The sequence below is a fragment of the Lolium rigidum genome, chromosome 7 (genome assembly GCF_022539505.1).
Source record: "Lolium rigidum isolate FL_2022 chromosome 7, APGP_CSIRO_Lrig_0.1, whole genome shotgun sequence".
NCBI lineage: Eukaryota > Viridiplantae > Streptophyta > Magnoliopsida > Poales > Poaceae > Lolium > Lolium rigidum.
In genome coordinates, this window is record NC_061514.1 from 68,985,180 (window position 1) to 69,044,686 (window position 59,507).

Genomic DNA, 59,507 nt, shown 5'->3' on the forward strand with positions numbered 1-59,507 from the left:
GTTCTACATGTCATTGGAAGTAGTATCAACTATTTTCTGGTGCCATTGCTCTCATATTGCTATTACTGATGCTGTGTTACTGTTACTACTGCTCTCATATTACTGCTACTTTCACGTCACCCCTGTTGCTAGTGCTTTTCCAGGTGCAGCTGAATTGACAACTCAGTTGTTAAGGCTTATAAGTATTCTTTACCTCCCCTTGTGTCGAATCAATAAATTGGGTAATACTTCCCTCGAAGACTGTTGCGATCCCCTATACTTGTGGGTCATCATCTATCTTACTGGTTGTCGTAGTAGTGCCTGGGTATTTGATACGGGTTCAGTTGCTCACATTTGTAACTCGAAACAGGAACTGCGGAACAAACGAAGCCTGGCGAGGGACGAGGTGACGATGCGCGTTTGAAATGGATCCAAGGTCGATGTGATCGCCGTCGGCACGCTCCCCCTACATCTACCTTCGGGATTAGTTTTAAACCTTAATAATTGTTATTTGGTACTGCGTTGAGCATGAACATTATATCTGGATCTTGTTTGATTCAAGACGGTTATTCGTTTAAGTCCGAGAATAATGGTTGTTCGATTTATATGAGTAATGTCTTTTATGGCCATGCACCTGAGATGAATGGTTTATTCTTGTTAAATCTCGATAGTAGTGATACACATGTTCATAACATTGATGCTGAGCGAATTAAATTGAATGATAATTCTACTTATATGTGGCAATCGTCGTCTTGGTCATATTGGAGTGAAGCGCATGAAGAAACTCCATTCCGATGGACTTCTTGAGTCACTTGACTTTGAGTCACTTGACAGATGTGAAGCATGTCTAATGGGAAAAATGACTAAGACTCCATTCTCTGGTACAATGGAGCGAGCTACAGACTTGTTAGAAATCATACATACCGATGTGTGCGGACCAATGAGTGTAGCATCACGCGGTGGTTATCGTTATGTTCTAACCTTCACGGATGATCTGAGTAGATATGGGTATATTTACTTTATGAAACACAAGTCCGAGACTTTTGAGAAGTTCAAGGAATTCCAAAGTGAAGTAGAAAATCAACGTAACAAGAAGATTAAGTTTACGCATTCGACCGCGGAGGCGAATATCCGAGTTATGAGTTTGGCATGCATTTAAAGAAATGCGGAATACTTTCACAATTGACACCGCCGGGAACACCACAGCGCAATGGTGTGTCCGAACGTCGTAATCGAACTCTCTTAGATATGGTTCGTTCTATGATGTCTCTTACCGATTTGCCATTATCGTTTTGGGGTTATGCATTAGAGACAGCCACATTCACTTTAAATAGGGCACCATCTAAATCCGTTGAAACGACACCGTATGAATTATGGTTTGGGAAGAAACCTAAGTTGTCATTCCTTAAAGTTTGGGGTTGCGATGCTTATGTAAAGAAGTTACAACCTGACAAGCTAGAACCCAAAGCGGAGAAATGCGTCTTCATAGGATACCCTAAAGAAACAATTGGGTATACTTTCTATCACGGATCCGAAGGCAAAATCTTTGTTGCCAAGAACAGATCCTTTCTTGAGAAGGAGTTTCTCACTAAAGAAGTGATCTGGAAGAAAAGTAGAACTCGACGAGGTTGATGAACCTTCTCTCATAGATCAGAGTAGTGCAGTGCCGAAAGAAGTTCCTGCGCAGCCTGCACCGATAGGAGAGGAAGCAAATGATGATGATCATGAAACTTCGAACGAGGAAGCTACTAAACCTCGCAGATCGACGAGGGAATGTACTACTCCTGATTGGTATGATCCCTGTCTAAATGTCATGATTGTGGACGACAATGATGAAGACCATGCGACGTATGAAGAAGCGATGATGAGCCCAGATTCCAACAAATGGCAAGAAGCCATGAAATCCGAAATGGGATCCATGTATGATAACAAAGTATGGACTTTGGTAGACTTACCTGATAGCCGAAGGCTGTTGAGAATAAATGGATCTTCAAGAGAAAAACAGATGCTGATGGTAATATTACTGTCTATAAAGCTCGACTTGTCGCAAATGGTTTCCGACAAATTCAAGGAGTTGACTACGATGAGACTTTCTCACCTGTAGCGAACCTAAAATCTGTGAGGATTTTGTTAGCAATAGCTGCATTTTTCGATTATGAGATTTGGCAGATGGATGTCAAAACGGCGTTCCTTAATGGAGACATTGAGGGAGAGTTGTATATGGTACAACCCAAAGGTTTTGTCGATTCTGAAAATGCTAACAAGGTATGCAAACTTCAGCGTTCCATTTATGGACTGAAGCAAGCATCCCGGAGTTGGAACCTACGCTTTGATAGAGTGATCAAGGACTTCGGTTTTATACGGACTCATGGTCAGGCCTGTATTTACAAGAAAGTGAGTGGGAGCTCTGTAGCATTCCTAATATTATATGTAGATGACATATTATTGATTGAGAATGGTATAGAACTATTAAGCAGCGTTAAAGGTTATTTGAATAAGTCTTTTTCAATGAAAGACCTTGGTGAAGCAGCATACATTTTAGGCATCAAGATTTATAGAGATAGATCAAGACGCCTAATAGGCCTTTCACAAAGTACATACTTGGACAAGATTCTAAAGAAGTTTAGAATGGATGAAAGCAAGAAAGGGTTCTTGCCTATGTTGCCAGGTAAGGTCTTGAGTAATACTCAAGGTCCGGCTACGACAGATGAAAGAGAGAGGATGAGAAAGATCCCCTATGCTTTGGCAGTAGGCTCTATCATGTACGCCATGCTGTGTACTAGACCGGATATCGCACATGTTGTTAGTTTGACCAGCAGATATCAAAGTGATCCAGGAATGGAACACTGGACAATGGTCAATAATATCCTGAAGAACTTGAAAAGGACTAAGGATATGTTTCTTTGTTATGGCGGTGACCAAGAGCTCGTTGTAACCAGTTACACCGATGCAAGTTGGAACACCGATCCTGATGACTCTAAGTCGCAGTCTGGGTACGTGTTTATATTGAATGGTGCGGCAGTAAGCTGGAGCAGTTTCAAGCAGTGCACGGTGGCGAAATCTTCAACAGAATCTGAATACATAGCGGCTTCAGAGGCTTCATCGGAAGCGGTATGGATGAAGAGGTTCATTGTTGAGCTTGGTGTAGTTCCTAGTGCATTGGAGCCGCTAGTCATTTATTGTGACAACACGGGTGCCATCGCCAATGCAAACGAACCAAGGTCACACAAGAAGCTAAAGCATATCAAGCTGTGTTTTCATTCGATTCGCGAGTACATCGAAGATGGTGAAGCAGAGATTTGCAAAGTACACACAGATCTGAATGTTGCAGATCCGTTGACTAAAGCTCTCCCTAGGGCAAAGCATGACCAACACCAGAATGCCATGGGTGTTAGGTACCTTACAATGTAATCTAGATTATTGACTCTAGTGCAAGTGGGTGACTGTTGGAGATATGCCCAAGAGGCAATAATAAAGTGGTTATTATAATATCTTTGTGTTTATGATAAATGTTTATATATCATGCTATAATTGTATTAACCAAAACATTGATACATGTGTGTTATGTAAACAACAAGGAGTCCCTAGTAAGCCTCTTGTATAACTAGCTTGTTGATTAATAGATGATCATGGTTTCGTGATCATGAACATTGGATGTTATTAATAACAAGGTTATGTCATTAATTGAATGATATAATAGACACACACCCAAATGAGCGTAGCATAAGATCAAGTCATTAAGTTCATTTTGCTATAAGCTTATACATAGTTGCATTAGTCCTTCGACCATGAGATCATGTAAATCACTTACACCGGAAGGGCACTTTGATTACATCAAACGCCATTGCGTAAATGGGTGGCAATAAACATGGGATTAAGTATTTGGAAAGTATGAGTTGAGGCATATGGATCAATAGTGGGATTTGTCCATCCTGATGACGGATAGATATACTCTGGGCCCTCTCGGTGGAATGTCATCTGATTAGCTTGCAAGCATATGAATAGTTCATAAGAGATCACATACCACGGTACGAGTAAAGAGTACTTGTCGGTAACGAGGTTGAACAAGGTATGGAGATACCGATGATCAAACCTCGGACAAGTAAAATATCGCGAGACAAAGGGAATTGGCATCGTATGTAAATGGTTCAATCGATCACTAAGTCATCGTTGAATATGTGGGAGCCATTATGGATCTCCAGATCCTGCTATTGGTTATTGCTCGGAGAGGAGTCTCGACCATGTCTGCATAGTTTACGAACCGTAGGGTGACGCGCTTAAGGTTCGATGTCGCATAAGTAGATTCGGAATATGAGATGGAGACCGAATATTGTTCGGAGTCTCGGATGGGATCCAAGACATCACGAGGAGGACCAGAATTGTTCTGGAAGAATTATGCTGTTTTGTATTTCAAGAAAAGTTGTTTTGGAAATATTCTCGGAATTGGACGAAACAAAAACAAAAGTTCTTATTTTTCTGTCACGTAGACGGAGTCCAAAGGGGAGACGGAGAAAGGCCAGAGGTGGGCCACACCACACCTCGGCGCGGGTCCCACCCAGGCCGCGCCAGGGTATGGTGTGGGCCCACCAGGCGCCGGCCCTAGATGAGTTTTGTGAAACCCTAACCCTACCTCCCGACTATATATAGAGGGATGGTTTGGCCGGCCAAAGCTGCTCCGTACGCAACCCTAATTTGCCACCTCTCCTCCCTCCCAGTTTCTCCTGCTCCGGCTTAGGCGAAGCCCTGCAGGAATTCTTCTCCACCACCACCACCACGCCGTCGTGCTGCTGGGATTCCGTGGAGATCTACCACACCTCCGCTGCCCGCTGGAATGGGAGAGGAAGGAGCTTCATCGACACCATACGCGCGACCGAGTACGGAAGTGCTGCCGGATTGCAGCACCGGGGACGATCGTCTACACCAACAACGAGATTAATCTCGTAGGCTTTGGAATCTTCGGGGGTTAGTCTCATCTCCATCTCGTTGCTTCGATCTTGTAGATTAGATCTTGGGTGTTCCATAGATTAGATCTGTTGGTTTTATTCGTCTTGCGGTAGGAAATTTTTTGTTTTCTATGCTACGAACCCCATCAGAAACAAAAGCCAAACTTCCTATTTTCCTCGGAGGGTTCCAGAACATCGAAGGAGAGTCGGAGGCGGCCAGCAGGGGACCCACACCATAGGGGGCGCGGGACCACCCCTGGCCGCGCCGCCATGTGGTGTGGGCACCCCCTGGCCCCTCCGAGGCCGCCCTTCCGCCTATATATTCTCTCCGTCGCGAAAACCCTAAAACATCCAGTCATATTCCACGAAGAGTTCCGTAGCCGCCGTCATCGCGAAGACAAATTTTGGGGGACAAAAGTCTCTGTTCCGGCATGCCGCCGGGACGGGGAATTGCCCCCGGAGTCACCTCCATCGACACCACCGCCATCTTCATCGCTGTTGCTGTCTCCCATGATGAGGAGGGAGTAGTTCTCCCCCGAGGCTAAGGGCTCTACCGGTAGCTATGTGGTTCATCTCTCTCTCCCATGGTGTGATCTTTATGAATATGTAGATGTTGCTCTTGTCTATTATGCACTCTAGAGGTTACTTTAATATGAACTCCGGATTCACTCTCCACGGTGTAATGGTGACAGTGTGTGCATCGTGTGTGTTTCCTTTATGAAGTTGTGGAGCTTGTTTACTCCGGCTTGAGGGAGCTCTTGTAGCCACAACGGTGGAATCGAACGTGCCTTGCGGGCTAACTTTTGCCTGCATCTGGGTTATTTTAAGAAGTGTTGCGCAGGGAATCTTTTTCTCCATGGGCAACCAAACACACGAAACTTGGTCTAGTGGGTGCGGGAAAATACTTTGCGAGCAACGAATCAAGCCCGTGGGCCTGACTTCTATCAGAAGCAAAGAAGAATAAGATGGAATTTGCAAGAAAAAAAAGAGAGGGTTTCTTTCGCTTTGAAAAGGCTTGTGATGTTTTAGTGGCTTTTGCCTGTTCTAGTTTGATCCCAGTCTTGTATATATATATTAGTCTAGGAACTGTTAGCCAGTCACATATATACGCTAGGAGTAGGCGGCGTTTTTAACTTTATGTTGCACCTGGATGCCGGTTTTGGTTTTCCGTTATGCTTTATAATGAGAATCCATCTCTCGAAAAAAATGCATAGTCGAGGATCATCGTACTAGGTTTTTTTTAGGGAAAGCCATGCGGCGAGCAAGGATCATTGCAGGTTGATACCACACCCATGCCAAGCAACAAGCTTGTGAAAAGTTACTAGTGACAAGTTCTTTTGCCTCTGTTTTAAACTAGGAAAGAAAGTTTCTGATAGATGCATTTGGGTGGTGTGTGCGTGCCTTGAGATGGACGGCACTAGGTAGGCCACTCTCTCATTATATGGTCGCCATCGGATCGGCCATGCCATCCACAATTAATGTTGAGATCGGATGTAGCTAACGAACTTGGTAAGGTAACTTTTGGAGCACATTTAGCTACGACTATGCCATATGAGGAGCAGGATCTGCCGCTTTATATCATGATATGTTTCTTGGTTGCAAAGTATGCGAACTGTGATTGAAACGGCTTAGTTAGGTAACTGGCATCGCCCACAGAGACGGGACAAGTGGACAAACCCCACCGTGAATAACCATCCTTGTAGCTACGAGCCTATTATTAGCATCGTCATGAGGCACTGTCTTTTAATTCTAGCTTTTGAATTTGACCCCAGTCACTAACACCTTGACATGACCCCTCTAAAGGTTGTCCAATTCCCTTCTTCAAAGGTCAAGTCGAGACTGGGGACGTACTCGTCATGCTATCATGCCGATTGTATCCGAGCTTATTGAACCTGTAAAGTGAACGGGCCGGCACTACAGGAATGGAGGTAGACGCCGACGGCCGGCTGCCCTCGGCGTAGCCACGCCTGGCCCTCGGCGTAGGCTACGCCGACGGCAGCCCTCGGCGTAGCGCCTCGGCGTCCAGGTCCCTCGGCACCTGTCATCGTGCCGTCGGCGTAGGTCCGGCCGTCGGCGTATGCGGTCTATACCGACGGTGCGACCTCCCCTCGGCGTAGCTGCCCTCGGCGTTTGGCCACGGCCGGCCGTCTCCGTTAACGGTGCGACGATCAGACGCCGACGGTACGCCCCTCGGCATAGCCCAGCCATCTGCGCGCCGTGGGGGCGACGTGGCACACCGCGAGGCTGCCACGTACGGCGTGTATGCCGACGGCCTGGCCCTCGGCGTCTGCATGGTCCATGCAGCCATGCCGTGGACACGCGGCAGAACGTGGACTCGTCGGGCTACGCCGAGGGCAACCCCCTCGGCATAGACCTGACCATATGGCCCTATGTCAGGGTCTATGCCGACGGCATTACCCTCGGCATAGGCTCGACCATTTTTTTTCGATTTTAATTGGGTTCCTATTCATCTAAATTCAGTTCAGCAGGTCCAATACATCCAAATACATCCAAATTTATCCAAATTCACCATAATTCACATAAATAGCATGAAACCCACATAGTAGCATCCAAATTCATCCAAAATCACCATAATTCACATAAATAGCATGAAATCCACATAGTAGCATACATGGTGCATGTAATAGCATACAAGAGGAGAGTGCCATGTCATCCAATACATATAGGTAGCACATGATGGCAAGCAACAAGCCCGGTGCCGACTAGCGGAGGAAGGACCCGGGCGGGGTGTGTCCGCCCACATCGTTGGCGAAACGAGCAGCCCGGGGTTGCGCTCCGGTAGAAGCTGCGAGAAGAACCACCTGGAGAAGGACCGGTGCTACGCCCAGGAGAAGTCGACGGAGAGGCACCGGGAGTAGTCCCAGGAGTAGTCGACGGAGAGGCACCAGCAGAACGCCCAGGAGACCGACCACCTTCATGAACCGGTGTGACCTCGCGCCCACCCGGCGATGCCTGGGTTCCCGGACCATCCCGTTCCCTACGTGTTCCCTACATGTTAGCAACTTGCGAGGCAAAGGAAAGTGGTAACTACCGGTTTGGCAAAGAACTTACCTCCGGTGTGGATCCGTAGTAAGTCGCAGCGAAAGCTGCCTTCGATGGCATGATAGGCATGTCCCCCGCCACGGTAACTCGAGCCGGTGGCGGTGTACCAGTAGACATAGAGATCATCATTTCCTGCAAGATAGGTTACAACTTAGGCTTTTTGCAGAAATAAAGCATCAAACTGAGACTTGTCATCTACTTGCGAGAAGAAAGATTCAGACTTACTCCTATGTACGCCATGTAGGCCGTATTCTGCCTATTCCACTGCGCAGCGGCCTGCTGATACGCTTCATTGCAGGCTTCGAAGGCCGCCTCAAACTCGGGCTACAATTTCAGAAACAATGAATCTCGTAAACACTTAGCCATGTAGGAAGGAAAACCGGAAAGAGGATGAAAATGAGGAAAACTTACATCGTAGGCGGGTGGACGAGCAGGCCGTGGACGAGGCTGGGGGCTGTCGGCGGTGAGGGTATGCTTGAGACGCGTGTAGCTCGTGGCTGGGGTAGGCTTGACCGCCTTATTCAGAAAGGGGTAACGGCCATGCGGACGCCCGCGCCCCGACAGGACCAACGACTCCTCGTCGACCGGAATGCTCAAGGGGTCATCCACCTCGGGGTGACGAGACTTGACCATGTCGCAGTAGTCCTCCTTGGCGGCCTTGGCATTGCCGTAGTATTGTGGCTGAGGCAATGCGGGATTGGGCTTCTGCTTCGTCCGCATCATGTCATATATCCGGGCATCATGAAGCACCACCCCGGGTGCTGCCTCGGCCACCTGCATCGCGAAAAGAAAAGTTATGCGTACCACAAATGTAACATGACGGGAAATGAAAGAAGGTCGTTCCATGTATATACATACCATTTTCCCCTTGTAGCGGGTGTAGTCGCGGTTTCCCGCGCAGTGTGTGCCACCGGTGCCTCGGTTCTCCATGTTCCGCCTCGACACGGCTGCAAACTCCTCATCCTCCCTGAGCCACCTCGCCCTAATCAGCTCCTCCCATGCCTCCCTATGCTCTGCTCGGCCCACTCGGGACAAACCTGAAAACGCAATACTCAACTCAAGATAATCCAATGAAAACTTAGCAACAATGTAGAATCTCATTGACATTTTACTCACCGACATGTACTCCTCAATGGTCATTGCCCATTCATCCGTAGGCTGGTTACCAACATAGTACTCCTTCTTGACCCTCTTACCCTTGTTAGCCCAGAAGGCACTAGCGCTGGTGAACTTTTGGTTGTACCACCTGCTTGCGGTGTCAACCTCTCGCAAGCGCCACGCAAAGTGAGACGCGCCTGCGTGTCATGCTCCGGGTCCACACGGTAGAAGCACTTCAATCATGCATAAATGAGTTGTGAAAGTCATGAGTTAGCACATTAGGGTCATTAACTATGAACGGTGCTCGAGAAATATATGCCTTACCCGAACTTGGTGGTCACAGCCTCGGCGAGCTGTCGCGAAGCCTACGGCGGGGGCATCCTCATAGTCCGCCCAAGTAGTGGCTAGCTTCGTCGCGCCACCGGGGACCGTGCTAAGGGGAGTGTATCTGCCGGGCCAGAACTTCTTAATCAGAGCCCCAAGCAAGTTGTTAGGCATGCGGGGGGGGCTTGGCATCCCATGTCCGAGTTGCTGCAAATAAATCACACATTAGTACACATGCCAAATTGTTTATTATGCCCAAGATGAAAATACATGTTCGAAATTTCTGAAGTAGTACACTTACTCATCGCTCGAAGGAATGATAAGGGCCTTGTCATCATGGGTCTTCGGCTCCTTCCTCGCATCGGGGACTCTAGCTTCTCCACGAAGCTTCAAGGGCTTCGGCGCACCCCCATCCTCCATCACCTCCAACTCAGCCCTAGAGTCCGACTCGTGTGTAGACTCTGCCTCCATCTCCACCTCCCCACTAGACGGACCCTCTAGGAACAACTCAGGAGCCACGTCGCCAAGAGCGGAGGGTGGCTCGTCAAAGTCCATGTGTACCCGGCGCCACCTCGTCCTCCACCTCGTCCTCCTCGTCCTCCTCGTCCTCCACCTCGTCCTCCTCGTCCTCCTCGTCCTCGTCCTCCATCGGTACCATCGTCGTAACGCGGATTGCGCACCGGGGCTCGATCACTCCGTCTAGTGGGTGGTCTAGGAATATTCCTCTTCACCTGCGAGAGCGTCTTAAGCAAGCTCTCGGAGTCCGCCTTGCCGCTGCTCATATTGTTCGGTCACCTGCATTGAGAAGAATAAAACGAGTTAAGCACAAAGACATATTATATGAAGATACTAAGAATAAAAGGCACAATGCAATTAAGAAGCAGGTTGACATAATAAAATGTAGATACTAAGAATAAAAGGCACAATGCAATTAAGAAGCATGTTGACAAATAAATACTAAAAATAAAAGACCCTCACCAGCCATCATCGCTCTCACGCTCACTCTCATACTCCGTCTCTTTCTCTTTCTCTGGATCACTATCACTATCACTATCTTGTGAGTACAAAGTTGAAGGGTCGACGGGTGGAGGCTCATCATAATTGTCATTCGCCTCAAGTAACTTCTCCAGCATAGATATGTCCTTTAGATCCACCACTGACTCACCACGAGTTTCTGCATCGTTCCCGAGGTCCTCTTGAACAAACGGTTCTAAAATCTTCGATGCTCGGTCGTACGTCAATGTCCCGTGGTGCCAAGAGTGGTTCAAATCTTCCACAATCGGCTGCATGTAGACACTCAAATTCTTCCCCGGGTAATGAGGGCCTGGAATGATCAGCGACAGAAACATGGTCTTCCTCGTCATTAGGACTCCGGGAGGGAGATTGAGCGGAATAACAAACACGGGCCAGCAACTGTAATTGGCAGTCGACATACCATATGGATTGAAACCATCTGTTGCTATCGCAATTCTGGCTGCCTTAAGCGGGTGTTTTGTATCGAAGTTCTTCCATGCCGTACCATCGGATGGATGTCCCATCTTCAACTTCTTGTTTTCGTCCACGAATCTCTTCCCATACTTGTGCCACGTCATCTGTTTGGCTGTCTCCTCGTGCATGTAAAGCCGCTGGATTCTTTTTATGAATGGGAGATATCGAAGAATCGACTTTGCGGTGCTTGATCGCCTCACCCGACCATCCTTTCCCGTTACCTCTTCATACCTAGGCCGCTTACGGATGGGACAGTACTTGTCCTCCGCATACTTGTCTCCAAAATAGAACGCAGCCTTTCGGACAACGATCTATCCTTTGATAATCCATGTTGAGGTCCTTCATCATTCTCCTCGTCGCGTGCGGGCTTTGAGGCGGACAATGATCTTTGGGCAACATGTTACCGGTTGTTTTCAGACTTGCTTCAAAGCCCTCACGGGTGGTGTTGTACCGGGTCTTGTCGGCTAGACATTGGGAGATGGCATCGAGCCGAGAAATCGCGGCGCCCTCGTACGGAGGCCTCTTAGCCGCGGCAATCATATCATAGAAGGCCTTCGCGGTTGGCTCTGGTTCCTCCGGTTACGGCGGCGCCTCCGGTTCGGCGGCGCCTCCGGTTACGGAGGTGGCGAATCCGGGACATCGGCATGGACGAGATCATCTAGAAAGTCTCTAATTCCATCGTACTCATTGCCATTGAGCCGCTGCCGCATCACCTCACCTCTGTCACGTTCGCGCTCATCAAAGTCGATTTCCGTGACGTACCCATGCATATACCCATATTGCGGAAGGTGTCTATACATTTCATCCTTCCCACGACGTTGACGCTTCACGCAGCGAACACGGGGGCAAAGTGCCCGAGCCAGCCCCTTTGTACCACGCGCTAACTCATTCACTAGAAAATGGGTCTTCCTTGTCCACTCATCTGTTTTCTCAGTCGCACTAACACGCTCATTGTACATCCATCCATTATCAGCCATCCTCTGCTTTATTGGGAGCCAAACCACGGACATAGCATTTATATCAAATAGGAAATTAAATGCATCATATTTTTATTTATTTTACCGGGCGAAACGCATGCATCAACCTACATCTCTACTAGGTGGGCTCCTAGCAGCCGCCGGATCCGTAGTTGGCTACGTTCTCCATGCTCTACCCCGGTCCAAGTCAGAATTTCGGCAGCACCTCCCCGCTGCTCTCCCGATACACGTCTCGGCAAAAAGCCGAGAGGATGTGCATCCGGAGAACAACGGGGAGGCGCCGCCGAAATCCTGACTCGGACCGGAGTAGAACATGGAAAACGTAGACAACTACGCATCCGCCGACTGTCTCGTAAATGCCGCAAGCGTTACGGTTCAAAATATGCGGACCACTAATGCATATTTATCCGCGTAACGCTCGCGGACGGGAAGTGACACCTAGGTTACGCAACTGGACTTGGAAAATGAATCTAGTGACATAAGAAAATGCGGAGAAGGGGAGGCGATGTTTTAGCTCACCCTCGGCGACCGGAGAGAATCGCGGACACGACGACACGGCGGTCACGACGGGGCGGTCACGACGGGGCGGTCACGAGGTCGGCGGTCACGACAGCACCTATTTCCATTCAATAAAATTCAAATTATTTCACATTTCACATTTCACATTTTCTATTTGTATTTATATTTCACATTTTCTATTTCACATTTTCACATTTTCTATTTCACATTTACACATTTTCTATTTTCACATTTCACAAACATTTCACATTTCACAAACTATTTCCATTCTATTTCTATTTCTAAATAGCATACAATACTACAAATAAAAGTTACAAAAAATGAAAAAAAAACTTACAGAGATGAGGGTGGCAGCAGCGATGGGGAAGGGGAGGGGCAGGGGAGGAGGGTGGCCGGGGCGGGGCGGCCGGGGAAGGGGAGGGGCGGGGGGCCGGGGCGGGGCGGCCGGGGAAGGGGAGGAGGGGCGCGGTGTGCTGCGGGCGGGGGGCGGGGCGGCCGGGGAAGGGAGAGGCAGGGAGGCGGGGCGAGGGGAAGGCGGGGCGGCCGGCGACGGGGAGGTGGGGCGGGGAGGCGGGGCGGCCGGCGACGGGGAGGTGGGGCGAGGGGAGGCGGGGCGGCCGGCGACGGGGAGGAGGGGTGGAGGCGGCCGGCGGGCGGGGAAGGCGGCGGCGGCGGGCACGGGGTCGGGGGCGGCGGCGGGCACGGGGTCGGGGCGGGGTCGGGGGTCGGGGCGGCGGCGGGCACGGGGTCGGCGGCGGCGGCGGGCACGCGGCCGGCGAGCAGGGAAGGCGGCGGCGGCGGTCACGGGCTCGGGCACGCGGGCGCGTTTAGGGTTAGGGTCTGGCGGCTAGCTGGTCTGGTTCGACCACATAGCAAACCGGCCTGGCGCGCCCGCTCTATGCCGAGGGCCGGCTATATGCCGAGGGCCACCCTCGGCATAGCTTTTTTTTTGTTTTTTCTCTTATTTATTTTTCTGACTACATATACTAATATATATATAACAATAGGTTCATATAAATTTATTTTTCACTTTTTTATTTTTCTGACTACATATACTAATATACATGAAACCCTAATTTTTTCCTTTTTCAATTTATTTTCTATTTAAATTTTCTTAATGTCAATTATATTATAAAATATATTTATATAGGTCCACACAAATTTGTTTTAATCTTCTACATTCCCAAGCTATGCGCATAAAAAAGTTACCATCTTAACTTAATATTTTCTCCCATAGACGAAACCCTAATCCGGTAGCCCCGCAGATCTACCCCTTTGACCGACCTCCGATGACAGTTGACCCATGGACTTTTTTCTTACTTTGTGTTGTGTTAGGTCATTGGAACATGTAGTATCAATAATTACCCTATCTTACATCAATATTCCCTCCGGTAGACGAAACCCTAATCTGGGAGCCCTACGGATCTACCCCTTTCATCGGCGGTCTACCCCTTTGATCGCATCCCATCGGGGTCCCCGGTGGGCATATGCCTCCATTTGAGCTTGGTTAGGTCATAGGTACATGTGGAAACAAAAATCATCCCATATGATATCAAGTTTCTCTCCGGTTCACGTACGAGGAGTTCCCCCTATACATGCGGGAATCTGCCCAAGTGTAGGAACCCCCGTCCGAGAAGCCGGACACACCTGGGGGTAGCCTTGGATATAGAACCATCTCAAATCAATTTTGTGCATGCCATGTGGACACACACAAGTTACGGGGGCCATTCCCTAGATCCGACGCTAGATTTCCGACGAAACCCTAGTTACGGTTGACCGCGCGGTCTACCCCTTTGATCGCATCCCATCGGGGTCCCCGGTGGGCATATGCCTCCATTTGAGCTTGGTTAGGTCATAGGTACATGTGGAAACAAAAATCATCCCATATGATATCAAGTTTCTCTCCGATTCACGTACGAGGGAGTTCCCCTATATATGCGAGAATCCGCCCAAGTGTAGGAACCCCCGTCCGAGAAGCCGGACACACCTGGGGGGGTAGCCTTGGATATAGAACCATCTCAAATCACTTTTGTGCATGCCATGTGGACACACACAAGTTCTAGGGCCATTCCCTAGATCCGACGCTAGATTTCCGACGAAACCCTAGTTCTGTTGACCGCGCGGTCTACCCCTTTGACTGCATCCCATCGGGGGTCCCCCGGTGGGCATATGCCTCCATTTGAGCTTGGTTAGGTCATAGGTACATGTGGAAACAAAAATCATCCCATATGATATCAAGTTTCTCTCCGGTTCACGTACGAGGGAGTTCCCCCTATATATGCAGAATCTGCCCAAGTGTAGGAACCCCCTGTCCGAGAAGCCGGACACACCTGGGGGGTAGCCTTGGATCTCAAATCACTTTTGTGCATGCCATGTGGACACACACAAGTTCTAGGGCCATTCCCTAGATCTGACGCTAGATTTCCGACGAAACCCTAGTTCTGTTGACCGCGCGGTCTACCCCTTTGACTGCATCCCATCGGGGGTCCCCGGTGGGCATATGCCTCCATTTGAGCTTGGTTAGGTCATAGGTACATGTGGAAACAAAAATCATCCCATATGATATCAAGTTTCTCTCCGGTTCACGTACGAGGGAGTTCCCCCTATACATGCGAGAATCTGCCCAAGTGTAGGAACCCCCTGTCCGAGAAGCCGGACACACCTGGGGGGGTAGCCTTGGATATAGAACCATCTCAAATCACTTTTGTGCATGCCATGTGGACACACACAAGTTCTGGGGCCATTCCCTAGATCTGACGCTAGATTTCCGATGAAACCCTAGTTCTGTTGACCGCGCGGTCTACCCCTTTGATCGCATCCCATCGGGGTCCCCGGTGGGCATATGCCTCCATTTGAGCTTGGTTAGGTCATAGGTACATGTGGAAACAAAAATCATCCCATATGATATCAAGTTTCTCTCCGGTTCACGTACGAGGAGTTCCACCTATACATGCGAATACGCCCAAGTGTAGTAACCCCCTGTCCGAGAAGCCGGACACACACTGGGGTAGCCTTGGATATAGAACCATCTCAAATCAATTTTGTGCATGCCATGTGGACACACACAAGTTCGGGGGCCATTCCCTAGATCCGACGCTAGATTTCCGACGAAACCCTAGTTCCGTTGACCGCGCGGTCTACCCCTTTGATCGCATCCCATCGGGGTCCCCGGTGGGCATATGCCTCCATTTGAGCTTGGTTAGGTCATAGGTACATGTGGAAACAAAAATCATCCCATATGATATCAAGTTTCTCTCCGGTTCACGTACGAGGGAGTTCCCCCTATACATGCGGAATCTGCCCAAGTGTAGTAACCCCCTGTCCGAGAAGCCGGACACACTGAGGGGTAGCCTTGGATATAGAACCATCTCAGATCACTTTTGTGCATTCCATGTGGACACACACAAGTTTTGGGGCCATTCCCTAGATCCGATGCTCGATTTCCGATGAAACCCTAGTTACGTTGACCGCGCGGTCTACCCCTTTGACTCGCATCCCATCGGGGTCCCCGGTGGGCATATGCCTCCATTTGAGCTTGGTTAGGTCATAGGTACATGTGGAAACAAAAATCATCCCATATGATATCAAGTTTCTCTCAGGTTCACGTACGAGGGAGTTCCCCCTATACATGCGAGAATCCGCCCAAGTGTAGGAACCCCTGTCCGAGAAGCCGGACACACCTGGGGGTAGCCTTGGATATAGAACCATCTCAAATCACTTTTGTGCATGCCATGTGGACACACACAAGTTCCGGGGCCATTCCCTAGATCCGACGCTCGATTTCGACGAAACCCTAGTTACGTTGACCGCGCGGTCTACCCCTTTGATCGCATCCCATCGGGGTCCCCGGTGGGCATATGCCTCCATTTGAGCTTGGTTAGGTCATAGGTACATGTGGAAACAAAAATCATCCCATATGATATCAAGTTTCTCTCCGGTTCACGTACGAGGGAGTTCCCCCTATATATGCGAAATCCGCCCAAGTGTAGGAACCCCCTGTCCGAGAAGCCGGACACACTCGGGGGGTAGCCTTGGATATAGAACCATCTCAAATCACTTTTGTGCATTCCATGTGGACACACACAAGTTTTGGGGCCATTCCCTAGATCCGACGCTCGATTTACGACGAAACCCTAGTTACGTTGACCGCGCGGTCTACCCCTTTGATCGCATCCCATCGGGGGTCCCCGGTGGGCATATGCCTCCATTTGAGCTTGGTTAGGTCATAGGTACATGTGGAAACAAAAATCATCCCATATGATATCAAGTTTCTCTCCGGTTCACGTACGAGGGAGTTCCCCCTATACATGCAGAATCTGCCCAAGTGTAGGAACCCCCTGTCCGAGAAGCCGGACACACCTGGGGGGTAGCCTTGGATATAAAACCATCTCAAATCACTTTTGTGCATGCCATGTGGACACACACAAGTTTTGGGGCCATTCCCTAGATCCGACGCTCGATTTCCGACGAAACCCTAGTTCTGTTGACCGCGCGGTCTACCCCTTTGACTGCATCCCATCGGGGGTCCCCCGGTGGGCATATGCCTCCATTTGAGCTTGGTTAGGTCATAGGTACATGTGGAAACATTTAGGATGATCACATATGATCCCAAGTTTCTCTCCGGTTCAACTCCGAGGGAGTTCCCCCCTATACACGCAGAATCTGCCTAAGTGTAGGAACCCCCTGTCCGAGAAGCCGGACACACCTGGGGGGTAGCCTTGGATATAGAACCATCTCAAATCACTTTTGTGCATTCCATGTGGACACACACAAGTTTTCCAGCGATTCCGACGCTCCGGTGGTCTGTATCTTGGAAAACCCTAGGGCGGGGACCCCGCAGATCTACCCCTATAGCTTTCTCCGTGCGAGGGTTTACCAATGGACTTTTTTACTTGTTTTGCTTTGTTTAGGACATATGTACATGGAAACCATAGGTTGGGCATACTTTACCATAAAATAGGCTCCGTTTGAGCCGTGCCGGGAGTTTGCACATACAGATCCTGGATTTTACCAAGTGCTAGCCCATGTATGTGGAAATCGTCAACGCCGGGCACATGCAAGGTTAGCCAAACCCTAGGGAGGGGACCCCGCAGATCTAACCCTAGGGTTAGGGTTAGGGATAGGATCCGGGTGAGGTTTAGGGTTACCAAAATGTTCGCAAAATAGAAAGTTGGCCCGCAGAAGCGGGAAACCCTAGGGCGGGAATGGCCTCGGTTAGGGTTAGGGTTGGAGTTAGGGTTAGCAATGGAATTTTTCCTAAATGTTTAAGGACATATGTAGATAGATAGCAGAAGTTCAGCCTAGTGGCTCCGGTTGACCCGTCTGCGAAGAGCGTCACCCGTGGGACCTACATATATGCAATGCATCGTCGAATTCTTAAAAAATAGAACCTTTCTTTACATAATTCATACTAGTAAATAAATAATAGAAACATAATATAAAATAATATGAGAGAGAAAAAAAGAAAAATAAAAAAACTATATGCCGAGGGTGGCCGTCGGCATAGGGGGGGCCATGCCCTATGCCGAGGGTAGCCCTCGGCGTCTAGCCTGACGCCGTGAGCGCGCCGTCGCGTCGCCGATGGAGCAGCAGCTACGCTAGTGCCTACGCCGAGGGCCAGGTTGACGCCGACGGCTGCCCTCGGCGTAGCATCCTCTACGCCGACGGCAAGTGTACGCCGACGGGCGTCTTCCGGCGCTGCCCCGGCGAGGCCGTACGCCGACGGCCCCGATAAAAAGCCCTCGGCGTAGGGTTTGGCCGTCGGCGTATCCCGCCATTCCTGTAGTGCGGCAGGGCGCAGCAAATGTGTATATATAGCAATAACACAATAGAAACATAAGAATTAATAACACTGCCTAACTTGTAAGAAAACTATATATAATATATCCCAGCTGGCATATTTACATTACAGAACTGCTGCCCTTGCCGTTATCCATGTTCACGGAGTTACATTCCATGTAACATTGTAACTACAGTTTGTATGCTAGTACTATGTATATATGGTAGTTTTCTATGTCTGTCGCTCCTGTATAACCAATGGCCTCTTGTAGTACCTCAGCAGCAGGGACCAGCAGACGACACTGACGGAGGACGCCGCCATCGCAGCTCCGGCGACCCAGGGTGGCAGGCGGAACCGGGTTGACGGGAACAGCACCCCAGCAGCGATCGGTATGCCCATGATGTTGTAGCCGAGAGCCCAGACGTAGTTCATCCGTATGCGGAAGAAGGTCTTCCTCGACAGGTCGATGGCAGTGATCACGTCCTCCAAGTTGCTCTTCATGAGGACGATGTCCGCAGCTTCGATGGCAACGTCGGTGCCTGCGCCAATCGCCATCCCGACGTCAGCTGCCACCAGCGCTGGGGAGTCGTTGATTCCATCACCAACCATCCCTACTGTTTTTCCAGACAGCTGCAGTAATCAGGATTCAAAGGCGGTCAGTAGATGCGTGCATGGCTGTACGACAGCAGCATGAAAGCGATAAAAAGAGCGAGGATAGATAGCACTTTGAGATAAAGCAAGAGGAGCTCACCTGAAGTTCCTTCACCTTCTCAGCCTTGTGCTCTGGTTTTGCTTCAGCCATGATATTTTCGATGCCAACCTCTCTGCCGATGGCTTTGGCAGTTCCCCAGTTGTCCCCGGTCACCATTATACACTCCACCTTCATTGACTTGAGGTATGATATCACTTCATGAGCATTTGGTTTTATTGGATCAGACACAGCGATTATGCCCACAACTTCTTGATCCATAGCCACGATGATCCCAGTCTGCGCGTTATCTTCTTCTTCCATCAGGATTTCTGAAGCTTCCACAGGGATGTCGATGCCTAGTGACAACATAAAGCTCTTGTTGCCCACAATGACACTCTTGTCATTGATATTTGCCTTGACGCCGTGTCCAGTGACCGAAAGGAAATCCCTTGCTTCAGGCCAGCTATGGTTTTCCTCCGAATAAAATTTCTTGGCATGCTCCACTATCGCCTTCCCCAGCGGGTGCTCGCTGTTGACCTGAAAACAATGAAGTTTGAACAAAGGCATCTTCCAAAAACACAGACAAATATCTGCTATATAAACTTATAAAGACAACAAAAGTATATAGAGTTAGATAGCACACCTCTGCTGCTGCAACATAGTCATAGAATTCACGTAACACCATGTTTTTCAAGAGTCTGGTATTGACGACGATAGGCTTTCCAATCGTTAGTGTTCCTGTCTTGTCGAAAACAATGCAGTCCACCTGTAAAATGCCATACAAAATAATGTTCGTCAACAAATTTGAAGCACTGTGTGCAAACTGGCTTCAGTTGCGTAATCAATTTTAGACCTTCTGCGCACTCTCCAGAGCTTGCCCACCCTTGATCAGAACACCTTGTGAGGCACCAACTCCAGTTGCAACCATCACAGCAGTGGGAGTTGCGAGCCCTAGGGCGCAAGGACAGGCGATTACCATAACTGATATCCCAAACTGAAGAGCTAACTGAAAGCTATCCATGGAAGATGGTATCCACGAGCTAGGATAGCTATGGAACCTCCCAGCTAAGAACCATGAAAGCCAAGTGAGCAAAGAAAGAAAAATGACCTACAAGCATGAAATAAATTGTTAAAAACACTGATAAAGATACACCGTTATTGGATTAACACATGGTATCTGAGATCATCACACAAATAATGTAACTGAACTCACCAGGGGGACAAAGACTTTAGATATCTGATCAGCAAACTTCTGTACAGGAGCTTTTGCCATCTGTGCTGACTCTACTAGCCTTACGATCTGTGCCAGGGCACTCTCTGATCCAACAAATGTTGCCCGGACATGGAGCACACCATTCTCATTCACCGTCCCTCCAATCACCGTGTCACCCTTCTTCTTTGCCACAGGCCGTGATTCTCCGGTGATCATGCTTTCATTCACATGGCTCTGGCCCCAGATAACAAATCCATCAGAAGCAACTTTCCCACCTGGAATGACCTTAATCACATCATTTTTCTGAATCAACCGACCGTCGATCTCTTTCTCACTTGCAACATTCCCTTCGTGGTCATACGTTAGCACAGTTGCAGTTGCTGGTGCAAGATCCATCAGCTTGGCAATAGCTTCAGAGGTCTTTCCTTTTGCCAATATCTCAAGGTACTTTCCAAGCATGATAAATGATATGAGCATGGAACTTGTCTCGAAAAAATCAGTTGCCATATAAGTCTCAGAAGTGGCAGCTCGGAGAACTGAGTAAACAGAGTAAAAGTAAGCTGTGTTGGTCCCTAGAGCAATGAGCACATCCATGTTTGGCGAGCCATGGCGGATCGCCTTGTAAGCACCGGTATAGAACTTGCGGCCAATTACAAACTGGACCGGTGTCGATAAAATCCAACGCAATAGCTCACCAATGCCCATCATGTTGATAACCTTTTTGTCCAATCCATCCTTCAGCACTGGGATGTACATGAACACCATGGAGGTTAGGAAGACTGGAATTGTGAACATTAAGCTCCAAAAGAAAGACTTTTTGTACCGATTTATTTCCACATTTCTATGCTGCTCTCTTCCATCGGCTTCCGGATATATTGATACAGCAATATGACCAGATGCAGCTGACTCGATGAATTCAATAAGGTCCCGGGGGCCTGTCTGGTCAGGTTTGTATGAGATGGTGATCTTTTGGAGCTCAGTGTCAATTTTTATGTCTTCTACTCCAGGAAGAGCTTGAACAGAACTTTTCACTAGCGCTACTGTTCTCTCGTCGAGAATGCCATCCACTTTGAGGTCTATCCTGCTCCGATCTTCTCCTGTGGTGACCAGTATCGCTTCAAAGCCTGATTCTTCAACTGCGTGGACTAGCTGGGTAGCAGTAACAACCCTGCGATCATAACGGATTTCTGCCTCTTCAGTAGCCAATGCAACGGAAGCTCTCTGAACGCCTGGAATAACTTGCAAGGCAGATTCAACTGTACTTGTACAAGACGTGCAGGTCATTCCTTTTATGTGCAGCCTGCATACTAGAATGTTTTTTTCTTTAACCTCCTCGTCAATTAATTTAGCTCCAAATCCAGCATCTTCAATGGTTTCCCTAATTTTCTCCTCCTGAAAAAGAAGTCATCCATGAACTCCAGTATCCAAATAAAACGATGAAATAACATAGACACGGACTCTTGAGCATGAAGTGAAACTAATGGAAGAACATAAAAAAGTTTCAGGTGTACTACATAAAATTGATAAAATTCATTAAACCAAATGAGCATGAAATTTTCACACAATTAGATTTTTTTCTGATCAGTTTAAACAGGTACGGCCTATATATCTGTGAATAATTGAAATTTTCAGACAATGCGCAGGATATGTATTTTTTTTAGTATATATAGCTTTTTTAAAGGATCATTGGCGATAACACCCTTCTCAGTGGAGAAGAAAAGTACATGGTATATAAAGCAAGCAAGCAGCGGAAGTATCCAGGAGAAAGAATTGAGGATCAATGCGTAATGATAGTGCCAACAAATCCAGACCCTTAACCATCCGATCAGATGGCTGAGAGAGTCAAATCACTGTGTGAGGCCCTAGCTAGGTGAGTTTTTACGGTTACTTATAACTATCTAATGTCTAAATTGACCTTTCCGTGTAGTGAAGAATCATCGAGGTTGGCGTGTCTCAATCTCTTATTCGCTATACTTTATCACTAGATGGAACGGCTATATCCAATACACACTATCTTCTAGCTATTACTGATTAAAGTTACTAGATGCAGCAAGAAATGACATCAGCCAAACAATAGGTGACATCCAAAAAGAAAGTCTGAGCAAGCAGCCATCATGTTGAAATAGGGATGAGTATTTTCAGATCCTAAAATTTTGATCAAATGAAGAATCTCTTGCCATTCAACTAGAAAGTGCACTTATACTGCAGGAAAATGACTTCCAGTAATAGAAAAAGTGCCCCTATCGTTCCAACAAATCTCACAATACTGATGAAAAGGGGTAGGTACTTCTTGTTTTCAAAGATAACACTTCTTTCTCAAAAGATAATCCGAGATAACAATGGTGGGACAAGATTAGACCTCAAATGCTCCACTGATGTTAGAAAGTAAATTATGAGTTGAGAAACATGAGTGGCAAATTGTTCCAGAATAAGACAACATGTTCCAGCCTAAAAATTTAATAATCAGTTGACCATATGCTCAAGTCTGTTGGGTGGAACATCAAATTAAGAGATGAAAAAATTTCAAGCTACACAACAAAATGCACTGAACCAGGAAAAGGGATGAACTGTGCACCAGACAGGGAGGCGTAAATTCAAAAAGGAGGATGTATTAGCACTCCGTTACAAACGTGAATCTCTGCAACTTTAATTCAACTGTCGTCCATATGACCATGATGCAACCAGGTTCTATTACTTCAGCAACAAAACTTGAATACGCACCAAAAATGTGTCTTGATTTGTATTAGAAGAAAATTAAATTCAGCCAAGTATAACAAGGTTCACAAGTTCAAAATATCTAAGTAAAAGTATTGTTGGAATACGCCTAAGGCTAACGATCTACAGAGTACGCCATAAGCTTTAGTTCAAGAAACTTTGAAAGTCTGTTGTAGTATCAGGCCAATTGAAAATGGCTTTGGAAATATAAGTTTGTGTGCCATTTCTTTCTAATTTCCGCCTAACAAGCAAACTTATCTGCACTTGTAGTTGAAAACTTGTAAACACGAACAATAAGTAGGAACCATCAATCTATCTTTTCCAAATCAAGCTTTATAATGAGCAAGTGTGCTTGCGCACGTCACGGTATTTACAACGGAGCGTGTGATATCCCAAATAGACCTGTCGATGTTTTAAGGACACATAAAGTAGTTAGCACTTGTACATCATAAGCAAAGTTGCCTACCTGTAACCTTCTAAACCACAAGAAAGCTAATAAAGAAAATAAACTTTTGACAAACCCGTCTCCCTGTTTCAACATTTTTCGACTCAAAACGAAACAAATTAAGGTGACATGAAGCTCTACACCACCTTTGGTTGTTCAGCACGATTTTAGCAGTTGGAGGAGAGCAGGTACACATATTTCTGACTTTTTTGTGTGTGTGAATTCACATATTTCTGAGATTAAGGTGCTGCTTGGCGCACTTCCGAATTTTGCCTTCCACATTTGGAAAGCAAAGTCGGGGCAATGAACTGAAAGTAGTTTCCCATATGCACTCTACATTTTGCAGAAGAACATACTATAACTGCTGGGCACCATAGCAAACCTCTCAAACATTGATCGCCAAAGGGTGTGACATTGGGTTCTCCCACAGGGAAGGCTTCTTCAGACATGCTACCTAAATCCCCCAAAGTGGTTGTACAGTTATACATTTGCTTCTATACTCCACATAAAGTTGCCAACGCTAGGAACATCCACTTTAAATTTGTGAGATCACGACATCCTAAAAGCTAAACGCCCCATACGTGTGCCTAGCTTTACGTATAAGCACACACCACGCCTGACGGGATGAACCGTTTGCACTCATCTCCAACTGCATGACAACGAACTATGTCCAAAGTTTTCGCTAAAAAACCCCTCGGGATAATCATAGACACAAAGCATCTGAATCAGGGTTAGCGGGTGCGAAGAACGGCCAGAAAACCAGGGTGCCCTGATGCTCACCGAGACGAATGCCGGGTAGAAGGCGACCTGCGCGCGGCAGCCGAGGACGTCAACGGCGGCGTCGTGGATACCGTGGAGCCGCTTGACGGCCTTCTCCACCGAGCCGGCGCACGCGGCGCACGTCATGCCGGACACTTCGAACACCGCCACCTTCTCCTCCTCCTCGGCCGCCCACGCCGCGGCCTCCAGATCGCCGGCGACCGCGGCCGCCTTGGTCCGCCGCGGCATGGACGGGTACCGCGGCCGAAGCACCAGGGGCCCGCTCGCCTCGGAGGATCCACCGCCGCCGCGGAGGCAGGCGAGGAAGAGGGACCGGGAGGCCGCCGCCATTGGCGGCGCGAGCTCCCCGCAGCTACGGTACTAGGGAGCGAGGGTTCCCGTGTACCGGAATTCCGATCGAGGTGGATCGCCGGAGCCGCCGGCGATGGTTTGTGAAGGCGTGGTTTGAGTGTGGTTTAAACATTGGCGGATTTATAGGGCGATCAAGAGCGCCGATCGCGTGGGCATCTTTTTCCCGGGAACGACGAGATTGTGTGGGAGCGCCGTTAAAGCAAAGGGAGTGTGCCGGTAGTGGCTGCATCGTCGGATTAGAATATGCTACACGCCAGTAAACGTAGGCAGGTGGGGAATTCCGGTATGGCCGATTTTAGGTTGATTGATCATCAAACTGCAACACAGATGCAGTACTACATGTAGTACAACACCTTTCAGAGTGCAGAATAATAACAACTTGGCAACTCGTAAACAATGTTGACTATCGGTGCTAACCTCTGGCCTAAGTATTTGTGTCGCGGATTTTGGGCAATATGTAGGCTAATTTTTTTCTAGATTCATTAAATCTGTGACAAGTATTTAAGCCGAGGAGAGTATTAAATTTGGACGGGTATAATTTGAAGATCTTTTTACTACTTACTACATGATCAACAAAAACCTACGAACAAAAACATCTCTCAGTGAAGTATGGCATGATGTGAATAGTTTCTTCTTCTTTTCTGTATTGTACATGTAGGTGTAGGCGTGTAGCACCACACACTCATGCAAGTTCATCCTATTAAGACAAAGCCTAAAGGAAGTTCATACAATGACTTTGATCGAGCAACCTACCAACAACATAATTGAAAAAGGTACTCCCCTTTTGGGGTGGTGTTTTGACTCGGAGGACCATATGCTCCCAAATGAACATTAAGATCTTATAAAGTATTCCTAATTAAAGAATAAAAATAATAAATTTTCTTCTAGAAGAAGTATGTGTTGGTCCCTTCGATCTTGGTGTGAAGTTTCATGAAAGCACATATGTCGTGTCATCGGTGAAAAGAAAGAAAAATAAAAAAGGGTCTTCTCGAAAAGCAATTTTGGAAGCACCAAATTTGTTTTTTTTTTTCACACAGGCCACGAAACCTATATTTTTCCATCTAAATTTACATTACATATATACTTAGGACCTGCAAAAGTTTTCTTAGTCCATGTCCATATGAAGGTGTGTTGGTAGCCCAACTTCAACTCTTAAAGTTCGACACGTGTGAACCACTAGTTGCAATTTGCATCCAACTGCTTAGCTGCCTCTTTGAGAGAGAAGAGCAAAGAAAACCTAGAGCATGGTTTTTATTGTGGAGTAACACACAAGAACACCACAACCCAATGAGACGTGATGAAGAAGAATAAGGAGATGTCATTTTTGTTCAAATTGGTAATTACTGACCAAGTTGTCTTTAAACTGGTGATTGAAGGATCAAGTGTAATTGGACAGGCTCCAAACTTGATGGCCTTGTATATTACCTTGAGTACTTCAATCTGGTTAGCTAGTTTGAGGTTTGGATCAGTAAAATATGATATTTTAGAGAGTTTTTTTTGTCAGTTTTGATGGTTGTTGTTTCTGTACATGCAGTTTTGGTAAGCGAATGTTTGATTGAGCTCAAACTTGGTGAATACGTAGAGAACACATATACCTACTTGTATGGTAAGTTTGGTGTTCCTTGGATCTATGGTTTGAGACCGGCTGCCTAATTAAGAAAAGGGCAACAATCTATGATATCTATAATTTGATGTTATCAAAAATGTGTTCTTAACATCTAGAGGTTCTATAGAAGACTTTATACTCAAATTTCTCATAGTGAAACCAGTTTGTATTGGTTGGTGGTCCACAACCAGGGTTTTTTTCCTTCTCAAGTTGAGGAGGTTTTCATGCAAGTCTTTGTATTACTTGTGCGTGTGATTATGATTATATTTTCACTAGTTGAAACTAACCTCAAAGTTCATCATAGGTTGTGGGTTATGTCTCTTCCCCAAAACTTATAGGTATATTTTTCTAGAATTTTTTATGTGAAGGACATCATTTGTTTCATCCGGATATCTACAATTTTGGTCCCTTGGTTGTACTGTACTATAGCCAAAGTCTAATAAATCACTCAACTTCAGCACCCAAATAACTAATTCCTTGACTTTCAAACCAAAATATTAGAGAACAGACCATTTTAACGGAAATTATGAATTGGTAGTGGCTCTTTAAAAATAAGTCTTATAAAAATGTTAGAAACCTGACCCTAACATATAAAAATTTCTGAAACAAGATAGGAAATTGTTATTCTAGAAAATATATTTAAAAAGGTTTAAGTCGGAAATGGAAAAAGTCTTGGTTCTAAAATGAATGTTTGATTTCTTAAATTTGTCTTCATTTTTTTAATTATGAGTATATCAGAGTTTGTTCTTTTGAAGGCGGAAAATTGGTTAAATTCTTTTCTAGTTGTGTCGTTCCAGTTGCGTAGATTCGGAGCATAGACACCCAAAAATCCTTGAAGTGTCAACATCCAAAAGTCAAACTTAAAAAATCAGATTATTAAACCCCGGGTAGCTCAACATCTTCCCTATATGTGTCCACTGGCGGATCTATGTTGGGGCAAAACCGGGCCATGGCCCGCCCAGCCCAGGAAGTTTTAGCCTATATATCTGTAATTTTTGGCCCAATAACAGCCCATTTTACCCAGGTTCAATGTATTGGCCCGCCCAACTTTTTTGGGCTAGTTCCGCCGTTGTATGTGTCTATCGTGATATCAAGCGAGCACGGATGAAGATGGGCATGTAGATGTGTGTGATAGCTAGATCTACAGAAATCCACTTTGGCAAGTCCATGTAGATGCTCTCATTAGGAGAAACATATTTTTAAATGTCAAAATATACATTACATAAAGGTTTAATGAAAAAAAAAATTTACAAGATGTGTAAAAGACAAATTTCGGTGGCACAAAATGACTTTTCATGAGATAATTTTTCCTTTTTTTTTACTACGACACTACATAAAAAGTTTCAGGACATGTCAAAGAGACAAATATGTGCATGCTCAAAAATTAGTTATTTTTTAAAACCATTTTAAAGTAAGTTTTCCATACTCCCATGAACAAAAAAGAAACGTCTTGGAGATATATGGGTTTGGGGGTTTCTCTTGTTATTAGAGAGTGGGCTCTCTGAAGAAATTCTTCCTCGCCCCTTCAGCAAGTACAGCAGTACAAAATTACAGTCAAAGAATCTCAAAATAATCATATGCAAGTATGTACGCACAAAACTACCCGAACCAATCTATGATCATCTGGAAACAGCGACCAACAAGGGAAAAAAAATAATAAGTAGAGGGCCCAGCAAATGCGAGCCAAGTCGCAGAATTAGAGTAGGCGATGGATGCTCACCGAGACTGATGCCGGGTAGAAGGCGACCTGCGCGCGGCCGCCGAGGACGTCGACGGCGGCCTCCTGGATGCCGGGGAGCCGCTTGACGGCCTTCTCCACGGAGCCGGCGCACGCGGTGCACGTCATCCCGGTCACCGCGAACACCGCCACCTTTTCCTCCTCCGCCACATTAATACTCGATCCCCCCGCGGCGGCCTCCAGATCGGCCCCGCTTCCTCCGTCATCGCCAACCTCGACGCCGACGGCCGCCCTCGGGAGCCGCGGCATCGACGGGTACCGTGAGCGGAGCGAGAGTTGGCGGCTCATCTCGGAGCCACTGCTGTGGAAGCATGAGAGGAAGAGGGTGCGAGTGGCCGCCGCCATTGGGAACTAGCTAGCGCGACCGGATTTCCGACCAGTACTGAGAGAGCTTTTGGGTCGCGGCTGGGTCACCAGATGGCTGAGGTTTTGTGCAAGAAAGTTGTTCGAGCATTGGCGGATTTATAGGCTGGCGGAGCCAGCCCAGGGCAAAGCTGCTGACCTCGAATGTGTGGGCTCATGATGCTACTGGAAATCTGGAATTTCTAACGAATCGTTGAACGAAGAAAATTCGCCAGGTGACGAGGTCAGTAGCCAAGTGGATAATTCAGTTACTACTAAACTGTATTTTGGTAGAAAAATCAGCTTATCTTAACTAATTTTGTAATTGTGGGCTTGGGCCGCAAGCAGGCGTGGTTCGCTTTCATGGCTGTGGATTGGCTGGATGGCTAGTTTCTTAAACGGGCTGCTGAGAGGACCTAAAAAGTCGTTAACATCAAGCCCATGCTCCCCCTCCTCTGAAGAAAATTTGAATATGGCACACCATGACGAAACATGGCATTCAAATTTGAATGTGTTACTCTCAGTTCAGAGTTGTACACGTTCTCGGTCGGTTGCAAAAATACGCAAGCTTTGAATGATTGAACCGCATAATGATATTTCAATTCAAATTTGACTTCAAGTTGCTTGTGGCAGCAGCAATGGTACACATGCACGTCGTAGCCTCACAGGCACAGCCAAGCAAGGTCAGGTCAAATTTGAATTAAAGTATCCCAAAATTCTCGCTCTGGCCACGACAAATTCGACACCTATTTGCCATGGAGCTAGGCCAAACCAAAACACGACAGAGGAGAGCTGGTAAAAAATAACCTGGTGTAGTTTTCACATCGTCCCGACATCAGCATGCAGGTTGTATGCCAGTGGCATTCGAATTTTGAAACTCGTTCTTCACGTTTCAGAGTTCTTCACGTACACGGTCGGCTGCAAAAATACGCCAGGTTTTGATGATTGTCTCACCCACGCCAAGATAATATTTCAAATCAAATTTGACTTCGAATGGCTTGTGGTAGCGGCACTGATACGCACGTAGCCTCAAAGCCAATCAATGCCAGGTCAAATCCGAATTAAAATTATCAAAATCTTCTCCCATGCCTGTGACAAATTCGACACCTATTTGTCTGGAGCTAAGCCAAATTAATCAAACTGCAGAGAGGACACATGAGACGTAGTAAAACTAACAAGGCGTTGTTTTCCATCAGTTTTTGTTTTCTTTAACCAGGCGTTGTTTTCAAATCGCACGCAGGTTTACCTGTCGAACTGAAATGCGGGATGTATGCCCGAGTTATTTTACTCGTCAGGAAACCAAGATGTCAACTCCGGCATGATCTGGCGCCTACGTGTAGCACGATCTGCCCCCGGCGTCGCAGGAGCCAATCATAAAGCATCCCATGCATTTTGCACAGTCTCTCCTAGTCTCCTTTGTCCCTTCTGTTTGGTTGAAGAAATCTATCTAGTGCTCCGTCCCAGTTCACAGGGCTTACCCGTGTTCCTAGGTTGTAAATTTAACGATGATAGTATAACATATGTATTACAAGTATATATCATTAGAAGTTTAGATGTTCTACTTTCTAATAATACAATTTTTATATTATATAAATAATATTATGTTGGTGAAATTGATAATCTAGGGATATGCGCAAGCCCTATGAACTGTGACGGACGTAGTATATACTTCATGATGCGAACACAAATACTTCATAAACACCGATCAAGGATGACGACCTGTCTTGGTTCACTGAATCTTCTCCAAAACGGTTTGGTTCACTGAATCTTATTCATCGACACTTGGCTTGTGTTGGCACCTTTATTTTCATAGGAAGCCGATGTTGGCATCTCATTATCTGAACTAATCATGCTTGTTCTCGATGATGTTTTCTATGGGAATTTGAAAAGGATCCATATGGACGGATTCACAAAACTAAGGGAGCAAAAGTTACCGCCAGTCATGAGGAGCCTTACATCCGTATACGTTGGCTTTACCACTGTCTTCACCTGATGATAGAAATCAGTGCATTATTGCAGTGTTAGACGAGTGTCAAACAATCACAAGATTCATCTTGAACGGAATCGGGTGAATTGATTTGAGTAACAAGTGCACACATAATGATGTCGGCATTATCCTCAACAACATTTGACTACCTTCTTTGGTCCAACCAGGGGTTCATAAAGATTGCCCAACAACCAAAGTGGACATATACGTCGGTTCCAGTGAAGAAGACTCATCAAAAGAAGGATTCTTGATGAACAAGGCAAGAAGACGTTATACAAGGAAATATTAGAATAGATCTCTTTGTAACCTAGTCGAGTCCTGACAGAACTCTCGGGACCTGCTATATAAAGGCCAGGAGAGGGTCTGCCGAGACACAACTTTAACACGTAGATTCACCGCAAGACGAGAGGTAGAACCCTAGAATCTTAGCCTCTCGGCGAGACCATTACCATAGCCTATCGGCTACCCCATTGTAACCCGATATATTCGATATTCAAGATCAGACAAGCAGGAAGTAAGGGTTTACCTCATCGAGGGCCCCGAATCTGGGTAAATATCTCTTCTCGTTTGTTTGGTATCCGATGTCTCGTGTCAGCCTGCAGGATTCCGTCAACCCTAATCCCCTCATGGTGGGCATTGCCGGGGAGCACCCTCGTCACATAGCCTCAAAACCAAGCGAAGTATGATCAAAATTTGAGTACGGCTCCCGTCCTACCAAGAAAGATGAGAACATATCCAATGAAACAACTCAATTCATTCACCAGATGCACAACAATATTTTTGGGCCTTTGGATATAAATCGAAGGGACATGGTTCAGGTAGAAGGTGGTATGCTTGGGCCGTCTTATGTCTTTGAAAGCAAATTCTCCACTACAGATCTTGTCATGTCTCTCCACAAGTCAGCTGGTCTCTCTCCCTTCTAGCATGTTGCACCAGCAGTGTTTGCGGCACCCAGTCGCCAAAGGTGGAGGTCTGGGGTGTGCATCGAGTGGTTGCACTCTCGGCGACGGAGATGTGCAATGGGATGGCGACATGATGTGGCAGAGTGGCGATCGTCGATGACCGTCTAGGTGGGCCCTATCTAGGTAGCGTGCTGACTTGATCTGGGTCGCGCCGGTCGCGGCTGTTGCACGTACCATGTCGGCCGTGTGAGTGATGGATGGATGGATGGATGTGCGGCAACGGTGTGCACCGCGTTGCTCATATGTCACTAGTGACCTACTGTGATGTAGAGGTTCTGAACCTCCTTTGTCGTCGCTAGGTGGCGCATGGCAACTCGGGGCATGTTCATCTGCATCGAAAAATAAAGGTTGTGGTCCTTGGGTTCCTCTCGCGTCAATACGAAAATCTATTGGATGCTTGTCCTCCTTGAGATCTGCCTAGAGTGTCGAGTTTCAGAAGGCTTCGACGGCGAACTCTGTTGGACGACTCATGCCTGGAGTGGATCGGATGGGATTCGGTCGTGCATTCACATGTTTATTTTGACCGTTGAGGAGGGAGCGGCGTGAAGCTCTGCTATCTATTGCCATCATGGGTCACGTCTTTTTGGTTCCATGGTGATGTCAGAGGCAGAGAATGGCATGTAAGAAAAGTTTTGAGGACTAGTGCTGGTGTTTCGAGGCTTTGCGTAGATGGTGAACTTGCTTGGTGTTTCGGGCTTCATAGAAGCGACATGCGGGTGGGAGCGTCAACACAAGAGAATTTCAATGGCCTACCTTTCAGGGTGAAAATCCAAGGTCTGGCCTTAACTGGTAGTGTCCGGCAATGACTCTGTTGAAGGAATTTTTTTGAGAGCGGGCCCTTTCTTCAGGGTGGAAACCAAAGATCTATGATCGAGCGACGACGGCGCTTGTATACTACTTCCTTCTTAGAGGTGCCGCTTTTGGAGAACTCAGACTTTAGGTATTATTATGGTGGTGTTTGTGTTGCTGCTGTAAGGATAGGAATACTATAGCGGGACTTTTCCCTTTTTAGCTTCTTCTTTTTTGGATGTGTACATCTGTACTACCGTTAGGTTATGGCGTTGTTCTAGACGCTATGTGTAATTAGTATATTCATGATATTAATATACTCTCTTTATGTAAAAAAAATTGTGTCCTATATAGCATACGGGAGCTCTCGGGTGATCCAAGTTTCTCTCTATATCTTATTATTCTCCGTGCAAATAATTTCCGGATTGGAGATCTCTGCTCGGATATTGTGGTCTCGAGATAAGGAGATTGTGTCAGATGGTATTGGGATTGGGATCTCATTAGTTCTTAGAATTTTCATGGGAGCTCCAAGCTCATGAGATAATTAGATTTAGGGTTTTGCTTCAGTGTCCTCCCTTTGCAAATTTTGGCCTCCTGTGGACGGTCAGATCTGCCGATACCCTTTCGTGATCTAACTTATATATTCAACTTTGATGGTGATGGAAGTGGAGGGGGGCACCAAAGCACACCTCTTAGATTTATTGAAGTAGACTTGGTTTTGTTTGAGGGAAGCAGAAGGATGGGACGACATACGAGGAACACCGATGTCTTAGCAATGGATCCTAACCTGTAGCGGTACACAAGAGACAAGAGGAAACAATGGGATTAAGAAGTTTTTTCGTGCAATTTGACAACACTAAAAGGTTCGCTTTGTAAAATCTACCAGTAGTCCACCTTGTTGTTTGATCCGGCACCCTCATTTTCCATCCAAAGGCTCGCAAACCATGGGTGCAGTTGGTGCATAGATTGACATGTTTCACCAGATACGTTCTGACCTGAAAATACTTCTCTCAAACACATGTTTCAAATTCTGCGATGATTAATTTATTCCAGCTTAAGAAATGAAGTATCAAAAGACTAATTGAATTGGATTAAGCAAAGCATGAGGTTGTGCCTAGCTAAGCTTTTCCAGGTGATGTATTTGGCTTTCTAGAGCGTTGCCCCTTTTGTTTCAGGTAAGAGAGTAGTCCTTTACTTGTAGAGGAGCCGCCACCTTATGTTGGCAGCAGGAATAACCTCATTTAACGTTATTTATGTCTTTTAGCATCCATTATATGTGAGGGTGTTGTAGCACCCTACCTTTAAATATCTTTAAATAAAGTTAAGGCACCTATGTAACGTGCTATTTTCGGAATCACTAATAGCACATACATTACAAAATATAGTAATTATTGCAATAGTATCAAATCACTACAACATTGATCCAATTGATAAGTAATAAAACCTTACAACTTGCATAGTCACATGGACTAGCTCAAATAAATAGTTCAAAGCAAACGCCGCGGAAATAAATCATCAATGAATCTTCATCATCTTCATGTGCCACATGCAACTCCTTCTCAGAAAGACCTGCACGTTTGAATATGCAGCCCCACGAATAGAGGTCGGTACAATGATTACTTGGCAAACGACACTTATTTGGTGGCTATTGTGAAAAGACTAACTACATGATATTTGGCTTGTGAAGTCTTGGGCTAATTTGCATAAAGCCAATTTATCCTACGTTTTTCAAAATAAAACATTTTGTAATTCTTGAAAATATATCTTGAACAGTCTCATGGTTAAATCCACCATGAGTTTCAGAAAAGTCACATGGTTAAATCCACCATGAGTTTTAGAAAAGTCACATGGTTAAATCCACCATGAGTTTTAGAAAAGTACATGGTTAAATCCACCATGAGTGATGTGGGCATTACCCTTCGGGTAACTAGTATTGCGCTACTTCTTACGGCCCAACCAGGGGCCCATAAAGAACATCCATCGACCAAGGTGGGCCGCTATGTCGGTTCCAAGGAATGAGTCTTGACGAGCAAGGCAAGAAGACGAAGAAACAAGAAAAGCTTAGATGTAGAACTCTTTGTCGACCAGTCGGGCCCAGATAGAACTCTCGAGACCTAGCTCTAATATAAGGGCCAGGAGAGGGTCTGCCGAGGGACACACAATCATCATAGCCATAACCACCGCAAGTCTAGAGCTAGGTCATTGTAGAACTTAGCCTCTCGACGAGATCGTAGTCGAAGCCTTCGGCTACCCCATTGTAACCCGATAATTTCAGTAATCAAGATCAGACAGGCAGGACGTAAGGGTTTTACCTCATCGAGGGCCCCGAACCTGGGTAATCGCTCTCCTCGCTTGTTTGATAACGGATGTCTCGTGTCAGCCTACAGGATTCCATCTACCCTAAGCCCCAAACGGAGGGCATTGCCGAGGAGTACCCTCGATAATTGGTGCCGTCTGTGGGAAACCTGTCGGTACAAGGCATGTCATCGGCACTCCCAGTCACGTCAGCAGCGTTCGTGTTGGATTCACCAACACCGCCAAGCCCAAGAAACTCAGTTCTTTGTGGATCCTTCGAGTTCACGCCACATGCCGAGGCCTCGCATCCAATCTCTTCGAAGTCACGCGGCAGTATGGACACAACCTTCGGCGGTGTCCACTTCATCATCAACTCCAGAGGATTTCTTTGACTTCCCAGTTCAAACGCGCCAAGCTCAAGGACTTCGGCTCCAGATAATATTGTTTCACCAGCAGCCTTGGCAGTCTTGCCTAGGAATAATGGCGAGAGCAGTCGAAGTCGTTTTGGTAGAAGGGAGGAGCAACGGAAGAGACGAAGGGATCTACACCGTGAAGAGGAGGAGCGAGCTACGAGCCGCCTTCGACAGTGGAAACGAGGATGCTACAACGTGCAATCAAGCAAGAACCGCCTTCGAACGCCTTATTTGTCGGCTATGGAGCAGCTCGAAGCACCATGCTGCTTGCATCTTACATCGACCCAAAGGATAACCTCGAGAAGGCTACTCATTTGCTCAAAAATTGTCGACCGTTCCTTGAAGTTCAGAAGTTTTGCGATGATCTTAGGATGGAGACAAAAGCAAGAGCTCGTTCGGCGGAAAAAAGGGCGGCAGCTTATAGTCACCCGTAGCAGCAGCAACAATACCTGCCAGAAGAAGAAGATGTGTACATACCAACCGAAGTATATCCCACGTCTCGAGGACAGGTCAACATGATCCATAAGACTAGCTTTTCAAAGAGAGAAGCCAAAAAGTTCTCGTGGGAAGTAAAATACGCAGAGGTTGCTATGGCGGAGGTACCTAACTATATCGACTGGTCAGATCAGAGCATAATGTTTAGTAAAGCAGATCACCCGATAGCTGTTCCAAGGCCCGGTCACGCCGCTTTAGTCCTTGAGGCACAGATTGGAGGATACAACATGAGCAAGGTGTTCATGGATGGAGGAAGTGGTTTGAACCTGCTATTTGCAAGCACGATGAAGGCAATGGGTTTAACGGTCGATATGCTAAAAGAATCTGATACAGGCTTTCACGACATCATCCCGACCCGACCCGCTTATCCCCTTGGCAAGATATCGCTAGATGAAGTCTTCGGCACACCTAGCAATTTCAGAAAGGAGAAACTGGAGTTCGAGGTAGTCGATTGGGAGTCACAGTACCATGCCATTTTAGGCAGACCAGCGTTTGCCAAATTCATGGCGGTTCCTCACTATGCATACTTAAAGTTGAAGATGCCAGGCAACAACGGGACAGCCATAACTGTTCACGGAAGTTTTTCTCGTTCTGATAACTACGATAGGGATTTTCAGAAGATCGCTTCAAAGTTTGGAGTCAAGAAAGAGCTCAATGCACTCGACGTTGTTACAGATCACACGTAGCCTCCTGATGATAATCGGAATGTAAAATCCGATGAATTTGACGTTGCAAAAGAAGACAAGAAACAGCAAGTGCACCCTTCTGATCCGAAGAAAACGGTCAACACATCGGCAGATCTCGCTGCCGCATAGGAAGGCGCGCTCATCGAGTTCCTCTGTGAGCGCTGGAAAATATTTGCATGGGAACCATCCGACATGCCAGGTATTTCCAGGGAACTCGCTGAGCATGCCCTCAATGTTGATCCTAAAGCCAAACCTGTACAGCAGACATTACGTCGTTTCTCAGAACCAAAAAGAAAAGCTATTGGTGAAGAAGTTAATCGGCTTCGTAAGGCTTGTTTTATTCGGGAGCTCAAAGAAGCTGAATGGGTAGCTAACCCAGTCATGCTGCCAAAGTAAGATACGACGGCTCTTCGTATGTGTATCGATTACACAAGCCGCAACAAGCATTTCCCAAAAGATCATTTTCCACTACCTCGCATCGATCAAATAGTCGACTCCACAGCAGGCTGTGATCGCCTCTCCTTCCTCGATGCTTACTCAGGGTATAATCAGATCAAGCTCAAGAAAGAAGACCAGGAGTTAACTGCGTTCATTACTTCGCACGGCGTTTACTGTTACAACGTCATGACTTTTGGACTGAAAAACGCAGGTGCAACTTATCAGCGGTGCATGCAAGCTAGCCTTGGAGAGCAAATTGGTCGGAATATTGAAGTTTACATCGACGATATCATCGTCAAAACTAGAAACGCAGCCACCCTCGTTGATGATCTGAGAGAAACTTTTGACAATCTCGACAGATACAAAATAAAGTTGAATCTGAAGAAATGCTTCTTTGGGGTACCAGGGGCCAAGTACTCGGGTACTTTATTTCAGCTAGAGGAATAGAAGCCAACCCTTTGAAAATCAAAGCTATTCTCGACATGGAACCGCCAAAGAATTTGCATCAGGTGCAGCAATTGGCAGGACGGTTGGCAGCGCTTAGCAGATTTATCGCAAAATTGGGAGAAAAGGCCTTGCCCTTTTATCAGTTAATGAAGAAATCTGAGAAGTTTGAATGGACAGCCGAAGCACAGGAATCTTTTGGTAACCTAAAAAATATCCTATCAACATCCCCAGTACTCGTGACTCCACAAGAAAAAGAGCCAATGCTGGTGTATATAGCTGCAACGATGCAGTTTTTTAGCACAGTACTTTTGGTCGAGCGACCAGAGGCAGGGAAAGTCCATGGTGTACAACGTCATGTTTATTACCTCAGCGAGGTATTTACACCGACAAAGCAGCGATATCCTCATGACCAGAAGTTGGCATATGTCGTGTGGAGGACAGCGTGCAAGCTACGGCATTACTTCGTAGAGCATCCGATCATCATGGTAACCGAAGCACCATTGAAGAACATACTCACCAACACAGAGGCTACAGGCAGAGTATCTCAATGGGCTATCGAGTTAGTGCCACATGATATAACTTATGTTAACCGGACATCAATTAAATCCTAGGTCCTCCCCGATTTCTTGGCCGATTGGATTCAGTCGCAAATCCTAGCAGCACCCGACATGTCCGGATCTTGGACGATGTATTTCGATGGATCCAAGCGGAGCATAGGTGCAGGGGCCGGAGTAGTGTTAATCCCACCACAAGGAGACAAAATGAGATATATTCTGAGGATGAATTTTCCGCTGCCGACAAATAATGAAGCAGAGTATGAAGCACTATTACACGGAATGCGTATGGCGAAGGCATGTGGAGCAACTCGTTTGGACATCTATGGAGATTCAAACCTTTTGGTACAGCAGTCGATGAATTTATGCGACGCAGTCAGTGACAACATGATTGCTTATCGACAACTATACCAATCCATGGAAGCCAAATTTGAAGGTTGAGCGCTAAAACACATCGGCAGGGCTAGCAACGAGGAGCCCGATGCTTTAGCCAATATAGGGTCCACGTGTTCCTCTATTCTAGTTGGAGTCTTCTACGAAGTAATTGCTCGAAGATCCATTAAATAAAAAACTGCGGCACCCCCAGAAGCGTCGATTACTGACTCGGGGGCTGTGCTCTAGGAAGTTGTCGAAGATCCCACGCCAAAATCTAAAGAGCAAGTCCTTCTCCTCGAACATTTATGGACCGAGCCTTTTTTAGCATATTTGATGGAGCAAAGATTACCAGCTGATCCGACGGAAGCTAAGCGCATCATGCGTCGATCTAAGGCATTTGCCATAGTGGATGGCGAACTTTATAAGCGAAGCATTTCGGGCATCTTCCAAAGGTGTATCGCCATTGACGATGGGAAGGCTCTACTGCGAGAATACACGAAGGAACTTGTGGTCATCACGCAAGTAGTAGAGCTCTCGTAGCAAAAGTTTTCAGAGCGGGGTTTTATTAGCCAACAGCGGCATCCGATGCATGAGATTTGGTTCGGAAGTGTGACCCTTGTCAACATTTCGGACCAAAGCCACATGCACCTGCGACGGATCTAATGACAATACCTTTGGCATGGCCCTTTGCGCAGTGGGGACTCGATCAAGTTGGTCCACTACCGAGATCATCACCTGGTGGACACACACATCTATTGGTTGCAGTCGACAAATTCAACAAATGGATCTAAGCTGTGCCAGTCACAAACCAAACAGCTAAAACAGCTGTCAAATTCTTCAAAGGAATAACCTGTCGTTACGGTATGCCTCATAGCATCATTACAGATAATGGAACGAATTTCGATTCCAAGGAATTCCATCAATTCTGTGATGACAGTGGTATCAAACTCAAATTTGCCTCAGTTGCACATCCTCAAACCAGTGGGCAAGTAGAGTGGATCAATGGCTTAATATGTGATGACATTAAAAACGTCTCACATGTGCAGCCGGAGCTTGGGTCGAGGAATTGCCGTCTGTGCTTTGGAGCTTGTGGACTACACCAAATAGGTCAACACAGTATACTCCGTTCTTCCTTGTTTACGGAGCCGAACCATTTTTGTCAGCCGATGTTCGCTTTGAAACTCCTCAGGTGGCTGCATACACAGAAACAAACTCTATCCATGCATTACAAGATGATGTGGATCTCCTTGATGAAGCTCGAGACATCGCCTTAGCCAGAACGGTAGTATATCAACAGGCGATACAGAATTACCACAGTCGACGAGTTCGCAACCGAAGCTTCAGCATTGGTGATATGGTATTACGGCTGAAACAAGAAAGAACTTTGAAACTCGAATCTCCATGGGAAGGACCGTTCATCGTCAATGAAGTAATACCAGGAGGAGGTTATCGTCTCAAGAACCCTACTTCGGGTAAAGATGTTGGGAACCCATGAAATGTTGCACACTTGCCACGATTCTGCATAGAATTCGACCTTTTCTTCTTCGTTACATGAAAGCTTCTTAGCCCGTTACATATTATGAATAAAATTTCTGGTTCAGCTTACATATTTATTATTTCATTACTCGAACGAATATTCGGGTCCCTTTTATTGACTACTACTCCCATCGGGAGCTTCGCCTAAACTACGTGTCATAAAGTTGACCTGATAATACTCGGGGGCTGCAAGGAGTTACTACAGTATTGATAATTAATTAATACTCCCACCGGGAGCTATGGTTATCGATACATTACAAACCATCCAAGCCTCAAAAAAATTCGCGAGCGCTGCAGTTGATGAAAACAATATTACTTACAAAAAGGCTCATACCGGTGCACCGTGTTACGAAGCCAAATAAATAAAGCGCCTAAATCCCTCGTTTATTCGAAGGGTGTCGCTCTTACGGAACTTACGAATCGACTCTGCAAATAATGCAATTACAACAGAGTCGTCGAGTGTGCAAACTAACCTGATCACTCAGTTGCCCTCGACAAAGTATTTCAATCGAACTAATAAGTTCAAACAATTCACAAATGATGTTTAAAAATACATCAAGTACATACAGGATTACTCCTTGCAACGCAAGGTCATCATAAAAAGGAAAAATCTTTACAAAACTTCATCATGGCAAGTTTTCTTGGTCTTCTCGGGCCTTCAAATCTCTTTCGACTCATGTTTCCATTCGAGAAATAATAACGTATGCAAGATGTCTGGCTATGGGATAGTATTATCCAATCTTACATTAGCATTTGCTATGGCCTCTAAATCTATGGTCTGATGGCACGCTAAAACTGAAGCAAGGGCATGTTCGGCTCCAGCAAGAAGTTCTTTGCGCACCAATAATCGAATTCTGTCTAGAGTCTTGAATCGATTGAATAAAGTAGATAAATTCTCAGGTGCTTGATCCAATGGAAACATAGTCTTCCACACCATGGAGAGATAAGCGTGATATTTGTCAAAGTAATAATGCACCTTCTCGACTCGATACTCAAACTTAGCTATGGCTACAACCTTTGACCGATTGGACCATAGTTCACGCTTTGGGTGAGTAACATCGGTCATCGCTGGAATCTTTTCATGGATTTGTTTGTTCTCTTCCGATTCATCAAAAGCTACGACTGTTGAAGTCAAAGAATTAAATCATCAGAAGATTTCAACGAATGAGACAGCTGAAAACAAGAGTGATCGATTGCTTACAGCTTAAACTCTCAGTGGCAACACGGAGACGATCCAAAGCATGTTGTTCAACCGCAGTAGCAATTTCACTTTTTCTTTTCACCAAAGCTGCCATAGCATGGAGATTGGATATGTCTTTGTTCAACCGAGAAATTTGATCGCGTAATCGACGGACAAATTCTGATTCATCACCAGCCGAAGGGTTCAAAGAAGTTTCGACACGAGAAGAAGTTGAAGGAATCTGCAGCAAAATTCTTAACTTAGAAAGGTGTCGATAAAAGGCGAAAAAACTCCCATCGGGAGGATATATTACATTCAAAAGATTGTTGATACTAGCAACAGAGCCAGTTTAGTTCAGTACAGAATAAGACTAAAATATATCCGAATTACAACAAGGAAGCTAGGCTCAATTCAAGGTTGGACTAACGATGAATCAGGAGCAGCTTCAGATGCAGCCTTGTTTTTGTCCTCATCAACTAATTTGAGGAGTCGATTGATGCAGAGCACTGAAGATTGCTTGAATGGTTCGAGGTTGACTAGACAGTCATTGGCATCTACTGGCAACGCCTTGGACAACTTTTCCAACTCAGAACCAAGTCCATGACCCATCAAAAGCTGAAAAGTAAGAACTGACCCGTAAAGACGGGAGCGCCGCTTCTACCTCTATGGCTTCGGAAGAGTCGATGAAGAAGGTGTCCGCCATTTCTCCAAGGGTCTTATTTTGGTCCAACTTCGGGAACATCATCGAAAATAGCTTCGACAAAGCCCCCTTGGTTTTCTTAAAGAGACCCTGGACCTGGTTGCTGGAATCAGTAGCAAACGAGAGAGCATCCGACATTGAATCTTCTCGAAGTTTACTCGTACGGTCGATAGGCATATCGGCAGTACTTGGAAAAATTGTGAATAAGCAATCAAGAAGATATTATTGAAAAGATTACCATGCAAAGTGTGAAGGGAAACTTACTTAGCAAGTTCGTGATAGACTCTCGAAGGACACCTTCCTTTTCATCGGCTATGATGAAAGCCTCGCGTCTAGCTTCTTGCTCGTCCTTCATTTTCTTCTTCAACTTCTTCAGCTCATCCTTTAGGAATATTTTCTTGTTTTGAACTTCGGTTGCAAGCATGTTGGCTTCCAGCACTTGATCAGCCGAAGTCTTAATCGCTTTACGAAGTTGGACATTTTCGGATTCCAGGCGAGTGAATTGATCATCAAAATCTGCCACAACGTCAACTGTGACAAAAATTGGCTGCGAGCAAGAAGATAAAGATTATGTTAAGCTGCATGATAAACGAATCTCAGCCTATGCTTGATCCTTTTCAAAAAATCAAACATCAGCTCGGGGGCTAAATGGATATTGTGCCAGATATTATACTTACATGGTCACGATAAATTGGAGGGGCGGAGGCGCCTGCAGAAGGGTTAACCGTCGACAGAGGAACCTTGGCCACACTTGTTCTTGGCGGCGGAGTAGGCTCAGCAGTCGAAGGATTTGATTCCTTTGCTGACTCGGTCCTTTCAGACAGTATTTTAGCCCTCTTCGCGAGAGGGACTTCATCATCATCATCAGAGATGCTCAAAAATAAATACACACTTCAGACAAATTGAAGGAGGTTAGGTACAAAGAGAGAGAAAAAACTTACAAACTCAACTCTAAGTCATCTTCGTCGGCAAAGACGCTTGTTGAACCCTTTGCGACTGGAGGAGGCGATGTTTCTTGAAAAGGAGCAGGGGAAGTAGTTGCGTTGGCATCATCATCTTTTCCGCTAGGACTCGATTATGTTGTCGCCATCAGGTCTTCGTTGATCTTCCTGCGTCGCATAGACTTAGTGAGGGCATCATCCTCGGGGGCTTCGTCACCTGGGACGTTGCTATCCTCGAGAATGTGCTGCTCATCTTCGGTCTCTTCCGAAGCATCATCATCCTCTGGAGCTACCCCACTTTTGGGTGTAGGAGGGTAACATTGGGCAACGGTGGAAGCCTGTCGACAGGAAAAAAACTATCGAGTTCAGGTTCAGAAATAAAAACAACACCCGATGCAAATGCGAAAAAGATTACCTTGGCTGGAAGATGCTTAAGGTCGAGAGGAGGGCGAGCTGAAGTCATAACAATATTGTCCCTCTGGCTAAGCCGGGTTAGGGCCGCACCTCATCTCGAAGATCCTCATCGGATAATTTAGTTAAACTGACCCTTGATTTATCCGTCGCGCCGGTGTACATCCACAACTGATGAGGCCGTGACATTAGCGGTTGCACCCGACGCTTTAGAAACACTGAGACCACCTCAATGCCACACATCGTCAGACCTTCTGCGTTCTTCAGGTCCATGACCTTTTCATACAGTTGGTCGGCTAAGGCACTTTCTTCAGCAGTCAAAGTGTTTCGCCAGGATTTCTTCGGCACTGCAGAGAGGACATCTTCAAATGGAGGTAGATTGGAGCGCTGTCCTGATGCTAGGACGTTCCAGAGATAGAACCACTTTTGTCGCCAGCTGATGTCTATGCACGCTTCTATTCCTGTAGACAGTGTTGGGCCTCCAAAAGCAGAGGTTTGTAGAACAGCAGCAAGTTTCCCTTAAGTGAATCACCCAAGGTTTATCGAACTCAGGGAGGTACATGTCAAAGATATCCCTCTCAAGCAACCCTGCAATTAAGATACAAGAAGTCTCTTGTGTCCCCAACACACCTAATACACTTGTCAGATGTATAGGTGCACTAGTCGGCGAAGAGATAGTGAAATACAAGTAATATGGATGACTATAAGTAGTAATTGCAATCTGAAATAAAAATGACAGGAAGCGAACATGTAGCAGAACTTGTTGGAAACGGTGTTTCAATGCTTAGAAACAAGGCCTAGGGATCATACTTTCACTAGTGGACACTCTCAACAATGATCACATAGTTGAATAAATAAATGCTACTCTCAAACACTCTCTTGTTGGATAACAAACACCATTCATTGTGTAGGGCTACAAGAGCACACCTCAAGCCGGAGTAAACAAGCTCCACAACTTCATAAAGGAATCACACACGATGCGCACACTGTCACCATCACACCGTGGAGAGTGACTCTGGAGTTCATATGAAAGTAACCTCTAGAGTGCATAATAGACAAGAGTAACATCTACATATTCAACTAGATTACAAAGCTCATGATCACATAAAGATCACACCATGGGAGAGAGAGATGAACCACATAGCTACCGGTAGATCCCTCAGCCTCGGGGGAGAACTACTCCCTCCTCATCATGGGAGACAAGAACGACGATGAAGATGGCGGTGGTGTCGATGGAGATGGATTCCGGGGGCACTTCCCCGTCCCGGCGGCGTGCCGGAACAGAGACTTCTGTCCCCCGAACTTGGCTTCGCGATGGCGGCGGCTACGTAACTTTTCATGGAGGAAGACCGATGCCCTTAGGGTTTTTACTTCTGGGAGAATATATAGGCGGAAGGGCAGCGTCGGGGGAGCCAGGGGCTCCCTCCCCATAGGTCGGCGCGGCCAGGGGGCCACCCGCGCCGCCATATGGTGTGGGCCTCCTGCTGCCCTTCCTCGACTCCTCTTCGGTGTTCTGGAAGACTCCGTGGAAAATAGGGCCGTGGGCTTTTGTTTCGTCCAATTCCGAGAATATTTGTAAACTAACTTTTCTGAAATCAAAAACAGCAGAAAACAGGAACTGGCACTGTGGCATCTTGTTAATAGGTTAGTTCCATAAAATGCATAAAAATGATATAAAGTGTGAACAAAACATGTAGGTATTGTCATAAACTTAGCATGGAACATAAGAAATTATAGATACGTTGGAGACGTATCAAGCATCCCCAAGCTTAGTTCCTACTCTCCCTCGATTAGGTAAACGATAAAAAGAATAATTTCTGAAGTGACATGCTACCAACATAATCTTGATCAATACCATTGTAAAGCATATGAGATGAATGAAGTGACTCAAAGCAATGGTCTATAGTTTGCTAACAAAAAGATAATGACTAAACAACTGAATCATATAGCAAAAACTTTTCATGAATAGTACTTTCAAGACAAGCATCAAAAAGTCTTGCATAAGAGTTAACTCACAAAGCAATAGATTCTTAATAAGAGGTTTTGAAGCAACACAAAGGAAGATTTAAGTTTCAGTAATTGCTTTCAACTTTCAACATGTATATCTCATGGATAATTGTCAACACAAAGTAATATAATAAGTGCAATAAGTAAGCATGTAAGAATCAACGCACACTGTTGACACAAGTGTTTGCTTCTAAGATAGAAAGAAGTAGGTAAACTGACTCAACATAAAGTAAAAGAAAGGCCCTTCGCAGAGGGAAGCAGAGATTACTCATGTGCTAGAGCTTTTTATTTTGAAAACATGGAAACAATTGTGTCAACGGTAGTAATAATTCATATGGGTTATGCATAAAACTTCCTATAAGTTGCAAGCCTCATGCATCAAATACTAATAGTGCCCGCACCTTGTCCTAATTAGCTCGGATTTCCATGGATTATCATCGCATTACATATGTTTCAACCAAGTGTCACAAAGGGGTACCTCTATGCCACCTGTACAAAGGTCCAAGGAGATAAATCGCATTTGATTTCTCGATTTTGATAGATCTCAACTTAAGGACATCCATACCGGGACAACATAGAAAACAGATAATGGACTCCTCTTTTATGCTTTAATCATTCAACAACAAATAATATTCTCATAAGAGATTCTGAGGATTAATGTCCAAGCTGAAACTTCCACCATGATGGAAAAATGAAGGTTGTATATGTTATCACCAGAATTTGACCAAGTCAGAGGTGGGCCGCGATCAAGATGGACGTGAAGATTATACATGGAAGAAAATACGTGAATCGGCCTTGTTTACCAAGTTGGGCTAAACTGCCCATGTATCTGTAACATATTAGATCGCATCTTAGTTTAGAAGTTAGAGTTTTACCCGTGCACGGTTTGGTGCACGCCCACATTAGAAAGTCCCCTGGACTATAAATATGTATCTAGGGTTTATGAAATAAACAACAACCAACGTTCAACACAAACCAATCTCGGCGCATCGCCAACCCCTTCGTCTCAAGGGTTTCTCCGGTAAGCACCATGCTGCCTAGATCGCATCTTGTGATCTAGGCAAAGCACGAGCCTGCCCACGTTGTTCATGCGTTGCTCGTACCGAAGCCTTTTTGATGGCGAGCAACGTAGTTATCGTAGGTGTGTTAGGGTTAGCATTGTTCTTAGTATCATATGCTCGTCGTAGTGCAACCCTTGCGCATCTAGCCGTCCTCGTACCTCATCATGGGTGCAGGGGCGGCACCCCGCTTGATCGTTATTTAGTAGATCCGATCCGTTACGATTGCTCCTTGATTTATCAGGGATTAGTTTAATATCTGCAATAGTTAGGCCTTACAAAGGGTTGGAGGATCCAGCGGCGTGTAGGGTGTAGTTTGCTGGCCCTAGACAGGATGTTCCGAGGATCAACTTCGTGTTGGTTTTTAGGCCTTGTCTAGGGCTGTCTTACTGTCACCGTGCGCGAGCGCAAGGCCCAATCGTGAGTAGGATGATCCGATTATGCGGTGAAAACCCTAGATCGTCGTGGGTCTCATATGCTTTATCTTGATCAGGCAGGACCACCATATATTCGGCCACCTTGGACGAATCATGGGTGGATCGGCTCCATGAGCCGATTCACAGGATAACCTGAGAGCCGATCGAGGCTCGTATTTAACGTGTATGTGTGTGCCCTGCAGGAAACTAAGCGAGGCATCATCCACACCTTCCTGACCGGTATAGGTCAGGTGGCACGCCCTTGCAGCTTGCATCGGCGCGCGACCGGGAGGCTTTGCGGGCCGTCGCTCCGAGGGACCGGGGCCAGCCGCAGCCCTAAGTTGTTCCCGGCTCTACGGTGTTGGCCGGCCGCCGCCCGCCGGTGGGTTTCTGACGCCAACACATTCTGGCACGCCCAGTGGGACCATCTTCAACATCCACGACATCCACCACATCGCCATCTACATCCGAGATGGCGGAAAGCACTCCGGTCAAGCATGAGGACCTGGCTGACGAGCTCAGGAAGAAGCATAACACGGTCAAGGCGGTCCTCGGAACCGAACTCGTCGGCTCTCGTGGGAAGACCCGTTCGCACGGCATCGAGCTCAACGGAGGTACACGTCCATTGCCTGGTGCCAACACGGTCGACCTCAGCCACTCCATAGGAGAACCAGGGTTCTCTTTCGATGCTAATATGGCGGGGTTCGTGATTCGCCATATCGCGAACCAAGCAGAGAGCAGCCACTCTCATGGCAAAGAGAAAGAGGAAGCCGGTCCATGTGACCGGCCCCAAGACGACGATAAACGATACCTGGCCGACGAGGAGGTGAGAAACATACGGCATCCACGCCCATTATCCGAGCACCTCCTCAGCAAGCATGAACAGCCATACGACCGACGTCGCCGCTATGACGACGACGATGAAGGATATCGTCGGTCTGATGCAAACAGGAGGTATCATCAACATGACAGAAACGACGACGGGTACGAACATCGCGCCAGAGGGAGGTCAGAGGAGCAAGACAACATGGACAAGCACTGGAACTGTCCTTTCTTCAAACATTGCTGGGACTCAGGAATAAACCGATTGCCAACAATCGAGAACTGCCCAGAATGCACACAACAAAGGAGAAGGACGAACGAAGTTTCAGTGTTCAAACGTCTAGGACCCCTCCCACCTCAGAGCAAACGGACTGAGTCACCTCAAGGAGAAGACTTCGAGGAGTCAGAAGGAGAAGAAGATAGGTACCACCGACCAAGGTGGTGCCCCGGTGGACTCGGCCGGCCTCGGAGCGCCGGGTGCAGCGGCCGCGAAGCTTGGAAGAAGCCGAGGCACGCATACCGTACATGTTGAGAAGAGCGCGGCCCAATCTGGCCGCGGAAATCCAGCAAATAGTGGAGACAAAAGCGCGCCCGCCGAAGGAAGTATGGCGCCCCAAACTGGCGAAAGCCGATGCACAGGCATCGGCTGATGCCGATGCAGACGCATCGGTAGACACAGACATGGTTCAGAAGTGGGCAACATATGAACAGCGCCATCCAGAATTGTACCAGGACAAGTACAAGCGCGTCACCCTGATCGAGAAGGACAAAGATAAAGGTTCTGCAAGAGATCAGGAGTTCACTAGTGCTGAGTGGACCCGGGGGGCGAAACCCGTGTCCTGCAAGTGGGCAAAGCAACCAGGGCCTGCAAAGGGATTCGACTTCGATTTGAGCAAAACGGAGCAAATTTTTGATTGGCTCCTGAAGGAAAAACAGCTGAAGTTACCCAACGGCCACAAAATCCCCACGTTACAAGAGATGAACGGCAGACCATACTGCAAATGGCATGACACGTTCACCCATGTCACCAACGACTGCAAAGCCTTGCGCGGACAGATTCAGAGGGTGGTAGAGCAAGGCCGGTTACTCTTCGATCAGTTTGCCATGAAAGTTGACACGCAGCCATTTCCAGAGGTCAACATGGTCGATCTCAGCCACTGCATGAGACGCGAGCCAGGTGGCTCGTCTGATACCAATAGGGCGGGGCTCGCAGACCGCCATTGCGAGGATAAGCCCGAGGGCGGTCGCTCCCGCGGAAGAGGTGAAGTAATGGCCGATTCACACGATCGGCCCCAAACGATGAAAAGGGACGCCAACTCCAGCGATTGGCCAATGTTACCCTCAACATGCGCTTTACCTATGTTCAGCATTGACCCAGAAGGCGATGGAAAGCTGGGGTATGGGTTTACATCGACTGACGAGCTAAAAGAGATTGAGGAAGTCAAGAAGGAGATCACGAAGTTGTTGGACGCTGGGTTCATCAGGCCATGCAGGTACGCTGAGAGGATTTCCAATGTAATGCCTGTGGAGAAAAAGGATGGCCGGTGGCGCGTTGCCATAGATTTTCGAGATCTCAACATTCTGTAAATAGTCGGATCGACGACTACAAGGGAAGACGATTTCAGCGATCGGCTAAAATTACTCGCACCACCCTTGTTTACTGATGTGCTATTTCGCATGGCGAGTGGTGAGAAAAGTTTGAATTGGCTGAAAAGCCGATATCTTCAATCACTTGAAGGATTCGGCTCAGGGAACCATATATACGAAGAAGGTACAAAGCCACGAAGGATGTACTCAGGGGAAGCCGATTCATGAATCGATCGGCTAATAAAAAATACAGAAATTTTCGAGCAAAGCCGATGCATGGCCATCGACTCAAGGGATGCACGGCCATCGGCTTCAAGGGATTTAAGCGGAAGCCTAACCAGAGCAGGCCCTTCATGGAGATTGCCTGGCGACTCGGGCCCTCTCTTCAACGACTTCCAATTCCTTCGGCAAGAGTTCAAGCTCACCAGCATCGACAGAAGCATCGGCTTGGGCGTCCAAGACGGCCCTTTTTCTCATTTAAAGGGTTGAGGCTTGCCGACAGGTTTGAGGATCACAACCCCGGCCAAACATCGGAACGAAGATAGATGTGCAGATCGGACTAGGATCACGAGAACAATCGGCGGTCATCCAGTTGGACTGAACTTCATTTTCACCAAAGGTTGCCTCATCGGATCGAAGAGACTTGGGGGGCAGCTCACCTGGGAAGTTCTCTGCCGTTGACAACCGATTCGGTCAGAATCGGCTAATGATGCACTACAGTAGAGGAGCTGATAGTGGCCCAAGACAGCTGGTGCAACTTCACTCTCGCCTTGATCAAGGCTCGGGGGGCAGCAAGCCAATGGTGTTGAAATTGGCTGTCTCTGCATCCTAACCATGCTGAACGGGAGAGTTCTTGCAGAGTAAAACCATCAGGGTTGACGGGAGGAGTTTGAAGGAGGGGGCCATCATCGGTGGTTAGACCTTAGGCCGGTTCGTTGCGGCACAGAGTGTGACATCGCCGGAAAAGCCGTGAGCAAACACTTGTTGAGCAGAGGTGTCAGCTTCAACGTCAAGGTCGTCAGGCTTTCCTGGGAGCATTAACCCAGGAGTTTTGTTATCAGGGCGAACATCATATTCGGATGATGTTAAAAGTCTAAAGGCCTTGGGATCTCAAAGCTGCGCGTCGGACCTGTTCGATTGGAAGTTTGGGTCTGAATTCCATGGACTGCATGTCGACATCTGAGAAGGCAATCGAACCGATCTGTTTTGCAATCCATTTGAAGGCTGATGCTTTGCCATCGGCTCATTAAGCATCTACCGGATCGACGATCGGCGGACTCAGTACAAAAGAAATCGGCAAAATCAAGTTAAAAGGGAACTTTTTCATTGATAAGCAGGGATTTCTTACATAAAGAGCCAATTGCTCTCAATGGAAGTTGCTAGGAGGGATTTTGTCCCATCTATTGTTCCTAGCTCTATCCTATCTAAGGGCCGCTGATGTCCTCATCCTCGCCATCATCAGCGCTGCTCCCGGCCGGCTCATCCTCGCTACTGGAGAAACCACCGGCGGGACCTTCATTGTCCTCATCTTCTTCGCTAGCGTCGCCATAGTCGCTGTCAAAGTCGCAGATGTTGCCCGCCCAGGGGCAGAGACGCTTGGCCGGCGGTTCGTCGGAGGAGGTGGTGTCCTCCTCCTCTTCCTTCACCTCCTCAGTGGAGGAGTAGCCGTCCCAGGAGAAGCCGTCGTCGTCGCTTTCCTCCTCCGACTGCCCGACAGCAAGAAAGCGAAGGTCGCTTTCCCCGTCCGTTAAGGATTGGTCGTCTTCGGACCAAACGAAGGAGTCGTGGGTCGACTCGTCCCCATCGGCTATGGCGCGGCGGATATCGGCCGCATGGGCCTCCTGTGGACCCCATTCGGGCGTCGGCTCGCGGGAGGTGGAGGATTGGGTGGAAAGACCTGATGAGGAGGAAGACGAAGAGGAGGTCATGGTGATGGAGGAGGGTTTTTTCGGTGTGCCGATGGTGAAGCCACAGGAAGTGGCTAAATAAAGGGAGAATACGTGGTTTAATACCTAAGCAGTTCCCGAGGACGTAGTACCGGAATCACCAAGTCATGCAGAGGAGACGAGGAGGCAAGTTATCATGATGAAGGACTCTGCGACGGTTCTGCTCTGCCACGACATGACCCTTCGAGAGAAAAGCGTAATGATTTTGGAAATGTCATTTCCAAAACCAGGGGGGCATGTGTTATCACCAGAATTTGACCAAGTCAGAGGTGGGCCGCGATCAAGATGGACGTGAAGATTATACATGAAAGAAAATACGTGAATCGGCCTTGTTTACCAAGTTGGGCTAAACTGCCCATGTATCTGTAACATATTAGATCGCATCTTAGTTTAGAAGTTAGAGTTTTACCCGTGCACGGTTTGGTGCACGCCCACATTAGAAAGTCCCCTGGACTATAAATATGTATCTAGGGTTTATGAAATAAACAACAACCAACGTTCAACACAAACCAATCTCGGCGCATCGCCAACCCCTTCGTCTCAAGGGTTTCTCCGGTAAGCACCATGCTGCCTAGATCGCATCTTGCGATCTAGGCAGCGACGAGCCTGCCCACGTTGTTCATGTGTTGCTCGTATCGAAGCCTTTTGATGGCGAGCAACGTAGTTATCGTAGGTGTGTTAGGGTTAGCATTGTTCTTAGTATCATATGCTCGTCGTAGTGCAACCCTTGCGCATCTAGCCGTCCCCGTACCTCATCATGGGTGCAGGGCGGCACCCCGCTTGATCGTTATTTAGTAGATCTGATCCGTTACGATTGCTCCTTGATTTATCAGTGGATTAGTTTAATATCCGCAATAGTTAGGCCTTACAAAGGGTTGGAGGATCCAGCGGCGTGTAGGGTGTAGTTTGCTGGCCCTAGACGAGATGTTCCGAGGATCAACCTCGTGTTGGTTTTTAGGCCTTGTCTAGGGCTGTCTTATCGTCACCGTGCGCGAGCGCGAGGCCCAATCGTGAGTAGGATGATCCGATTATGCGGTGAAAACCCTAGATCGTCGTGGGTCTCATATGCTTTATCTTGATCAAGCAGGACCACCATATATTCGGCCACCTTGGACGAATCATGGGTGGATCGGCTCCATGAGCCGATTCACGAGATAACCCGAGAGCCGATCGAGGCTCGTATTTAACGTGTACGTGTGTGCCCTGCAGGAAACTAAGCGAGGCATCATCCACACCTTCCCGACCAGGTATAGGTCGGGTGGCACGCCCTTGCAGTTTGCATCGGCGCGCGACCGAGGAGGCTTTGCGGGCCGTCGCTCTGAGGGACTGGGGCCAGCCGCAGCCCTAAGTTGTTCCCGGCTCTACGGTGTTGGCCAGTCGCTGCCCGCCGGTGGGTTTCTGACGCCAACAGTATATCAGTGGTGTCATAACAAGCTTGGAGGAGAAACAAGGGACGGAACCTCACATCTGCACACGCATTTGTCCACATGTCCAGCTAGGCAAGTCACAACAGCCTGGAAGCAATCCAAGCTGAAACTGACCAAGGGGGAAGATGGGAAAGTGAACGTGGATAATTATGTGTTTGACCAAGAGCTTTGTAGGAAACAACTTGCTTTGATGCTGTGTTGTCATGAGTACCCACTTGCTATTGTAGATCATGCAGGCTTTAGAAAGTTCTGCTCCATATTGCAGCCTATGTTCAAGGTTGTTAGTAGGCAGACCATTAGAAAAGATATTATTGAAATGCATGAAGTACAAAGAGATAAGATGATCAAGTACTTTGCAAACTTCAAGAACAGAGTTGTTGTCACTTCATATTTGTGGACAGCTGGGCATCAAAGGAGAGGCTACATGGCTGTAACAGCTCATTACATTGATGGTGCTTGGAATCTGAAGTCATTCCTTCTGAGGTACATTTGGGCACAACTTATAACTTCTTGCAAATCTGCATGTGGGATTATTTTTCATGCTTACCAATCTGATAATTCTTTCTTTTGCAGGTTTGTTTATGTACCAGCGCCACATACAGCTGCAGTGCTTTGTGAGGTTCTGCATGAGGTGCTTGTGGAATTTCATCTCGAGAGAAAGATATCGATAATTACATTGGACAACTGCACCACCAACGACAAGGCTGTGGAAGAACTCCAAGATAAGTTGGACTCCTCTTCTCTTATGGTGGGTGGTAAACTGTTGCATATGAGATGTTGCGCCCACATATTGAATCTGATTGTGAGAGATGGACTTGCTGTTTTGGGAGATGGTATTGAAAGGGTGCGTGATAGTGTAGGATTTTGGTCAGCAACTCCAAAGAGACATGAGAAGTTTGAGAAAACTTGTCGCTTGATGAACATTGAGTACTCTAAGAGGTTGTCCCTTGATTGCAAAACCAGGTGGAACTCCACATACATAATGCTTAGTATTGTTGTGATGTATAGGGATGTTTTTGATCGCCTTAGTCTCCGTGAAAAGCAGTTTAATTGTTGTCCATCTACTGCTGATTGGGATTTTGCCATAGAGATGATTGATAGGCTCAAACTTTTCTATGATATCACTACTTTATGGTCAGGAAAACATTATGTTACAGCCAATCTGTTTTTTCCTAAGGTTTGTGGTATAAATTTAGCAATTCGCAAATGGACAACACCTACTTATATGTAGTTGGAACAAATGTCAGAGGAGATCAGAGGGAAGCATGAGGTAATGCAACAGATGTCCGAGGAAATGAAAAAAAAGTTTGACAAGTATTGGTCTGATGTCCATGGTTTGATGGCTATTGCCACTGTTCTTGACCCAAGATACAAGCTCCATATGTTGCAGGCTCTCTATGGTTCTCTCTATGGACCTGAGGCAGCATGCACTGAGGTTGCTCGAGTGAAGTTGCTGTTGCGTGAGCTGTTGGTTGAATATCAGGATGACTCTTCTGCAGGAACAACACATGGTGCTACTGCTGAGCCAGTGGGTAAGCAAGGAGAAGATGAAGTCTTCAACATATTTGACCAGTACATGTCCTCACAACCCACTCGCTTCAGACTACGTTTGTTCACACCGAGCTAGACCCGTACCTAGAAGAGCCAACTCGCCCGGTAACAAAGGATTTTGATATCATTAACTGGTGGAAGTTTGGAGGAATCAAGTTTCCCACTCTGCAGCTTATCGCTCATGACATCTTTCCTATTCCAGTCACAACAGTAGCTTCAGAATCAGCATTCTCTACTAGTGGTAGAATTCTTAGCCCTCATCGCAGTAGGCTTGCACCAAAGTGTGTTGAAGCTATAATGTGTATGCAAGCTTGGTGCAATGCTGACATGCTTGGTAATTTACAAAACCATGCTTAGCTAATTTACTGCAGTACACATCTAGACCATTCACTATTTTGTCATCTAATGTTCATTGTTTGCAACTTCAGGGGACAACAACTCATCACTCTCTACAACGTTTCAGACTTGCCTTGATGAGGAGGATGAACCAATGGTAACTTCCATCTCAGTATTTGTCTTTGTTTTCACTCATTTTCATTTGCTCTGTGGTTAAAAAACTACAAATCAAATAACATTGAACCCACATATGTGCTATTGCCTCTTACATCTTTTTATCATTGAAATGAACAGGATGAAGAACTGTCAACTTGCAACAACTACTAGGCTGGAGATGACTTGAAGATTAACAAGCTAGAGATGTGGGATGTCCGGCTGTGTGCTTCAACTCAGCCAATCTGATTACCTTGCTTTTTAATTGTTACAAGAACTGGAACTCTCATTGTTGTAATTGAGCTATTAGTATTAGTGCTACGACTATTTAGTTATTTAGTTATGTGATATTGTGGTTAGACTTGAGAAGTTTATTTGTTGAAACTTCTGATGTTTCAATTATCTGCTAAAATTCCTGTTTCATTTGTCAACTTTTGCAGTTGTTTTGCTTTCAAATTACTGTTATTTTAGTGCCATTTTTCTACTGTTGATCCCCGCGGGGATACCCGTGGGGATCGGGTACCCGGATATTTCGGGGATGGGGATGATCTTCTCCCCGCGAAGCTTGCAGGGATGACGGGGATGGGGATTAGCGGGGATCGGGGCGGGGACGGTAGAGAGTCCCCCGGAGATACTCGTCCCCATCGCCACCTTGATACATGGCTTTGGTTGGCGGCCCAATGTTCTTCTCTAACAACATGCATACTCAAACCATTTCAACTCATGGCAAATCTCCCTTACTTCAGACAAGACGAACATGCATAGCAACTCACATGATATTCAACAAAGGTGTAACAGGTTGATGGCGTCCCCAGAAACATGGTTATCGCTCAACAAGCAACTTATAAGAACTAAGATACATAAGCGACATATGCATTACCACAATAGTTTTTAGGCTACTTTCCCATGAGCTATGTATTGCAAAAACAAGGAATGCATTTTTTAAAGGTAGCACGCAAGAAATTTACTTTGGAATGGCAGAAAAATACCACATAATAGGTAGTTATGGTGGACACAAATGGCATAGGTTTTGGCTCAAGGTTTTGGATGCACGAGAAGCATTCCCTCTCAGTACAAGGCTTTGGCTAGCAAGGTTGTTTGAAGCAAACACAAGTATAAACCGGTACAGCAAAACTTACACAAGAACATATTGCAAGCATTATAAGACTCTACATTGTCTTCCTTGTTGTTCAAAAACTTTTACCAGAAAATATCTAGACCTTAGAGAGACCAATCATGCAATCTAAATTTCAACAAGCTCTACGGTAGTTCTCCATTAATAGATTTAAACTACATGATGCAAGAGCTTAAACATGATCTACTTGAGAGCTCGAAACAATTGCCAAGTATCAAATTATTCAAGACAATATACCAACTACCACATGAAGCATTTTCTGTTTCCAACCAAATAACAATCAATGCTGAGGCTTTCAGCTTTCTCCATCAATATTAAAGTAAAACGAAGAACACAAGTGTTCAAATGAAAAAGCAGAGCGTGTCTCTCTCCCACACAAGCATGCTAGGATCCGAATTTATTCAAACACAAACAAAAATAAAAGCACACAGACGCTCCAAGTAAAGCACATAAGATGTGACGGAATTAAAATATAGTTTCACTAGAGGTGACCTGATAAGTTTTGATGAAGAAGGGGATGCCTTGGGCATCCCCAAGCTTAGACGCTTGAGTCTTCTTGAAATATGCAGGGATGAACCACGGGGGCATCCCCAAGCTTAGACTTTTCACTCTTCTTGATCATATCATATCATCCTCCTCCTTTGATCCTTGAAAACTTCCTTCACACCAAACTCAAAGCGATCTCATTAGCGGGTTAGTGCATAATCAAAAATTCACATGTTCAGCAAGGACACAATCATTCCCAACACTTCTGGACATTACCCAAGGTTACTTAAATTTAATGGAGCAAATAAACCCACTCAAACACAGTAAAAGAGGCAATGCGAAATAAAAGGCGGAATCTGTCAAAACAGAACAGTTCATAAAGACGAATTTTTTGAGGCACTTAACATGCTCAGATGAAAAAGCTCCTGTTTAATGAAAGTTGAGTACATATCTGAGGATTACTCATGAATTTTTTCAGCATTTTACGAGTTTTCTACAGAGAGAAAAACGCAAATTCGTGACAGCTAAGAAATCTGTTTCTGCGCAGAAATCCAAATCTAGTACCAACTTTCTATCAAAGACTTTACTTGGCACAAAAACGAAATAAACATGATAAGGAGAGGTTGATACAGTAGTAACAACTTCCAAGACACAACAAAACAATAGCAAAATAAAAACATGGGTTATCTCCCAAGAAGTGCTTTCTTTATAGCCATTAAGATGGGCTCAGTAATTTTAATGATGCTCACATGAAAATAGAAAATGAAGCAAAAGGAGCATCAAGAAGCAAATTCGAAACACATTTAAGTCTAACCCACTTCCTATGCATAGGAATCTTGTACACAAATAAATTAAAAAAGAACAAAGTGACAAGCATAGTAAGATAAAACAAGAGTAACTTCAAAAGTTTCAGCATATAGAGAGGTGTTTTAGTACCATGAAAATTTCTACAACCATATTTTCCTCTCTCATAATAATTTCCAGTAGCATCATGAATAAACTCAACAATATAGCTATCACATAAAGCATTCTTATCATGATCCACATGCATAAAATTATTACTCTCCACATAAGCATAGTCATTACTATTAATTGTAGTGGGAGCAAATTCAATAAGATAGCTATCATTATTATTCTCATCACCATAATCATCATATATAGGAGGCATATTGTAATCATAATTAATTTTCTCCTCAATAGTAGGTGGACTGAAAATATGATAGTCACAATTGTAATCATCATATATAGGAGGTAAAGTATCATCAAAGTAAATTTTCTCCTCCATGCTTGGGGGACTAAAAATATCATGCTCCTCAAAACCAGCTTCCCCAAGCTTGAATTTTCCATAGCATTAGCAACAATGGTGTTCAAAGCATTCATACTAATAACATTGTCATTAGCATGCATATAAAGTTCCATAGGTTTTTTAATTTTCTCTTCAAACACCTCATGTCCTAACTCAAGATAAATACTATAAAGATCTCTAATATTTTTGTTGTTTTCCATTAAGCCTAACTAGTAAAATAAAAACAAGAAACAAAAAGATATAATTGTAGAATCTAAAGGAAATAGCTTCGAGCACTCACACACCAGATAACGATGCTGCTGGGAAATAGCTTAGTAGTCTGGAGGATGTGAATACCTTTACCTAACCTCCCCGGCAACGGCGCCGTTAAAATAGCTTGATGTCTACGCACGCTTCTATTCCACGTAGACAGCTGATACGCGTAGATGCACACGTCCGTTGGGAACCCCAAGTGGAAGGTATGATGCGTATAGAAGCAAGTTTCCTCGCATGAAACCAAGGTTTAATCGAACCAGTAGGGAGCCAAGAAGCACGTTGAAGGTTGATGGTGGCGAAATGTGATGCGGCGCAACAACAGGGATTCCGGCGCCAACGTGGAACCCGCACAACACAACCCAAGTACTTTGCCCCAACGAAACAGTGAGGTTGTCAATCTCACCGGCTTGTCTGTAACAAAGGATTAACCGTATTGTGTGGAAGATGATTGTTTGCAAGAAAACAAGTAAAACAAGTATTGCAAGAGATTGTATGCTATGTAAAGAATAGGACCGGGGTCCACAGCTCACTAGAGGTGTCTCTCCCATAAGATAAAAGCATGTTGGGTGAACAAATTACAGTCGGGCAATTGACAAATAGAGAAGAGCATAACAATGCATATACATGATATGATAAATATAGTGAGATTTAATCCGGGCATTACGACAAAGTACATAGACCGCCATCCAACCGCATCTATGCCTAAAAAGTCCACCTTCGAGTTATCATCCGAACCCCATTCGCATTAAGTTGCAAAGCAACAGACAATTGCATTAAGTATGGTGCGTAATGTAATCGACAACTACATCCTTAGACATAGAATCAATGTTTTATCCCTAGTGGCAACAAGCACATCACAACCTTAGAACTTTCTCGTCACCGTCCCAGGTGTCAATGAAGGCATGAACCCACTATCGAGCATAAATACTCCCTCTTGGAGTTAAGAGTAAAAACTTGGCCAGAGCCTCTACTAATAACGGAGAGCATGCAAGATCATAAACAACACATAAACAATAGATTGATAATCATCATAACATAGTATTCTCTATCCATCGGATCCCGACAAACACAACATATAGTATTACGTATAGATGATCTTGATCATGTTAGGCAGCTCACAAGATCCAACAATGAAGCACAATTAGGAGAAGACGACCATCTAGCTACTGCTATGGACCCATAGTCCAGGGGTGAACTACTCACTCATCACTCCGGAGGAGACCATGGCGGTGTAGAGTCCTCCGGGAGATGAATCCCCTCTCCGGCAGGGTGCCGGAGGCGATCTCCTGAATCCCCCGAGATGGGATTCGCAGCGGCGGCGTCTCTGGAAGGTTTTCCGTATCGTGGCTCTCGGTACTGGGGGTTTCGCGACGGAGGCTTTAAGTAGGCGAAGGGGCAACGTGGGTGGCCACACGAGGGCCCCACACCACAGGTCGGCGCGGCCAAGGCCTGGGCCGCGCCGCCCTATGGTGTCGGCCCCTCGTGGCCCCACTTCGACTCCTCTTCGGTCTTCTGGAAGCTTCGTGCAAAAATAGGACCCTGGGCGGTGATTTCGTCCAATTCCGAGAATATTTCCTTACTAGGATTTCTGAAACCAAAAACAGCAGAAAACAGGCAATCGGCTCTTCGGCATCTTGTTAATAGGTTAGTTCCAGAAAATGCGTAAATACGACATATAATGTGCATAAAACATGTAGGTATCATCAATAAAGTAGCATGGAACATACGAAATTATCGATACGTTGGAGACGTATCAGCATCCCCAAGCTTAGTTCTGCTCGTCCCGAGCGAGTAAAACGATAACAAAGATAATTTCGAAGTGACATGCCATCATAATCTTGATCATACTATTTGTAAACATATGTAATGAATGCAGCGATCAAAACAAAGGTAATGACATGAGTAAACAACTGAATCATAAAGCAAAGACTTTTCATGAATAGTACTTCAAGACAAGCATCAATAAGTCTTGCATAAGAGTTAACTCATAAAGCAATAAATCAAAGTAAAGGTGTTGAAGCAACACAAAGGAAGATTAAGTTTCAGCGGTTGCTTTCAACTTATAACATGTATATCTCATGGATATTGTCAACATAAAGTAATATAACAAGTGCAATATGCAAGTATGTTGGAATCAATGCACAGTTCACACAAGTGTTTGCTTCTTAAGGTGGAGGGAGATAGGTAAACTGACTCAACAATAAAAGTAAAAGAAAGGTCCTTCAAAGAGGAAAGCATCGATTGCCGTATTTGTGCTAGAGCTTTTATTTTGAAAACATGAAACAATTTTGTCAACGGTAGTAATAAAGCATATGAGTTATGTAAATTATATCTTACAAGTTGCAAGACTCATGCATAGTATACTAATAGTGCCCACACCTCGTCCTACTTAGCTTGGACTACCGGATCTTTGCATGCCATGTTTCAACCAAGTGTCACAAAGGGGTACCTCCATGCCGCCTGTACAAAGGTCTAAGGAGAAAGCTCGCATTTTGGATTTCTCGCTTTTGATTATTCTCAACTTAGACATCCATACCGGGACAACATGGACAACAGATAATGGACTCCTCTTAAATGCATAAGCATGTAGCAACAATTATTATTCTCATATGAGATTGAGGATATATGTCCAAAACTCGAAACTTCAACCATGATTCATGGCTTTAGTTAGCGGCCCAATGTTCTTCTCTAACAATTTGCATGCTCCAATCATTAAGGTGATAGATCCTTCAGACAAGACGGACATGCATAGCAACTCACAT

The 59,507-nt window shown here is 46.1% G+C and overlaps 1 protein-coding gene and 1 long non-coding RNA gene across 2 annotated transcripts; one reads left to right on the top strand and one right to left on the bottom strand.

The window, feature by feature from the left end:
* Nucleotides 1–18,401: 18,401 nt before the first annotated feature.
* LOC124677421 (copper-transporting ATPase HMA5-like) lies at nt 18,402–24,140 on the bottom strand. Its single transcript, XM_047213408.1, is given in 8 exon segments — nt 18,402–18,800; nt 18,922–19,398; nt 19,505–19,627; nt 19,715–19,969; nt 20,075–21,466; nt 24,015–24,088; nt 24,091–24,115; nt 24,117–24,140. Coding segments are annotated over 8 exon segments (2,769 nt in total).
* Nucleotides 24,141–53,253: 29,113 nt separating this feature from the next.
* LOC124678757 lies at nt 53,254–53,845 on the top strand. Its single transcript, XR_006994637.1, has 3 exons — nt 53,254–53,408; nt 53,503–53,567; nt 53,705–53,845. It is a non-coding gene; the product is annotated as an uncharacterized LOC124678757 (long non-coding RNA).
* The last annotated feature ends 5,662 nt before the right edge of the window (nt 53,846–59,507 follow it).